Source organism: Phyllostomus hastatus, unplaced genomic scaffold, assembly GCF_019186645.2.
Source record: "Phyllostomus hastatus isolate PE091 unplaced genomic scaffold, TTU_PhHast_1.1 phas_scaffold_78, whole genome shotgun sequence".
In the NCBI taxonomy this organism is placed as follows: Eukaryota; Metazoa; Chordata; class Mammalia; order Chiroptera; family Phyllostomidae; genus Phyllostomus; species Phyllostomus hastatus.
In genome coordinates, this window is record NW_025334041.1 from 88,597,927 (window position 1) to 88,670,015 (window position 72,089).

General features: G+C 36.3%; 1 protein-coding gene across 2 annotated transcripts; it reads right to left on the reverse strand.

Moving 5' to 3' along the window:
• Positions 1 to 27,653: 27,653 nt before the first annotated feature.
• On the reverse strand, positions 27,654 to 40,122 carry ETAA1 (ETAA1 activator of ATR kinase). Of its 2 annotated transcripts, XR_006784484.1 has the most exons (7): positions 39,792 to 40,122; positions 38,481 to 38,609; positions 38,138 to 38,214; positions 35,134 to 35,246; positions 32,890 to 34,907; positions 29,753 to 29,808; positions 28,138 to 28,263 (listed from the first exon to the last, which is right to left on the reverse strand). XR_006784484.1 is itself a non-coding variant. In XM_045828829.1 (6 exons), exons 1-6 carry the CDS (start codon positions 40,015 to 40,017, stop codon positions 28,145 to 28,147), a joined length of 2,682 nt encoding a protein of 893 aa, XP_045684785.1. In that variant the 5' UTR covers positions 40,018 to 40,122; the 3' UTR covers positions 27,654 to 28,144. The 2 variants fall into 2 exon arrangements, 1 of the variants encoding a protein (XP_045684785.1); XM_045828829.1 differs by lacking the exon at positions 29,753 to 29,808 and having other exon boundaries at positions 27,654 to 28,263.
• Positions 40,123 to 72,089: the final 31,967 nt, after the last annotated feature.

Below are 72,089 nucleotides of genomic sequence, written 5' to 3' on the forward strand. Positions count from 1 at the left end.
TAGATTTTGGCTGATTGTTGGCTCAGCTAGGCTGGTCGCTGCATACTCAAGTATGTGCCGCACATCTCTCATCCTCCAGCAGGCTAGTTTAGGCATGTTCTCATTGTGATGGCTGAGACAGAACATGTAAATGGAAACAGGGAAGTTTTCTTGAGCCATAAATTCAAAACAGGCTCACTTGCCTTTCATTCTATTGACTAAAGCAAGTCAAGAAGTCAAACAGATTCAAAGGGAAGGTGTCTGCAGTTACTATTGTGAATCAAATGACCCCAAAATTTAGTGACATACAATCACCTTGTTATTATCCGTACAATTTCTTTACAGGGCACAGGGGGTTTGGCATGCCTCTCCTCTATGATGTCTTCAGCCTTAAGTGGTAAGATGCAAAGGTTTGGGGCTGGAATCATCTGGAGGCATCTTTACTTGTTTTGTGCTTGGCAATGATGTTGGTCAACTAGGACTGCAGTTGGAGCTGTTGGCTGGACCCCTGTATGTGGCCTCTCTATGTGGGTGAGGCTTTCTCAGAACATGACAAAATAATTGGACTTCCTCCACAGCAGCCCAGAGCTCTGGAATTGGTGTCCCAGTGCACACAGCATGAACTATGTCTTTTTTATTACCTAGTCTCAGAAGTCATGCAGTGTCCCTTCTGACACATTGTATTGCTTATGAACCAATTCTTAAGTCTTCCCCAGATTCAAGGAGAGGGGAATGACATTCCACAGGTGACTGGGGTGTGATAAATTTAGGAGAGAGGGGCAGGCACAGTTATGAGTGTGGGAGTGGGAAGAAGAGAGAAGCAGTAGTTCACTTTCTTATAGTTCCTTGGGAAATGTAAACCTAGTTGTCATTCATTGGCTGTTGCTTGCTCCTGTCTACTCATTCTACCTAAGAGCAGTGGACACCAATAGAAGACTCTTTACCCTAGAATGGGTTGGAACCTCTTGGATAAAGAGTTTGTCCAACTTGACTCCACCTAATTGATTTTGAGGTTAAATTCCTGAAGATTCTTGGGCATGGATGCCACAGCAGCTCTTTACACTTAAAAGCCATAACAAAGAGTATATATGTACAAGTTTCAGAAAGAGTGTGTTATAGGGGTTGATTCTAAATGTTTGAGTTAGTGATACCCAGGGCCTTCTGCTGGGCCATTTCTAGGATGCCTTTGGTACCCAGAAACTCCAGTATAACAGTGCCTCACAGACTATGCTGACTGTGGACTAATTTTAAAAAAGCATATCAGACATTTCAGGTCTTTACAGTCACATAATTAGTCACAGATATTTGTATAAGATTTCTCTGATTATTTTTTTTATATTTACTTTTCTTTGTCATTATTTCAATAAATCACATTTTGAATATGCTACACATAAGTAACTGGGAAATAAAACTTTTGAAAGTAGATTTTATCTTTTTTGTGGGTTTTCTTGAACTAAAGTATTGAAAAGAAGTTGATATTTGTTGTAAATATATTCTATATATTTATGGTCTGTAAAACCATACACAGCAGTATACAATACAGTAAACATATACAATGGATTGTATGCATGTGCTAGAGATTGATAAACAACATAAAAACAATTTGCTGATTTTTTAAAGAGAAAATTTTAATTATTTGATGGTATATATTGGATGTAAATTTTAAAAAATGATGCTAAATGATTGACAAAACATACTATTTGAAGAAGATGAGATTTTTTTGTGAGTAAAAAGAGGAGTGGTTGTATAAATGCCATTAAATATTATCAATATTTATAAAGCATTTCATAGCTTTAAAAACGTTTTTTGATTTATTCTCTGTAGAGCCCTATGTGTATATAAGGCAGGCATTATTGTTTTTTGTTCACTTTTCAGATGTGGGAACTGAGGATTAGAATATTTAAATGACTTAGTGTCACAAAGTAAGAAATGGCAGAGCTAGAATTTGAACCCTGTTTTTATTGTACCCCACTAAATGGATGTTGTGTGTTTATAAACATATATCTAAATGTATAGATGTTTATATACATATGTGCAATCACAGTCAATTTTATGTAATCCATAACCACATATATCTAATTGCATATATGTCTATAGAAATCAATATCCTACTAATTATTTAGATTTTAAGCAAAATTGCTTACACATCTTTATAGATAAAAATGTACACTTACACCTACTTTCAATCTACCTATCATACTTCCACTTTCTATATGGAAATACATTTATATGCAGTACATGTTTTGATAAAAAATATTTTTTAGGTTATAGCTAATAAAGATGCCTTTTGGATTTTTGAAAGTTGAATAAACAGAGAACCTTAGTGTTCAAACCTGGAGCTAAAGGGATTCAGCAGTTAAAATTTCATGAAAATTTATGAGGAGGAGCCAAGACAAAGAAAATAGTGTTCATACATAATCCACCCCTGATGTCAACAAAATTCCTGATAAACTGCAACATATAAGATTCATCCATGGACTCAAAGGTAGAGAATTTAAGAAAAAATCCAAATGAGCAAAAGTTTGAAAGACAGCACATATGCCCAAGTGGAAGGGAGACAGATGTAGACAAAGCATAGAGGGTCTCCCGGATTAGTTACTTCCTAATATCCACCGAGTTGAAGGGAACCACAGGGAGGAAACAGTCAAAAATGCAAAATAGAAGAGCTCAGGGATAAACCCACAAGGGTAAAACTCCTCTTTGCCCGTCAAAAAACCTTGATATCTGAGTTAGTAAAGTAAAAAAAGGAGTTACAGTACTTCATTAGTGTCTCAAACCCATAATGAAGATTTTCTTAAATCTTTTTTAAAAATTTTGTTTGTAGAGAGAGGAGAGGTGAGGGAGAATGAGGGAGAGAAACATCGATGTGTGAGAGGAACATCTGTCGGTTGCCTCGTGCACACCACCAACAGGCCATTGGCTGCAACCCAGACTCGTGCCCTGACCAGGACCGAACAGGCAACCTTTGCTTTGAGGATGACACTCAACCAACTGAGCCACACTGGTCAGGGATCAAAGCTGTAACAAAGATTAATGTACCTTTGACTTAGCATACCTCTGGGAGTCTAAGAAGCCATTCATTGTAAGACAAAGGAACAATTGAGAAACTGTCTTTTGGTGAAAAACACTACATTAAATGTGCATGGTGAACCTAGGACACATTCCAGTCACTAAAAATGTTTAAATGTGTGCATGGTGGAGTAGTGCATCTTAAAATGAAGGAAATAAGGTAAATATTTGGCTTGAGTCACTTAGATTAAGAGGATGTATTTAGTGAATAGCACTCAAATGATAACAAAGTTTAAAACTCTCAGTGAAGTACAATTAAACCAGCAGTTAAATAATGTAGCATACAAGTGCTTAAACAAGCAATCACAGGCTGCCTCGATCACCACTCAGCGCAGCGAGCGTGAGTCAGAAGAAATTATTTTAGCAGCATTGAAGGTAAAAGCCATGTTGTGCCTTCAATTCTGGTTGACATTGCAAATAAGGATATCAGAGAAGATGAGAAGTTTCTGACAGGAGGTAGATAAAGTTATTCAGTGACTCAAGGAAATTAATTATAGAGGAAAATCTCAAAAACTAGGTGTGCCTGTGATGATCTCAGCGAGGGAAGCAAGGATGACAGGTGTTGCAAGGCTGCCTGCCCTGGAGGGATCTGCATTCAAGACAACCGAGAAGGGAAACGAGAAATCCCCAAGAGAGGTAAGCATGAGCAAAATTTGATATCTCTTCTCTATCATCTGATATTAGTTAATATTGGAGAGAAAGTGTTCCAAGAAGTGATTAAGATGAAATCAACAGTTTAGATATGGACCTGATTAAGAATTCAGAGAAACTGTTATGAAGACACATCTTTTTAAAATTTTGCTTTATCTGCCCTGGCCGGTGTGGCTCAGTGGATTGAGTGCCTGCCTGCGACCAAAGGGTTGACGGTTTGACTCATTTGACACAATGCTCATTTCACATAAAAGTTTAATCAGGGCATCTCTCCAGGATATTTCTCCACCAGCCTTGGTATTCAAGAGGTGCATGTGGAATCTGTTAAAGATAACCATCGCGAAAGCCCAGAATTTATCTAGAAAATAACTAAATGAAACTCGAGTGCCCTTAAGCCTTAGCATTCTGTAACTGCGAGTAAACTCATATTCACCATAGTGAACAATATTCTCAGAGTTAGGAAGACTTTTTTTAGAAAGTCTTATACCCAGAGACCTTAGTGGGAGGAATACATAATCAGTTTCCTAAATTTTTAAAAATTTCTGTATAACCAGAGGCAAAAGTAAGAGAGGTAAGAGAAAAATGACAAAATGCTAGAATATAGTTTAAACTTATACAGGAAGTTACTCTCTTAATATATAGAAGCTGTTGTAAATCAAAAAGAAAAGGTTGGTAATTGTGGGAGAAAATGGACAAGTGAAAGAGACAAAGCAGATGTTCAACTAATCATCAGAGTGATGCAGAATGAAATAATGAAATAATATGCTTTGCCTCTCATAAAAACAAGTTGTTAGTAATCTGAACTGAGCAGGACATGGAAGGAATGATGAACTCTTTTAGATGAGAGATGAGATTTTAAAATGGAACATTTCTAGAGGGCAATTTAGTTAGGTAAATAAAAATTTAAATGTATACATTTTACCTCACCAATTCCTCGCCTAGGAATATATTCCAATGAAATAATTGGACAAGTACACAAAAATTGTGTTTATAATGTAGAAATTTGATAATAATAAAACAGTACAGAAATACAGGGTGGAGTAAAAGTGGGTTTAAAATCATGAGTACGTGAAACAGAATTTATTCTTATATTGTTATTTATTAATTATTGTATTATTTTCCATACAAACAACTGTAAATCTACTTTTTCCCCATCCTGTATTGAAAATAATATAAATGTTTATCTGTAATGCTTGGTTAAATGAAGTATGGTAGAGCTATAAAATAGAATACTATAAAGCCATCAAAATAATAAAGTAATTATTATATAAAGATTTTTCTGAATGAAAAAAATGATTGAACAGTAGGAAATCAAGCCTGAGAGAGGCCATGTAAATTTCTCAAGGTCATATAGCTAATAAGTTGCAGGACATGGATTATAATCAGCTGAGTTACATTTTTACTTCAGGATGTCATTGTTCATTGTTCAACTGTGGGATGAGTTCAAGGTTCAATTGATTGACATCTGTTTATTGAACATCCATGTGTGTTACACACCAAGTTAGGCCTGCCCTTGGGAAAGGTCATCATTTCTTGGATGTATATATGTGGTAAATATTTTTACAAATATTTTTAAAAATATATTTTAAAAGGAAATAGCTTTCCTTTTTATTTATCCCATAAGCATTTATCAAGCACGTGTTTATGCCAGATGTTACGTTAGGTGGTGGGAGGTGGCAATGAACAAGACAGGGGAGATCTCTGTGTTCCCAGAGCTAAGCGGAGAAGACGTAGTGAATCCTTGAATATCACAAGTGTAATTACTTGTGGGCATGGGTCCAAGAAGACTTACAGGGCTCTCCAGAGACAAATAATGGGGATGTACCCTAGTGTGGGTTAGGGGAGAAAGTCCCTGAGGAACAAACATTTGAATTGAGACCCGAGAGGTAAGTGGATCTCAGTCAAGCAGAGCGGCGGAACCAGAACTCTCCGAGCAGCAGGAAGGGCATGGACATTGGGCAGGAAGGTATGCACTTGTCCAGGAAGTCCCTGCAGATCACAGGGTTGTCTCCCTGAAGAGGAAACAAAGAAAGGAAGCACTGAGTTCCCATGGGATTTAACGACAATCCCAAAGGTCTTACTCAGCATGTCCCATTTTAATGATTGCTTCATGAGGTCAGTGTCTTAAATCTCAGGACTGTAAAATATTCCTTTGTTATAATACTATAGTTTGTCATCATGGGATTATTTTAATTAAAGTGCTTGATTAAACCTTAATTGTTAAGTATTTAATTAAAGTATTTGATTCAAATCAAATCAGAGAAATGAGGTTTCTCTAATGTTCTTCAAATAGACAAATACACACATATTCACATACTCACACTGATACCATCTCACACACATACACAGCCAGTAACACACCCTCACTCATACATGTATTCACAGACACACACTCACACGTTTGCATACACACACTCATGCACTCGTGCATGTCACATGCATTAGGGCATCCTCGCAATCACATAAACACACATGTTCCCACACTCACATACTTTCATGTACACACACACACACTCATTTGCTAAGGAGTATAGTGTATACATGTATATATGTGTACTTCATTCCTAGAAGTGCAACTCATTTATTTGTTCAATATTTTAACACTTTTACTTATTGATAATCTGCCAAGCCCTAAAGGTACAACAGAAACCAGGAGTCATCTCTGCCCCCATGAAACCAATGTTCTAGTGGGGGGCACAGAGACTTAGTAAAACAAAAAAAATGCAGATTTTAATTCTAGGTTGTGATGAATTGAATGCCATGGAGAAAATAAGGCAGGTGCTGAGATAACAGTTCCTGGGGGCGGCCACCTTGCATAGGACAGATAGAGAAGGAGTCTCTGCAGGGCAACATTAGAGCTGAGGCCTAATGATTATAACGAACCAACCATTCAGGGAAAGGGAAAGAGAACAATGCAAGCTGGCAGAAGAGCAAATGCCTGGAAAAAGGGCTTGATGTAGACGAGGGACCAAAGTGTGGTCACATGGCTGCCTTTCAGCGAGCAAGGGTGATGGTGGAATAAGATGAAGCTGAGAAGAAAGACAGGAGTGGATTGGAGCCAGGCCTTGTAGGACATGGGGCTGAGTTTGGATTTATTTAAGAACAGAGAGAAATGGTAAATAGTTTGTAAGTGCCCCCACTTGATAGGATTTGTAGTTTCAAAGTCCACTCTGGCTAAAGTTTGGGGAATGGACAGGAGAAGACAAAGGTGAAAGCAGGAAGCAGGACCTTTTGTGAGGAGGCAGGTGTATTGGACCAGGAGAGAGATGGTGGTGGATTGGGCACCAGTGGTCACAGAGCATGGATTTGGGACTTTTACTGAAAGTAAGAAAGATAGGACACTGTCTTAGATTGGATGAGGTGACATGATAGCACAGGGTTAAGGATGCATCCACATCTTTAGCTTAAGCATCTGTGAATGTCATGGCAGACAGCCTTTATTTAATCACCACCTGTGTCACAGTAATGGCTTATATTTATCCAGTGTTCACAGTGTGCCAAGTATGTGCATTACATGTATCATCTCAATTATTCCTTTTATCTCTCTCAGGTAGGTCTTAGTATTATCTCTGTCACAGAGATGAGGAAAGTGAGGCTCGGCGAGGTTAACTTCCTCTGTTCCAAGGTGGGACCAGAACATCAAAGCAAGAACTTGGAGCCCAGAGTCACCTCAGAGACCCACTGAATAATCATACTTCAGGAAATTATCATTCCACAACTGAATTGTTAAGATCCTTATTACTAACTTCTCTTTTGTTTTCAAGTTGACTTAAATGATGGTCAGTTCACTGTGATTCATATCTTCACCCAAGATACGGAAGAAAAAGGAAAGTACTGACAATTTATTTTTCTATTTGTGCTGGAAAAAAACATAGTGCAGGTAGATTGGAATTATAAGTAAAAATGAAGTTTAAGGATTATATTTGGATTTCATACATCTCTGTCTCTAATTAATATAAATAAGAGCTTCAGTCATATATAAGTTGTATTTATATCAAATGAATAACTTCAGATATGAGAGCCTCGAGTGCAGTTTTCTTCCCCATTACAAGTTACAGTTGGGAGCACACTGTTGGCATGAATCAAAGAAATTATTAAGTACGACATTAATCCTGCTTAACAGATTGTTCCTATTCTGATACTTCCTCATTTAATAATGCACACATCCTCAATTCATGCCTCTTTCCTTCACACTTTCCCCTGATATCATCTGCTTCTGTGACTTCAATTCTCACTACCTGGCCAGTCCTGACACCCTTTCATCCCTTGACCTCTCTCTGAGCTCAGCTTGGTATTTCTTGTCCACTAACTCTAGGTAGGAGGGAGGGAATGGGAAGGGTAAACTCTAGAAAGGCAAGAGAGCAGAGTGGTGAGAGATGAGGAGAAGGATGACGATGACAATTAATAGCCATAAGGAGAAGCAAGTCAGATCCAAAGTCCTATGCAAGACATTTAAGGAAAATAATATCTGCACGATTAATGAGCTTGGAGACAAATCAACACTCAGATTCTGAACATGAAACTGTTACTGTTTGTAGATAGAGAGCATTCACTGTTCTGTGCTCAATTTAATGTTTGCAATTGAACACACATTGCATAGGGACCATAGTGCTTATATTTAAAACTAAATATAACTGTCAGCCCTTGTATATGAAGAGGACAAACATAATCTAACCAGGGACAGTCCTGGGAGGCCAGTGGCAGCCACAGAGGAATGCTTGCCTGGAAGGTTTCTAAGACAAAATGTTGGGAAGAAGTCCTAACCCACCCCACAGTATTTGGAAGATTTTTAAACAAAATAGAGCTTAGATTAGTGCCTAAAGGAAACAATCAACATATTTTTTTACACTATGTCCAACTCCCACCCTCTGTGCCATGATGTCTCTCTTACAGAATAAAACATGTAGTAGAAACTTAAGACAGGAATACAGAGGGAATTAAAACAGGAGCAGGAGGAGGTGAAAGACACTGATCAATTAATCCTCCCGTTTTTCAAATCACAGAAAATCTTGGCATTCAGTGATGATGAATCAATGCTGCTGACAGATACATATGTTAGGATCCCAACAATCTAATTCTTCCATCAACAGAAAAGGCAGGTAATTACCACATTATCAGAAGTCTTAAAAAATACAGGAGGGAAGGCCACACAAGCACTGGTGCTGCATTATCTGACTCATCCTGTTAAAGACTCAGGACTATGTTCTACATTGATTGGCAATCCTTGGGAGGGGTGAGGTGGAGTGGGGGAGGGGCAGTAGGTTAAAATCCAGTAGGGCAATTCTTAGGAGAGACATGTCTTTTGATTGAAAACAGAAAAATCTGAAGGGTCATTTTAGTTGTGGAAAGACAGGCCTTAGAAATGGACAATTGTGCGATGAGGGGAAATAGAGAGAGCATTGGCTTGCTCTGCATAATAAAATAGGAAGGATTTTTAATTTTCAGAGACAGACGTGAGAGAGACGTCTTATCCCTGGACAGTCCAGAGATGAAAGGAGAAGGAGGAAGATAATATTCAAGGGAAAATCACAAAATTAAATTCTCAACAGCACAAATAACCAAAGGACTTTTAAGAATATGAATGTCTAACACTAATCTTATCTGTTGTGCTATAACTCAGTGTAACTACTCACCAGTCAAAAATAAAAATGTATTATACACAACTGTCTTTGAAAACTGCCTTGTTTGGATTGTGTTTTGGAGAATTTAAAAAGGGGTTCTGATCTCTGTTGAGTCAACAAAAGAATGAAAAGGGAACTCCCACAAGAGGTCAGATACAAATGAGATCAAATTTTAGCAGAAGCCAAAAATCTGAACTAGATGTAACGAGAAGAGGATCCCAGAGGATCCTCAAAGATACACACTGGATTTTCCACTGTAGTGAGATGCACACTCAGATTATTAGAATTTAATGTTAAAACCCTTAAGTCTAGAAGCCTGAGACTCACATCTGCGATATGTTGCATACATCAAAAACTTGTTTAATCTGTTCCTTATTGTTCAGAATAGCTTGAAATAGAAATAAATTAAATATCCAACAATAGAAAGATGATTAAGGGAAAAAAAGCATCTGCTAGGTGGAAAATATGCAGTCAAAATAATATTTACAAATGATTTAAAATAAAATTATAAAAAATTTTATGTTGATTAAGATGAAAATAAATCATACAAAGTGTACATACAGTATTATTAGAACTCGATACTACCTAGATTCATCCTAGGAATACAGAGATGACTTGATTCTAAGAAATGTATTAATCTAGTTCTACCAATTAATAGACCAAAAGCAAAAAGTATATTTATTTCCATGGATACGAAAAATACAACATCCATTCTTGATTTTCATCTCATTAACATATAGATGGATACTTCCTTAACATTATTTTCTATCTAAAGCCAAAAACCAGGATCTTGCTTAATGTGGGGTAACTAGATACATCTTATTAAAGTCAGGAACAATTTAACATTATTTAAGCTATACAACTAGCTCTATACAACGGGCTAGAGAACTGGCAAGAAAAAAAATCATAATAACCTAGGTAAATGTCAATAAAGACCTGATTAAGTAAATGCTAGAACAGTAGAATATTAAGAGACATTCGTAGATAAAGAACCAATTCTGTATTGTTGACATAAAAGTGAAAAAATAAAGTAAGTCCTCACTTAATGTGGCCCATAGTTTCTTGGAAACTGTAACTTTAAAAGAAATGACATTAACAAAGTCAATTTTACCATAAGCTAATTGATACAAATAAGAGTTAAGTTTCTACTGCATATTTCTGATCACAAAAACATCACCAAACTTCTAAATAAAGACCCAAAATGCTTTTAATGAACATTGAAATAAGTGTGAGCCATACAGACACCTAAGAAAGAGGAATAAAAACCAGGAGAATGGTTTTCTAGTCTGCTTGTTCCAGTTCAGGGCTGCGGGTGGCAGGGTCCCATCTCCGCAGCTCAGGGCCCAGGCGGGAGCCACCCGGAACAGGACCCCCTTCCATCGCCGGGTGCACTCAGGCCCGCACTCACACGCACGGGGAAAAGCAGACGCACAGTTCACCTCACCCGCGTGTCTTCGGGCTGTGAGAGAAAGCCCGAGTCCCAGGAGAAAATCCTCACAGACACGGGGGAACGTGCCATCCACATAGTGTTCCCAGCTCAGAATCGATTTTATTTTTTCTCATCAATGTTGTACATGAAACAATGTTAATCATGGACGGGTTACATAGAGCATTGAAAACACTGTAAGCAGCATACTTCTATTTGTACAGGAAAAAAGGGAGTTTGTATTTACACAGACTGTTTCCAAAGGAGAAGATGTAAAACAGATAAGGGGAAGATGAGGAATCTGGAAGTTTGGGATGTGAGGGAAATTTTTCATATAAACTCCATTTTACTGTTTGGATTTATGATATATGTGAATTACCTTTCCAATGATAAGAAACTAAGAATTAAAAGAAAAACACTCCACAGATCAAAAGGCAATAGGAAACTAAATATCCAATAATAGAAAATTTGTTAAATAAACTATGGTAAGTGGACTTATGAGATTTTATGCAGCCATTAAAAATTACATTCGTAAAATCAAAAGGAGAGCGAATGCTGCGCCGCCCAGTGAGTGTCTGCAAAATGCATGAAATGACAAATCCCTGTGGGGGGCGGGGGAGCAGGACAAAAACTGTGGATATTGAATAATCATAACTTAGTAACCCGGTCCAAATATATATACATAGAACAACATGTCAGAAGAAAGAAAAATGTAATATTTATATGGTCTACTTGGTGATATTACAATGTTCAGTTAAAAACAATTCCTTTTATTTTGTTATTCAGAAATTTATATCATAAATGTATATTGTTTTAAAAGGAAAAAATGCTTTTATATAAGATGCAAGATGCTTTATCCACTTTTCTAGAGAAATGTGGAAAATAGCAAATAGATTGCTCCCCAAAGGTGGTTCATTGCAGAGCTGGCGGGGTGGGCGCAACTGCCTTAATGTTCACCCGAAACCCAGCTGTTGATTTTGAGTTTTACTTGCAAAATAAACAGCAAGCCAAAAGTAAAACACTGATAAAATTGAACTTGATCTGGTTTATTCTAAAAGCAGAGACTTGCCTAAGGCAAAATTCTTTAGGAAAACATTCCGACAGCTAAAAGAAGGCTGTAAGCTTGTACTTAAACCAAGTGAATTTTCATTCATAAAATTCTTTCCAGCTCCTATTACAACATCATGAAAAACTAAAAACTGCTGCCCTTTGACTTCTAATTTCGTCTTTACGTGCTTCGTAGTAAACAATTGGCTACATGAAAAATGCGTAAGGCACCCAATTAATGTTTGTTAATGTGAAAAGTTTGGGTAAATATATTTGAGATCATCTGGAATCAATTGGGAAATTAAATCTTAGGAAAGAAAAGGATTTCGTTGTCTCTCCAACACATATTTAGATGTCTACGGTGTATAAACTGGTTTTGAGTCTCGGTGTTTACTAGTGATTGATGAATTTTACCTCGTATACCAAACACCCTATTCTACTCAAACCCTTTATCCATTTAAACAGTTTTTTTTCACAGTGGTGCTCATCTTTGTACAAAGCAGTGATCTGATTTTTCTCTTGCTAAGCCTCATTGTATTTCATAATGCTTATCTCAATTTTTAACTATAATGGGCTTAGTAAATATTTCAGTTAAGTGTACTTGAGAATAGCCTATGTCAGTGGTTCTGAATGCTGGACACTGATTAAAATCATCTGGGAATCTTTTAGGAAATACTGATGCCCAGGTGACAGCCCCAGATGGACACTGGTATTCATTTAAATCTTTCCAGGTCATTCCAATGGGCAATCAGTGGCTAGAACACTTCCTGCATTGCCATAAGTTTAAGAGGATCTCATTTTTCATTCATTATTCTACAATTTCACCAAACAAAACATTTGCTATTTTTGATACAGTTGTCTCAATGAAAAGAATTGGGACGCTGATTAAATATCTGTCACACCATTATGAATCTAGTTTTATTCACATATATAGTTTTTACTTCATACTTAGAAATAAAAATGTGCATAATTACTTTCTCAAAATGTGTAATTATCATGTCATCTAATAGAAAAATTAAATCACAGAATATAACTAATAAAAAATTGCCCAAGAGTTATGACAATCAACTAAAAATGGCTGCAACTGAAGGTCATAAAATTATTTTCAATAGGAAAATTAAAATGTATAGTTTGAACATTACTTTCAATCCAGCCATTTAAGATCTGTCAGGAGAGGAAGTGTCTATTTCAGCTGTAGTTCTTAAATCTCTTCCCCTCTTTTATTCTGTTCACTGGGATTTCAAATTCCCTACCAACTCTACTTCCAAATCTTTCCCTCTAGCCTCCCCAACCTGTCCTCCACCCCAAACTACAACCCTGAAAAGGATGGAGTAAAAAAGGAACCCTTTGCTACACAGGAGTTGCTTCAAAGACGTGGCTTCTGTGGCTTGAGATGTCACAATGAAGAGATTCTTTACTGCCTGGTTAGAAAATTCAGCTGTTTTCAATTGCTTATTTAGTGGTGTTAGCCTTAGTTCTTTTGTCACTCAAATTCCCATCATCTAATTTGAAGAAACAAATGCTGAGCTCATTTACCTCTTAAGAATAAGATGCTTCTATGGTAACAGAGGCTCTTTGAAAATGTTAACTAATTCAAGTCAGAAGCTAAAGTTTAGGCCAATGATTCTCCAATGCAGGGCACAGCCTTTAAATTTGTGTGTCTGTAAAGTGGTTTTCTGGGATCTACACCAGACCTAGTCAACAAATTTCAACATAAAATTTGTATCTAGGGACACTGAAAGAAATCAAAATAGAACTAAGCTTTGTTCAACATCTTGGAACTTCAGGGTATTTTTTGACCTCCTTGTCCCCCATAAATGGATTAGACTAACAAATAAAAATCATGTCAGCATTGTAAGTAAACGGAGGAAAGGTAAAGCTGAAACACTTGAAGACAAAACAGAAACTCTTGTTATCATCAGTGTTCCTGATCATAGCCAGAGTATAGATGAAATAATGCAGAATTATAGGGGGCTTATAATAATGCTTAATAGACCAAAGCAAATCCAGAATATCTGCCCCCATGCTAAAACACTTAAAAGCGAAATTTTACCCTGTGGCTGAAAGTGAACAGAACTTGGCAACATGCATTTGTACCCTAACCTTACTCCTGGCTACAGGTCAAGTTGTGTCTCCTTTTCCTCTCACCTTAGGCCAAATTCTTTTCTCTGCAAGTTATAAAGAGCTTACGGTTTTCAAAAGGGGCCTTATCTATTTCCTCTAAGACCACAGTTTATCACTTTTAATCTCTATTTTCCCACTAACTTTATAAAATAGAGCAAAATGCAATAAATTAGTTACATAATTGTCAAACATTTGCTGCACCACATGTCAACAGAGTCAAAATAAAACTATAGTCTGCAAACAGGCCCAGAAAGAAATGCTTTAACCATCCATTCAACTGATGAATGGACACCTGAGTCGAGCAGTAGAGCCCCAGGAATATTGATGCAAAATATATGAAAGTATAGATTTTAAATCTGCACACTGCTGAGAGGTTTTCCCCTGATAGTTGAAATAAAACTGGCTACAATTAAACATAGCTATCATGTTACCTAAATTCATTTATTACATATTTTAGGTCTACACATTTGACAGGTTAAGAAAATCAAGAGGAAACAATTGTGACTTAAATAATGAGAAGTCTAAGATGTAACTGAGAGGTTCTTAAACAGGCAAGAAACAAACACAAACTCAACTAGAGTTGGGTTTGAAAACTGTATTTCCTGAAATATGCTTTAATAATCTCTGTAAATTGGAACAAGCTGATGGAGATAACCTCTATAGAGTTAACTATAATGTCTCAAATAGACTGGCATCAGAAATGGAGGTGATTCTGTAAAGGCAGCATTTCTCCCATTCCCACTCCCCCCTCCCTGGAAATCACACAAAGCAGCACTGAGAAAGAGATATAATAACACAAACTCCTTTTTTTTTTTTTTGACAAATCAAGTACTAAAAGAAACTTAAAAAAAAGTATAAGGTCCCTATGAGAGAAGTCAAACAGGGAAATGTGGACAGGTACAAGACAGAGTGTAGTAGCTTCAGATTTCAGAAAGAATCAGCAAAATACACTCTTAAAAGTAAAGGGCACTCTCTAAGATGCAAAATCTAAATGCCTTGACATAACAATGGAAACACAATGCATGTATGGGGGGCAGAAACTCCTTTGGATCTGGTTTACTTCTGAGAATCAAAATGATGGCACACATGAGAAATCACGTAGATTAGCTACATTTGTAGGCAGAAGTCTTCATTGAAGAATGAGAGCAGAGACTAAGCATTGTGAAACACCTCCACAGAGCCTAACTTCATTGATTTTTGAATAGTGAAGGCTAGACACACTCATCTACAAAATCACAGGTCCCCAAGATTATTCCAGCTAACCTGGAATAGCCACAAAGTCTTCTACGCACAAAACTCATGAAAATAACTGACCCTAGGGACACTCATCTGCTGTAAAGTTGGGCAATGAAAAAAAAAGAATCACCAGAACCACACAGGTATACTATAAGCAAAAAACAGAAACAAGTGGAAACAAATAAGAATGTATTGTAAACAGGCAGAAACAATAAGTGGCCTATAGTAGCAGATAATTTGGGACCAAATTTTTCACTAGAAATTTTAAAAAGCTCAACAGAGCAATACCCTGTATGAAGAATACATGAAAAAGATATTTAAGAACTCAGAAAAGAGATCATGAGATAATAGGAAGAGATGAAATATAAATTAAATTATAAGGTGAGAGAAAAAGAATAAAGTCCTCGCAAAACAGAGGCAAAATAAGTAGAAAAGATTGCAGGCAATGCAATAAAAAAACATGGAAGAGAGGTATTTGAAAAGGAAAGAAAATAAAATTGAAATTAAGAGGTAAGATGAAATAGAGGCAAACTGACTCAAAATTTGCATAGAGATCCAAAAGAAAAAAAGAAGTGAAAAAGAACAAGTAATTTACAATATAGTTTAAGTATATTTCACTGAAATTAAAGATTTGATTCACATAGTAAAAGAATGACCCTGCCAAAGAGATATTTAAAATAGTAAAAAAATAAGACATATCCTAGCAAATTTATAGGATTTCAATAATAAAATTACCCCAAGTATTGGAGCAACCAGGCAACAAGGATAAAGTTACTTTGGAGGCATGAGGTGTGGGTGGAGGGATCTAGCAGGTCTCGATATTTTGCATAGAATAATTCAAAGCTAAATAATGCAGAGGAATCCTACAACATCCTCAAGAAAAGTGAGGGGGAAAGCAGCACTAGCAATTTTATACCTTGCTAAACTATGATTTAAAAAGAGCAATATGCCAGAACTCAAGCAATACTAAAATTATAAGAACTCAGAAAATGTTATTCTCATGGTTCCTTCCTAAGTAATCTACTAGAATAAGAAAAACTAGGGAAAGGCTAATTGATGTTGAGCATTGATTCCATTAACACTGAAGAGTAAAAAAATATGTAGGATTAGACTTACAAAAGAGTAGAAATGTCACATGCCCCAGTGCAGAAATAATAAAATTAACAGAAAGGAAAAGAACAGGGGGAAAGAAGGTGACAAGTATTCTAAGTTTTCCAGTTCCTTTTTCATTAATAGCTGTAAATGAAAGCATATCATTAAAAGCTAACAAATCATTACTTGAGATATAATTACATATATAGAAGTTAAGAACATGAAAGATAACATAACAAAGAAAAGTCAGATGATAGAGAAGGAATGGAGGTGGGAAAAAATGTAATTTATTATTGTGCATGATAACCTTGGTATGTTTAAAGAAAGAGGGAAAGGAAGGATTAAAACATTATATGATGTTCTTATTTGTTGAGAACCACCCTGCCTGGTTTCAGAAGCTGTAACCCACCATGGCTAAGGCTGAGTAAGAGATATAATAACACAAACTCCCTTTTTTTTTTTTTCAAATCAAGTACTAAAAGAAACAAAAAAAATATATAAGGTCCCCGTGAGATTGGGACCATAAGCCACTAAGGAGACAAAGTTTATCTCCCTGGCAGGGGCACTGCCTCTGCCCCCTTTTACTTCACCCTGCTTGGCCCAGGACAGATGACTTATTAGCCAATGATAGGTAAGATTCCTCAAGGGAGCGACGACCTAAGACAGTCACGGTTGCAAAGGGGCCATCAGGGAGGATTTGGGAGGCTATAAAAAAAGGGGGTGACGGACCCTCAGCCTTGATGTAGCCTCATTCTGTCTTCGAAAAGTCTCCTAATCTCTTGGCTGCCTTACTTCCCCTGACTGACTTAAACCTGAAACAATGACAGAGGGTGGTGCAGCTCTGGGCAAAAATGGGTGGTTCCCCTGGGGGATCAGGCCTAAGAAAGAATGCATAAAATCCTGTGAAACCTGCTTTGCTAATACCCTCAATTTAAATGGTAAGGGTCCAAGCATCAAATGAGTTTGTTCCCCAAAATTTTATGGCCCTTTAGCTATCTGACCCTGACTCAGAATAAGCCCTCATAGTTCTTTCAGTGTCATCTATTGTTTGATCCTTATTGCCTGACAATGATTGATGAGCTTTACCTGTATTCCTGTGCAAATTGAACCCAGTAAAAACCCATTGAGGAACAGGCTCCCAGCCCTTCTCCTTTGAGAGATCAGCTATCATTCCTCCCCAAGCAGATCATGTTTTGGTAGACTTATTCTCATCTGTGGTGGATGGGGGGCTCTGTGGGAAAATCTCCCTCACACTTATTATCAAAGATTACTAGAACAAAAATACAAACTTCCCAATCTTCTGAAGAAATGAATAAACATACACATGGGGAAGGAAATGGCTACATTTGATGGCTTTTAACAGGTATGAGAACAAAAAGCAAAGCATGAAATAATATGACAGCTAAGATCAAATAGGTTAACTCTATTGAGAGAACCTAGATGAGTTAACCTAAGACATAAATAGGTTAACTCATCTATTAAGAGAAAGTGAAACCTAACTCCTTACTGTACAAAAACAGCAAACCTGAAACAACGTGAATGAGAAGGAAGATAGAGGAGCGAAAGTTTACCAGGCATGTGAAAGACAAGAAAAAATGAAGGTCACAAATGTTAACATCAGACAAAACCCAATTCAGATTTCAAATCACTAAATGAGACAAAGTTTATTTTATAAAAACAGATGGTAAAATCAAAAATGAAAATATAATAGTCATGAGTGTATACAAAATAACTCGAGTACACTATTCAAAAGGCAGAAACTATGGAAAAAGAGTTCCACTTCTCTTTAGATTACAGGAAGTCCCAAGAGTGAGTTTTCCAATCCTAAAAATTAGGCACAGCTGGATAATCTAAAAAACAAAAACAAAAACAACAACAACAAAAAATCCTAAACATTTTTCTTGAACCTATCAGTAAGCTGAAGTTATAGGCCTCCCTATGGAACTGAATGTTAAGAGTGACATGTCCCTCTAAGGAGAAACACACACACGGCCTCCCCCGGGTGCTGACCCAGAAGAGGTGGCCTCCACAAAAGGAGGTAAGGAAACATCTTGCTCACTTGTGTTCTATTTAAAAGGTGAAAGATTTATATGATCTGAAGAGAAACCAGAGTCACTGTACTCTATTTATATCATCTGTTCTTATTTTTCCTTTACTTGCCTTCATCTGGATTAATTGAATGTTTTAATGATGTTAATCTACCTATTTTTTCAGTTGTTCCTCCAGGTTTTACAATATCTTCACCATCACATTTTACATAAATAACTTTGTACCACTTATGGTGTTGTTAAGAAACTTATTTTATGTTCATGCTTTTATACTTTATAGAATTGTTGGACTGTATTTTAATTCTACACATTTTATAATCCTCACAATACTTTATTATTGTTTTTCTTGAGACAGTCAATTATCTTTTCATGAATTTTTCTAAAATTCCAAGATAAAAACTGAACACCCAAATACCATAAGATAAATTAAACTGTCAAACAGCTGTTTCTCCAATGGTACCAGACAGTGAGTGTTTCAAAAATTAATTTGATAAGAAATAGATAATCATGTTGCTTAAATTATTCTAGGGTATAGCAACTTTCTAATCTAAATCCTTTTTATAAAGTGGCCATGTCATTGATATCAGTGTATAATTAGATTTCGCACAAAACAGAAAACTAGTGGTCAGTTTCACTGAAAAAAAAATCCAAACAAAATATTAGCAAACCAAATCTGTCAGCATATTCTAAGAATAAGACAAGAATATGACTGAGTGGTGTTGGATTTATTCTAGTACGACAAGGATGGCTTAATATTAGGAAACATAATATAAATAGAAAAATTGAGAGCAGAAAACCAAGAAACTTAAATAGTCATTTTATTAATTATGCAAAAAGTTCCCTTGCTATAAGAAATACTCCAAATAACAGTAGCTTAAACAAAAATTACTTTAAATTGTGCATAAGCAGTTCAGAAATGATATAATGGCTCCCTAGTGTTGGGGAGCTAGTAGATCCCATTAAAATTAGAGACTTATATTAATAAATGAAAAAAGGGTGAGTAGATATTGGGGGATATCAAATAGTATCTGCCATAATCATCTGCATTAATTATGAAAATAAGGCTTTTTAAAAATAACAATACTTGATCTTTTTAAAAATGAGGTAAACCATAATATACATATAATAAAAATTGTCAGAATATGTATGTCATTCAAAAGTCTGAAATATGGTTAATAAAAAAATACTAGAGTATCCGTATTAAAATCAGGAATAGGACCGGATACCCACAATGGCCACAATTTTTTAACAATTTTCTTGTAGGTACCAGCCATTAGCAATAAAAATCTGTGAATAAGACAAATAAAATGTGTAAGGGTAAAAAGATCTTATCGGTTGTTTTGGTTGTCTTCTGCTACACACAACCCACAGCTAGAAATTACGGATTTAAAGTACCTTTTATTACCTCTCATGATTACATGGGTTAATTGGGCAGTTCTTTGTACTCTCTCTAGTAATTGAAAGTTTATATTGTAAATCACTTAATTAGTAAACAATTCTGACACAAGATTCTAATAGTAGATACTGTTTCACTATTTGGAGAAGTATTTTCAATATTGGGTAAAGTTTACCTTTGGAGACTTTTAGTCACATGTTCCTGCTATAATATGGTTACCTAAAGAAGACAAGTAGAAAAATATTTAGTTTGTCCTCCTTTAAATAACTGACAGATATGCTTCAAACCTGAGATTTTTGTGGTTATGTTTTTAGACTGACTTTTTCAACTTGGTTCACAAAGTAGTGTTGTGACTCCTACATTTGTATTCCAGACACAGAGCAGAAGCAGGAGCAAGATCAAGAGCCCAGCACTGACAAATGAAAATATGGATGGGTAACCATGGTTGACATGAAAGGAAAAATCTTGATTTCTATATGTGAACTTTCACTGGGAAATTTCTGGGTACATTTACATATTTTCTGGCTATCACATGACTCCATTTAAATTGATTATTTGTTGCTATTTTAAGATTAATTCATCAATTTTAGAGCTTCTTTTCCTCAGACACATATGACTGTTTCTATGTTTTATTCTATAATTTGCTTAAAGTATTTGGCTCACTTTGATGTAGAATATATTCAACTTGGAACCAAAAATATGAAATCATGTGAGATTTCAGTAATACTTTCTGAAGGTAATCCACCCCTTTCATCAGCAGTATTCTGTTTTCTCTCAAATATTAAGACTGCATCCAACAATTTAAAAAGCAGCAAATTATACAGTTGTCTGGTGTTGAAAGGAACTACACTATTTCTTGCTATCTCAGAAAACAAAGGACAGTAAGTCTAGAATGATATATATTTTTCTTTTTGGTGGGGAGACAAGGTCCAACTGAAGGGAAAAAAAATAGTACTTTTTTTGTCTGTCCCACATTATCTCCTTTTGGAAACTGTCCCTCTTGTATGTCACCAGATGCTGGTAGGGCTGTCAATTAAGGAGTCATTTCACTGCCCCAAAGGTTGCCTGTGAGTGAGCAGGGGTAATCAGAGCTCTTGTTCCGTGACTGAGATGGAAACTGGGGTTGTGAGCGGGGTGGGGGTATGGAGAGAGGGGAGAGAGGTGCCTCCTGTAGTGGTTGAGATTTAAAACCTCATAAAAGTGGGAATGTTAGGATCCATTTGTGTCATTGTTTAGAGAGAACGTGGCTGAAGAGAAAGCCAACAGAGAGGAACACAGAGGTGAGAGTGGGAAAATGGCAGATAGACCCCAAGGCATCATTTGAGTCCTTGGATCAAACTATAGCATGGGTTAAAGCATGGGTTATAATTTAAACAATTTAAACAATAGGGTAAACTGTTTAATTTTATTAACCTATTTTTAACCACTTTGGAAACAAACCTACTTGCAGGATATAGTATTAAACCTAAGAATTTAAATATTGAATACCATCTAGCAATAGTCCTTATATCTCTTTTGCATGCCACACCCATTAGAATTGCACTTACACACCTCAAGAAAGACTACAGTTCTGCCTTGGCTGGTGTGGCTCAGTGGACTAACTGCTGGCCTGCGAACCAAAGGGTCACCATTCCCAGTCTAGGGCACATGCCTGGGTTGCAGGCCAGGTCCCCAGTGAGGGGCGTTATGAGAGGCAACCACACATTGATGTTTCTCTCTCTCTCTTTCTCCCTCCCTTCCTGTTGGGAACTGCCCTGACTGGTATCAGAAGCTGAAACCCCTGCCTAGGCTAAGGCTAAGGGAACGCCCTTGGAATCGTAAGCCAGCAAGGAGACAAGCTTATCTCCCTGGCAGGAATGCTGCTTCTGCTGCTTTATTCATAACTGAACCCCCAAAAGCTTGGTCGGTTAGCCAAAGACGGGTAAGATTCCCCAAGGTGGGAACAACCTAAGACAGGCACGATCACTTTGGGAGGCCCCCCAAAAGAAGGACTTGGGGGGCTGCAGCAAAAGGGGGTGATGGACCCTCGCTCCTCGGCTTTGACGTAGCCTGAGTTCTCATCTTCTGGGAGAAAATCTCCTTATCTCTTGGTTGCCTTGGTTCCTGTGCTCCACCTAAACCTGAAACAATGACAGGGTGGTGCAGCTCTGTGCTGAAAAAGGCGGATTCCCCGGGTGATCAGGCCTAAGAAAGAATATATAAATTACTGTGAAACCTTCTTTGTTTAGAATGCTCTCAGTTGAATGAGAGGGGTCCAAGGAGGAAGTTAGTTTGTTCCTCAAAGTCTTACAGCTCTTTGACCCCAACTCAAAATAGACCGGCAGAGTTCTTTGTTTTCTATGGTTCCTTACTTCCCCTAATGAGTACTGTACTTTACCTGAATTATTATGCAAAATGAGTCCAATAAAAGCAGGTATGAATGGTGAATCGGCGTGCTCCCCACTAGGTGGGGTGGCCATTTCGTCCCTACTTCTCCACAGAAACTAGTTTGTCTCTGTGCATGTTTTTTCTCACATGTTTATCGACGAGCCATCCACAGCGTTCCGTGATCACTGCTGGCCGGTGACCCACGCAACACCTTCCCCTTTGTCTAAAATAAATAAATAATTTTTTTTTAAAAACAAAAGACAGATTACAATTGTTAGTATTACCATTCTTACACAATGTTTTCTGTGCAGTTATTGAAATATTTTAATATTTTTACCCATATTTTACAAAATTGAGGGGAAAACTGAATAATGAATCTGTTACTTAGTGTGTTTACATACTTTTAAAGTTTGGAAACAAAACCTTTCTTTACAGTTGACTATTAAATTTTTAGTACTTACTAAATTCTTTATGAGATATATTTCCTAAATATATTTCCTAAATACTTTATGAGAAAAAATTAAGGGACTAATTATATGTGGTATTAAGACAATGAATTCAACTGAAACAAGAGTATACATAACAAGTCAATTACCAAAACAGATACATAAAAAAAAATTAACAGCTACCAACCCTGCTACAAATATCTGGATATAAGAATGGTATTTTTAAAGTGAAATTTTACAATGTACTGGAATAGATGAGAGTTACAAGAATAAAATCAAAAGCCTCCACTGCAAGATAATTAAAAAATCTACATGTTGAAACGGACTGAATTTGTATGAAGAGAGAATCACATTATACTGAAGTAAATCAGTTACTATTCTGCTCACATTAAGAATTGTTAACACCAGCATAGAATTGAAAATGAGGGCATAAGCAAATAGTAATAAATTAAGCAATAATGAAACAAGTCATAATTTAATTTAGAATGTATTTTAAATAATGAGCACTGTCTGCACAACTTCTTTTTGGCTGAGCAAACAACTGAAAATGTTAAGCTTTGAAATTCTTAAGTTCTTTTATATATGAGGTCTGTCCAGAGAAAGTCCAGCCATTGTTAATATAACAACGGTTTGAGTGATATTGATGTAACCTGGCAGCCAAGGAGACTAGACTAGAGACTGGACTGGAGACTGAACCTGGCAGCCAAGGAGACTGGACTGGAACGCACATGTGTGAACAATGATGACTTCACTGTGCTGGTCAGTGGAGGTGGTAGACACTGTTGAGTGAGCATGTGTGCTGTGTGGCCTTCACATTCAAAATGACTGAGCAAGTAGATCAATGAGCCTGCAACAAATTTTGTGTTAATCTTGAACATTGCTCTGTGGCAACTATTTGTTGATTCAGAAGGTCACAGCTATGAGCAACTAGCGATTGGCAGCTTCATCACAACAATGTACCCACTCATGTCTCACATCTGGTGCAGAGATTATGGCAAAACATTAATCACCCAGGTGACTCAGCCCCTCCTTTAGCCCAGATTTGGCACCCTGTGACTTCTGACTTTCCTCAAAACCAAAATCACCTTGGCTAGGGAAGGTTTCAGACCACCGATGAGATTCAGGAAGATACAATGAGGCAGCTGATGGTGATTAGGAGACCTGTGTGAGGTCCCAAGGTGCCTACTTTGAAGGGGACTGAGGTATCCTTGTCCCATGTCCAATAGTTCTTGTATCTTCTTCAATAAATGTCTTCATTTCTCATATTGTGTGGCTGGATACTTTCTGGACACACATTCCTTAATCAATATGTGATTTGCCAGGATTTCCCACAATTGTGGGCTTTCTTTCTTTCTTTTTGATAGTATCCTTTGAAGCACAAGTTTTTAAGTTTCAATACAATTCAAATTATTTTCTGTCATGTGATTTTTGTGTCATATCTAAGAAACTAGTGTCTACTGTGTTCTAAGTTTTATAATTTTAGTTCTTACTTTTAGGCTGATGATCCATTCTGAGTAATTTTTTATAAGGTGTGAGATAGGAACTCAACTTAAGTTTTTTGCATGTCAATATCCAGTTGTCCTGGAACTGTTTGTGGAAAAGACTATTTTTTTTTTCTCATGGAAGAGTACTGGCACCCTTTCTGAACATCTTACTATTTTGAAGAGGAGTATCTTAATTTTGATGAATCCCTACTCATTAATATCTTTTACAAATTGTTTTTTTGTGTCATATTTAAAACAACTTTGGGTCTCTTACAGGTTTATAGTTTTTGTATTCAGGTTCATGATGCACTGGATATTTTTACACATGGTACTCAATTTACAGCACAATTTATTGAAGATATTTTTTTCTGAGTTGCCTTTGTAGCTTTGTCAAAATTCACTTGTCCATGTATGTGTGAATCTACTTATAAACTGTGTTTTACTGATCTGTTTGGATGCCACTTCCAGTCTTCATTTCTGTAGCTTTACAAATCTTGCAATCGGTTAATGTTAGTGTTCCAACTTTATTCTTTCAAAGTCATGCTTGGCAATTCTAGGTCCTCTGCACTTTCATACAAATTTTAAATTCAGCTTCTTAGTTTCTACCAAAAATTGGCTGTGGATATTATGATTGGGATTGTATCAGATCTATAGCTTTGGGGAGAACTGGTATCTTAATATTGTCTTCTGAACCTTGAGTACACTATATCTCTTCATTTATTTAGGTCTTTGAGCACTGTTTCAGATTTTTCAGTGTAGGAGTATTCCAAATTTTTTGTTAGATTAACCTCTAAGTACTCCATATTTATTAAAGTATTTGTAAATAGTATTTTATCTTGATTTCATTTGTTTCTAGTATATAAAATATAATTTATACTTATGTATCAATATACCTTATAACTTTGGTAAATGTATTGCTTCTAGCAGCATTTTTTTAATAGATTACATTGACTTTCTAAACAAGTGACCATGTTGCTTGCAAATACAGATCTTTCAATCTAGACAACTTTCATTATTTTTCTTGCCTTATTGAACCTCCAATACAGTAGTGAATACAAATAATGAAAGCAGACATCACTGTCTTGTTCCCAATCTTAGGAAACAGACTTTTACCACTATCATGTTACCTGTACTTTCTTTTTGTAGATGCCCTTAATCAGGTTAAGTTTCTCCCCAATCTATTAATTATGTAACTTTTCTTTTACAGTTGTTGATGTAGTGCATTTCATTGACTTTCAAATGTTAAAAGCCAACCCTACATTCCTGGAGAAAGTGCCATTGGGTCATGATGCACATTCTTTTTACATAATGTTGGACTTGCTTTGCAAAAATTTTGTTTAGAAGTTTTGTACCTATGCTCAGTTCTTCATTTCTCACACAGAAAACTTACCTAAGAGCCATGTGCCACATAACAATATTTCAGGCAACAATGGACCACATATCTGATAATGGTCCCATATGATTTTAATGGAGCTGAAAAATTCCTATTGCCTAATGTTCTCATAACTATCTCTATGTGGTAGCACATTTTATACAAATACCTAGCATTGTGTTAGTTGTCTACACTATCCAGCACAGTATCATACTATACAGGTTTTATGCCTAGGAACTGTAGAGATACAGAATTTTTATCCCAAAATGTCTCTTTGGCACAAGGATTATTTTAGGCTGGATAATTTTAAGAGACAGCGGACACGGGAGAAGTGCTGAAAACCAAGTAAAAGTTTCCCTTGTGAAAGTCACATTTGTAAAGGAAATCTCCAATCATAAGGGCATCTCCCTCCCTGACCCAAGAAGAGGAGGATAACCTGATCTCTAGAAACTCTTACCAATGCAGAAGGCAACCCTTCAAATCCACAAAACCACCTCATCCCTTGTTTGCAGTGCTTTTCCTGATAACCTCCCGTAACTTACTCTCCCACCCCCAACATCTTCTGTCCTCAGCTGAAGGTGGTGGTTTCAGTCATTTTGGCAAGTTACTCAATTTTCCTAGGTCTCTCACAGGTACACAGAGGAGATACACATGCTATTCAACTTTTGCTTTTTTCCTGTTAATCTGAATTTATTTACAGGGATGTCTCAGCCAAGGACCCAGAAAGGAAGAAGGTAAATTATTTTTCCTCCATATACAGCAAGTCTATATATCACACAGCCCAGGTACAGGCTATACCACCTATGTTTAAAGTTGCATTCTATGATGTTCAGACAATGACAAAATCACTTAATGATGCCTTTCTCTGAATGTATCACAATCAAGTGGTGCATGACTGTATTTATTTAGGTTATAATATTTTCTTAAACAAATAATAAAGTTTACCTAGAATGCATTTTCTCTACTGTACAAGGATGAACAAAAGTAGGTTTACAGTTGTGAGAAGCATGTTAAGAAACTGGTAATAAGGAACTCTGTGCCAAAGTGTGCGTGAGCATAGACTGTAAGCATGTGAATAATGAAGGCCAGCAATTTGAGCACTTATGACATCCTACCTAAGTGAACTGGGCCATGTGACATTCTTTTGAGTTAACAAAGCTATTGCAATAATCATAACCTGCATGTCTTTTTCCATGTGGAGAACTGTAAACCTCCTTTTGCCTGTCCATGTATATGAGTACATGAAAATACAATTTTCAAAATGATTTTTCTATATAGAAATAACTTAAAATGCATTGAATTATTTCAATATTATCATAGTTAAAAGACACCTAATTAGTGGTGAAGGACCTAATAGATATTTCACATCTATAACTTTCCTCAGGTCTCCTAAAGCTATTTGGGATGAATGCAGCATCCTTATTGTCCTTATGCCCTCTGCTTAGATTTTACTTCTGGCTGAGCAAATTCCAAACAGGTTAAAAAAAAAAAGAGTAATAGAGAAAAACGAATGAATAATATCAGTAAATTAACCCAGGGAAAATTAAAGCTATAGAAAAACAAAAGATATTCTTGTTTTTATACCCTAGAATGATTCATTCTTTTTCATTTTTAATCCTCACTCAAGGATATGCTTCCACTGACTTTCAGAGAGAAAAAGTGAGAGAAACATCAATTGGTTGCCTCCCGTAAGCACCCCAACGGGGGATTGAATCTGTAACTAAGGCAGGTGCTCTGACTGGGGATCAAACCGGCAACCCTTGCTGTACAGAACGATGTTCCAGCCAACCAAGGTAGGCGACTAGGGCTGATTCGTTAACACAAGAAACAATGAGCATCATATTTAAACAGTCCTTAATGTAGTTACCTTTTTAAGTTTTATACCATAAAATAATTAATACCGAAATAAACAAGTTATTTTGTGTGCTAATTAAAACTCAGAAGCAAACGGTGTAATTGTCTAGGTATTCATTTGAAAGAAGTCATTCTAATCCCAGTACAGCTTGAACTTACCCTGTGACTTTCAGACTATCAGGACTCATTTCTTACCTATATAATAAAGAAGCTGGATCAAATGATATCTAAAGCTTCTGACAGTTCTAAATGTTAACGATGCTATATTACTTAATATATATATATATATATATAGCCAATCCACTTTTTTTCTAAATGAAACTTCTTAAATCAGCATTTTCTCAAAAAACAGTGGAAAGTTTCCAAAATACATCATATTTTAGAAAATTCAAATTCAAACCTATTTCAGACTAGGAATTGAACACAGTAATGTCCTCACAAATAAATTGAGTCCTTTATTTCCTACCAATTATGTTCCTAAGAATATGAAAGAATTAAACTTCAGAAACAGTTTAAGAAACAGTTACTGAAAGTAAAAACTATTTAAAAAAGTAGTCTTCCTTAACTTAGTAAGTTGAGCTTTGTATTAGGAAAAGACTTATTACAATAAAAAATTAAATAGATAACCTGTTTTTTTGAAGATACTTTGCAATCACCATATTTAAAAAATATAACTACTTTCCTCTGAATAATTCACTAGATAATTGTTAACTTTCCTGGATTTTCAAAACTTATATGCAATTACTTTCACATACATCTCCAAGAAAAGGTTTCACTGACCAATGCAAACAGTAATTTATTAAATAAAGTAGAAGTCCATGCTTTATAACTCAGCATTAAATTTCTCACAGAGAAATAAAGAAACAATATTTCCTATCATTGATAGTTATCAATTTAAGTCTTTCAACCAGTATTTCACGGAAGAAATCAGGCTAAGTGGGAACTGCCTTCACAGTTGATGCCTGTGCTTTGGCCATTCTTCGAACCAGAGCTTCTTGCCTTTTTTTCTGAATTTCTTCGGGAGAATACTTTCTATTTTTCTCTTCTTCCTCTAAAAATTAAATGAGATACAGATACTGGTTTTATCAACTATAAAGTCATTTTCAATATGCTTTAATTTTTACTTTTTTTATTACCCAGGTGTGTCATACTGGTTTAGCTATTAAGTCACACTAAACTACTAGATATAAGATTCCAAGGAGAGATCTAATGTTCCAGGCCAACAGAAAACAATCATTGATCGATCTGTCCCTCCGGATGCAGTAAAATTTCACAGTGCGATAAAATTCATCTGATCAAAAATGATACATTTTGATATCCAGCAAATAATTCTTGTGAATAATGGCATCTTAATTTACATAACTTACAAACAAATACATTCTAAAAACAAACTGGGATTTTAAATGTAAACTAGTTAAAATATAATAAATTAAAAAAGATACCAATACCTCAAATAGTGTATTTATAAGATAAGCTATACTCATATTCACCTCTATAGAACTGCAAGATAATCATTTCAGCCATTCAGGAAAAACATTTTATCATCATAGAGTGAAATCCAGCATGTCAGTAAACATGTAACTCCCTATTAGATATCTCAAACATTAGAAAATTGTTTTAAAAAGCAGAGTATCTGAATAAAATCTTCAATTTGAGTATCTTTTTAATATATAAAAATGTGAAGCATTCTGATATATTCTTATGTATACTTTAAATAAACATACTATAAACAAGGTTTTAAATTAAGTAATAAAAATAAGTTTTTTTAATAAAACCTCCAGTTCTACCTCTGCCAAAATACTGAGTTCTATTATAATAAATTTAATTCAACAGTCATCACTTTGAGCTAATAGTATATTAACAAGAATCAAACTTTAAATAGCAAACCTATTACTTCATTTAAATGTTTTAAAATTAAGGTCATCACCTTAATATGTATGTAAATGACCTCGTATTGTATTCATAAAACTGTTTATATTGTAAAATTTGCCTTTCAGAGAAGTAAATAAGAATTTGTAATACTGTCAGCAATATTTCTCATATTATTTATACTGACACTGAAACAAAGGTTCAGAATTTGTTACAAGACATTTCTCTTGTTAACTAAGGGAAATATGTGTCTAAAGTATATCACCTGTCTTCCCTTTCTTTCTTGGTATAATGTGAATGGGAGCAGACATTCAGGGTTAAGAGAGATATATTTTATGTATACTCCCTAGTGATTCTCGGGCCATTTATTTCCTAAACTAATTATCATATAGAGTGTAGCTTTTTTTCCTTACAGAAAGATACTACAAGATACTTTAAAATTAGCTAGACCAATTATCTAATATTTTAGTCTCACAGCTGAGAAACACAAGAAACTCACAATATATATACGCACAGTTTACATTCAATCGACTGTAAGTTTGGAAAGAACACAGGTTAATAATCCATGACAACAGAAAAGAACACAGTTCCCTAAAATTGGCCTTGCAGTTGGCTTGGTGATATTCTGGGAAATAATGTCAAATGATATAATAAAGTCACAACATGAAAACCTGAATTAAAGAGAGTCATCCATTTCTCCCACCAGCCCTTCTTCCTTGAACTCAATCTGCAATAAAAGTACATAGCAAAGTCTCAAACTATAGCAAGGTACAAAGCAACCGTGGGTCTTAATCTTTAACTTAAAGCAAGGGTCAGCAATTTTTTTGTGTAAAGTGCCAGAAAGTAATTATGTTAACCTTTGAGGGTCATCTGGTCTCTTATCCTAACTGCTCAGCTGTCACTGGAGCATAAACACAGCCAGGACAATATATAAACAAATGACATGGTTCTGTTCAAATACAAATTTCTGCAGGGACAATAAAATTGGAATTGATTATAATTTTCAAAAGTCATGAAATATTGTTCTTTTGATTTATAATGTGAAAACCACTTCAGAACGCTGGCTGTATAAAAACAGGCCACACAGGCTGGATGGATCTGGACAGGCCATGGTTTGCCAAACCCTACCTTCAAGGAATGAGGCCCTTAAATGGGTTTTGTTTCAAAGACATTCTGCAGGAGAGCAGTTTGCTACATAACAGAGAAAAAGAAAGTGGAACCAGTAGACAATATTATTAACAAGGTTAATATTCATTAGAATATTATATGCAAAAAATCAACCAAAAGGAAAATTGGTAAAGTAAACTGAAAGGTAGATTATTATTCATTCATATAAATGCAGACAGGTGAGTGGATATATGTTTTGGGAAAAATCAAATGTTCTAGAGAGATTTAGTCTTTAATGAAATTATAACTATATGTAAACTATTCATTTTGGAAGTATGGGTCAATTAATTATACTTATTTGAATATAAACATTTAAAATGATTATAGATCGAAAATTCTTAAAGTTTCAAAATACCTAGTTTGGGCCATAATGTAGAGATATATTCATTGTCAGTATTGATAAGAACATAAATTGATGTTAACTTTTTTGGAAGATTTGGTAATAACCATCAAAATTCAAACCATTCTCCATCAATTTTTCAGTAATTAACAGATATAATCACAAGAGTATGTAGAAATTTATTTAGAAGGATATTTACTGGAGGACTGTTTTTAATACAAAAAACTGCAACCAAACTAAACTTCCATCAATAGAGTTAAATAAGTTGTTATATCCATATAATGCCACACTATGTAGTTATTACAAAGACTGAAGCAAATCTATATGTACAAGTAGGAAAAGACAGTTTCAATATATGAAGTGAAGGTAGAACTGAATTGTCAAATAGAGGGTATACAGTATGCAATTCTATCTATTTAAATAAATCTATAGGTACAAACACACACATGCACAAAAAATGTGACATGATGTATTCCAAACTGTCAGTAGTGCTTCTCTTGAGAAATGCTTGTGGAAGAGCAGAAATAAAGGACTTTTATATATATATATATATATTTTTTTTTTTTAAGGGGAAAGATCACATAAATAGGAAAGTTTTAACAGTAATACCAACAAAAGCATTATCTAGAATCTGAACAATAATTTAATGTTAAAGGAAACAAAAAACTTTCTTATGTTAGCACTGATCTACATAATAGATAAGAAAGCCAAGGTGAGCTCCAAGTGAGGGAGACTAATTAAGAAAATCTGTAATTACGAATTAGTACAGTGCATGCTGTAACAGAAGTTAGCACTGGGGATTGGAGTAAGCCAGAGAAAGTGAACGTAAATCATTCTGGAGGTGCTTACAGACACAGTATTTCAAAGGACAAGTGACAAATGGCCTGGCAGGTTGGGTGTGTGAATGTGGGGGCACTGTTCCTGGTGAAGGAAACAGCACCTGCAGACACAAGGCTATGAGAAAGCACGGGGTATTAAGAAGCACTAGTAGCTACACCAGACATATTCCCATTTAAAAAATACTGTGATATCAGTGAATAACAGGCCTTTCACATTATATTGCATGATATTCATTCAAATACTTATTAAACATCTGAGTGGAAAATATTGTGGTAGGAGTAGGTATTCATTGATAAGACAGTAATCAATATTTAATTATGATTTTAAAAGGTGAAGGAAACAAGAGAGAAGGAAATAAGAGAGTCTTGGAAAATAACAAGACTTACTTATAGATTATTCGAGGAAGGCCTCCATGAAAGGGTAGGTAATACTTAAACTGAGACCTAAGGATAAAAAGGCACCAACCAAAGAGTGGGATTGGGAGGGAGCAGACCAAAGTCAAGAAGTAGTTTTAGTTGAGAATAGCACAGCCAAAGGTCCAGAACTAGGGAAGAAACTATTTCTTTTGAGGAACTGAAAGACAAGATGGTATAGATGAAGCTTAGTACTTAAGGGGGAAAAAGAGGGCAGACAGGTGATGAAAGATAATCCCAGGCCTTGTTGATATCAGTGTAAACTTCAACTTTATTGGAAATAAAATGGTCAGCCACTGAAGGCTGTGGTTAAGGAGAGGAATACATGTTTACCCATTTGTGAAAGATTATTCTGCTCTTTGGCGATTGGAATCTAAATGGAACAGGTAAAAAAGGGGACTGCAGTAGTCCAGTCAATAACTGCTGCCTTGGACAAAGGTGGAATCGGCAGAAAGTAAAATGGACAATTTTGAGATAATTTTGTGGTAAAAACAACAGAACTGGTTGATGGAAAGAATAATTTGAGAAAAGAGGAACTGCAAGAATGAAAGAAGACAGGTTGTACTGAGTAAGTAAATTAGAATTCTTATAAAAACTAAAAGAGTTTTATATCAGCTATTACACTGGAAGAAGTGTTTAATTAGAATGCCCTAAATTTTCAAATATTATTTGCCTAGATGTTCTGCTAAACACAGAAGACTACTCAAGTTCTAAAACAATGAGATATTTTGTAAATAGTTTCACACAGTATATATCCTAACATACAATTTTCCAGAATATAATTCAGAAAACATTCAACAAATATTTACTGATTGCCTACTACATGCTAGTCACTGTATTAAATGTTGGTAAATAACTTGAAGCAGTCTTTTGAAAACAAATACCCACTCTGCTTATTACAACACAATTATTCACAAGAATCACTTTATGACTTCTATGTAATCATAGTTTTTACCTTATATGTTATGCAGATTTAATACAACAAAAAAACTAGTTTGGCTACTTTCCAAGATGATCTACCTTTCAAAGAAAATGATTTCATACATACCTTTAGAAGGTTGTTTCAAAGATTCAGGTTTCACCAAGGATTGCTGTTGAACAGCCTTCCCACATAATGAGTTGACAGTTCTGTTTCTCTCCAAACTCTGTGTGATTTTGGTATCACAGATACTTCTTGTTACACAATTTTGATTAATATGGGAAAGAACTGCAGAATTTTTGATCTTTGTAAACGTATACTTAGAAAATCTAACTGTACTGTTAAGGTCACTCTGAGCTTCTTCTGTTATAGTCCTATCTGACAGAGGCCTAGTAATCAACTTCTTCTTGTAACTAGCTATTTGTGTCCTCATTTGATCTGAATTCACATTCACACTTGAACTTCTTGTAAGAACTGATGTGGAACTACTCACTTGTACTGGAACATCAGTATTATTCCAAGATACAGGCAGATTATTGATTAGACAATTTGAGTTCTTAGAGTATAGAGTAACATTTGTTGTAGTACCTGAAACATCTGGAGAATTTCCACAAATTTCCCCTTTTTGCATGTTCACTGATTTATTTTTTTGTGAACTCTCTGTCAATGAAGATGACTGTGCTGAAACACTGCTCAAATGCGTTGATTGCACCAACTGACTTTCTTGTTTTGATGTAGTAAACATGGTTTTGGCTCCCTGTTTGGAACTATCATTAATCTCAAGTATACTTTCTAATGTCTTGCTGTCCTTTCTCATGTTGTGCTGCTGAGTTAGTCTTTCAATATCATCACATGCTTGGTATAATAAGTCATCCTCTACATCATCAGCTTCCCAGGTATTCTCTAATTGATGACATGCTTTATCAATTTCATTGGCAAGTGATGGGTCATTCCAATCATCAGAGAGAGAATGGAAGTTGGATGCATTTGTCTGATTTGCATTGTTCAAAGCAGCAGAGTCAAACGGAACTATATTAGAATGTGTCTTAAAAGACTGAAAAATGGACTTATTTTTTTGTTCCTCAGAATATCCTGTGTTCAAAGTAGACTTTTTTTGTGACACATTTACATTAGAAATACATTTAGTATGAATATCTTTCTTTACTTTTGTTGGATCAGGTGCAACTGAACAATCTTGAGTTTTGTCTTGAAAGGTTTTATTGAAAGATTTATCAAATTTCACTTTATTTCCAATGGATAGTAATTTGTCTGGTTTATCATTTGAATCTGGTGAAAATCTGTATTTTCCAGTGTCTATTAATTCACTGGTACGTGTCTTTGAAGAAACATCTAGTAAAATTTTTGAATCTCTAAACCCAGGATCTAGACTTACATTCATTCTTGAGTTACTTCTATCATTTTCACTGTTAATGGTACACATTTCCTTTTGACCAACAATCTGGGCTATTTCAGGGACAAGAAAGGGTTCAGACATTTTTATATTTTGTGTAACAAAAGGTTCATTACTTAGTAAGTTTTCCCAATCTTCCTCAAAATCACCAGTAGTAAATGCATCCATGCGCTTATTAAAAGTTTTTGGTTCCTTAGTATTGGAAGTTACATAAGATTTTGTCCTTTCAGTAGTATCTGCTTGATGGGAAAGTGAAGTTGTGGGTTTATTTGGCAGTTTTTCAGTGACCTGAGTTTTGTTAGTAATGATTTTCTCCTCTTTCAAAGCACTTTTCTTTTCAAAGGTAGTAATGGTATTCCAAAAATCACCTGACCAATCCTGGCTTAACTGTCCACTACATTTCTGAGTAGAACCATCAAAAATGGCATTAAAGGCTGCTTCAGCATTTTGGTCAAATGGCATCTGGCTGCTATATTGATCACTTCCCACAGATACTTTGGTGTTTCCTTTCATCAGCTTCTTTATTACAGTATTATCTATTTCGGGGACAATATCATGTAATAACTGCATTTGTACATTATCTTTATAATTATTTAAAGTCTCTGCTTCTGAAATCATCTGGGTAAAATCATGATTCTGCTTGTTTTGCTCTTGAATCACATCAAGCTCTTCCATATTTTTATCAAATTGCTTAGCTAATTTCATAAGCTCTTCTTCTTGATTTTGTGTTTTTAACCTATATTAAAAAATTATAAAAGTTATGAGTTATTACAAATATTCAATTGTTATTTAAAATATTATAATATGTTAAAACTTGAAACTTTTAATATATAATTATTTTACGACCAAAATTTTACATATCAAAACTAAGGAAAAGTTTTTTATACATTCATAAAACCAAAACAGAATATTGAAATATTTACTTCACTGAATGTCAGAGAAACTAAAAAGTCTGAACTTACTTTGTGCAGCTGACTTTTGCTCTTGATTTTCCTTTTGCAACATTAGGAGTACAAGGAATAGCAGCTTCCCCAATCCACACACCCAGCATGGAGTCTGTTGTTGGTTTTTCATCCTTTGGCAGAAAGGGTGGAAAAAGGTAGGAGGGAAAAAAAGGCTATATATTACAGAAAAAAATTTTTCCTCAAGTAGTAAATTCTGTCTGATAATCAGGTGATAATTACTAAACAATCTCCAAAACAATAGCTGGAGGATGGTAATAACAAGTTGCAAGAAATGATACATTTATGTTTTGGGGAATAAAAACATTCAGAATTTTGAATTTCTTATTTTCAAAAGATGTTTGGGTCTAGTAATTTGATTATTTAACAAATATGTATTTAATAATAAAAGCACATTTTTATCAAAAGAAAGATGATCAACTTATAAGAGAGTCATAAAAATAAGCATTAGTGTCAGAAATAAACTGTTAGTAGAAATCATGAGTTAAAAATGAAGACACATGTGAATTCTTTCTGTGTGACCTGATTCTCCAAATTTTCCCTATCCCCATTATAATCTTTGTCTAGAGTTGGACAGTCTATGTTAACCTGAATTAAGAACAGTTAGATAGAATTAATGTCAGGACTGAGTCAGAGATGAGTACAAGGTTAGAACTAATGCAAAAAGTAAAGTAGGGGAAAAGTTACTTAAGTCCTGTATATTTTTGCTATGCCTTTCAGTTACTTGATCATGTACAATATTGGAGAATGAGTTTATGCCTTGGTTACAAACCAAACCAGCAAATCAAATAGGTTAATATTTTCTACTCCATTTTTATAGCACCTAGAATGAACATAAATATCACACAAGGTAAAAATAATCATATCACTAGATTATAGGTTACTTATAAGAATTATGACAGTTCATCTCGCAAAATGCTGGATGTAAAGATGTCAGTGCATGTTTATTTACTAGAATCCTTAATTGATCAACAGGCTGTTTTCTTAAATGTTCAGTTGATTCTATAGATTTTAGCTTGGCAAAATATTAAAAAAAAGCAATACTTTCACTTTCAATACATTTTTTCCCTTTTGTTTTCATAACAACCTTGATTTAGGAAAAATATTCTTAATAATTTAATTATGGATTTTTTCATCCTTTTTCCAAGTAATTTTATATTCATTCAATTTTTAGAGAATAAGAGCATTATAATTTGACATATCCAATTGTATACAGATATTGGTCCTTTGTTTATTTTTATATTATTTGTGTTACATTTGAAAAATGTCTTCATTAAAAATTACACAATACAATCCAGGCATTGTAATAAGATATCTAAACACATTACTTTATTTACTCCTAAAGAATACAGGCTGTGTAGTTATAAAAATGATGGGGAAATATACCCACATCTTCAAACAAACAACATTGCATAAAAGTATCCTTGAAAAAAGTATAATGAATGTCCAATTAAAATGGAAGTGCATATTTCTTTAAAAAAAGCCATTTCTAAAAATATTAAGATGACAAGTAATTATTTGAAGACAACTCACTTAAAAATAAACATGTCATTTTTTTAAAAAGACCTTGATACTACCAAAGATTTTTGTTTTAAAAGTGCTCAACTGAAAAGGGTAACATTTAAAAGCAACTAATTTCACTGTATTTTTTTCTTATGCACAAGTTACCACTTGCATACTGTTGCCATTTCTTTCTGTGAGCTATTTTTTTCCAGCCTACTTAAGTAAAGAGTCCAATAATTTACTCAACTATCTTTTTATCACTATTTAGGCTGGCCAGCCTAAACACATTTTATTATGCTTCTTTCATGGGAAACCCACAATTAATGAAGATCTATTGTTAACTCATGAAGTAAGTGGTATTATGGCATAAATGCTATTTAACTAATGAACCAAATGGAAAATGAATTTCTATGACATGCCAAACATGGAATGTGGAGAGCTAGTAGCAACAGAGTTGTTTTGACTATCACACTTGTAATTTCGGATATTTTATAGCCATTAAGAAAAACTTTATTTCCTGCCTCCTCCACCTGGATTATGGTGATTCTGTGTAACCACAGTTTGGGTCAGAGCCATCTATTGTTTTTGATCAAGATAGTCACTATCCATGGGTGTGTAAAGGAAAAATACCGTACTTCCTTCAGAGAAGACACTAAGCAAAAATTGGATGTTTTCTGGATTTAAATTTAAATAAGGAGAAAAAAAGGAGAGTAAATAGGTTGAGAACGGACTTAATATTTCTATTTTACTCAAGCAGTACAACAAATAAAGAAAAAGAAACTTTTGCAGATGGTTCTATGACAGCAAATAATTTTAACTATCATAATTCACTTTAACAAAACCTTATATTTATAGTGTTCTATCGTTTACAAAGACTTGTTATCTAATATAATTATCATAATCATTTGATAAAGAAAGCAAGACAAGTAATTTTAATTTATGGCTGAATGAACTGAAGTTCTAAGAGCTTAAGTGACTTGCTGAGAGTGACCCAGTGTAGGAGGTGGTCAGGGAACCAACTCGGAATACACTGTTTTTCCACTTTTACAATGATTCTTGATGATCTTGTAATTCAGCAGTATTAAGAGCAGTTTCAATGGAGAAAAGTTGCCCTATACAGTCAACAATTACCAATCACAAACAACTTAAAAGTTTAAATTTTTATTGTCTGATTTTATTACTTTAGTAACTTGAAAATGATGCCATATATTGTGAAACAGTATTAAAAACAAAATAAATACAAAGCTCTAATCAAAATCATCACTGTAAAAAACTGAATTAAGATAATGATGTTTAGGAAAATACATATTACTGATTTTACATTATGTAAAAATATGTAATCTTTTTTTAAAAATATGAATTTCAGTAGTAGAAAAGGTAGAAGTAATACCTGCTGCTCTTTTCAGAAAAAAGAATTGTAAAAGATGAAATATTTTTCATATAAATGAACTGTACAAGGACTTAGTGGCATAAAACGAATTATAAAACTAGTGATATTTACCTGAGGAGCAATACGATTAACAATATGTGAGATCTCATCACTATCTGTGGTGTAAATCTTTGTTTTTCTTCCTTTACCTAAAGAAACAAACATATTTCTATAAATGTAAATTAAAAAAAACTATTTTAAAAAATACGGTCACTTCTTAGAAAACAATTTCAATTAGCACAGCTTAGGTCACTATGCACGGTGATTTCACACGTGCATCACAGCAACACAATCAGATAAGATTCTCAAACAACTATTGTAAAGAGTTCCTGATGTTCTCTCACTGATATTCAATAGTTAAATCTTAATCACTTCTCAAATAGTCACCCAGATAAAAATATTAATAACAAATTACCTAACTGTTTGGTCATTGGAGAATTTTGATCCCAAAAGATATCATTTTGTCCATCTGGATCGTTAGGAGAACTGAAGGTAGATGACAATAAATCCATTTTCAGCACTCTCTTTGGTGTTTCAAACTTTTCTACATAAAATAAGAGTAAAATAGCAATTGTTGCATTTTAAAGCACTGCTTTATAATACCCCAGTGTCAAATAATAGCTCTTAACAAGATTACTTTTTACAGTACAATTATATAGTTTTCTCCCAGGTAGGAATTAATGTAAATTTTCACCACTTAAGTGTTTCACATAAAAAAATCCTTCTACTACTTCCCATATTTAATATTGTAAATAGAAAGTATTTTAAGATAATCTAGTAGGTCTGTGAACGTATAATACTGTATCCCCGCGGTATACTCTAGTCACTCCATTCTTCACCACTGGAACTTGGAGGCTTTGGGAACCACGTGTAACTTATAGACATATTTCAACAACCTAAAACACCCCAGCAGAAGCCTCAGTAAGTCTATTTAGCCGGTTTCACCAACTCTAACTAACTTACACCAATTACTAAAAAGTTTTAGCGATCCACTTCTTGGAAAGTTTTGTCTAGTATTACTTTTACAATTTCAAAAACAAGATTTGTTTTTGTTCATTCTGGTGTTGCTTTATGGGAATACAGCAAAGACAAGTACGGTAACAAAAGCCATGTTTTAAGAACATGCTCTAGGAAACAGCTTTAGCGTGAGTTTCAGTTCCTACTAGGATTTACTGGAAGATTTTAAAAAATGTAACACTAAACATTGATCAGAATTAATTACTCGGAGGCCCTACTTTGAGAGGCGTTATACACAGGAACTTCCGGTTTATTCAGCAAGAGATGAGACTTCACCAAGGCTTTGAGAACAGATACCTACAGCTTTCCATTTGGTTCCTTCTCTGAAGTAAGTCGGGGCAAAAGGTTAAGCGGAAATAATTCCGCTAGAAATAAACTGAAGGCAGCAGGTCGATCAGGTATTTCTTTTTGCTCCGCCGCTGCTGAGTACTTGGAGGAAACGCCTAGAAATCAGCCGCCCGCCCTCCATCAAACGGGTAAACCCCACACGACCTATTTCTGTGGCAGGGTCAAGCGGGTGATCATATCTAACGGGACAGTGCTCAAAATCGGGACCGTGGGGAAGTGTGTCGCGTTAGTTTTGGACTCACGAGGGGAGAAGCCCAGAGAAATACACCAGCCCCACTCCCATCCCAGGTTTCCCAGTTGCAAGCTGGGCTGTGGAGCTGCAGTGCGGATGCCCAGAGTGGCCGCGCTGCCCACGTCTCACCCTCGGGGTTACTTTTACTGCACGAAGCGGCTACTGGAAGCTGCTCTTGACGCGGCAAGGGCTGGGGAGGCCCATCTCTGGCCCTGCTGAACCCCGATCTGCGGGCCGACCTCAGCCGCCTCTTCCCTGACTCGACCACCGAGCTGCATTCCTCTGCCGCCGCCACCATTTTCCGCGGCGTATTCTTCAGGCCAGGGTTGTCACCAAGTTTTCTTCTCCGATTCATTGCCTAGGACCCCCCTCCACCAGCCGTTTCTCCTTTCACATTTTGTACAAGTACAGTAAGGCAGCGGAATTACAAAACGGGCCAGCGCTAGTCAGGCCGCCGCCATTTTTGCCGGTGGCGCGCGAGTTAGAGACGGACGCTGATTGGCTGCGTCTGGCGAGGGGCGGTGCTGTTCGCGTCCGGAGGGCGACGCAGGGCAGCCCGCCTCCGAACTTGGGGGGCTCCGGCCAGAGTCCTCCCTATTGGGAAGGAGTGCAAGGGTTAGAGGTGTGTGCAGCAGTAACTGAGAGAAAGAATGTACGAGATGAGAGAAAGATTTAATCCACTGACAAGTTTTTATTCAATTTTCAACTAGATTTACACATAACTAATTCAGATTATTGTGGGATTTAGTATTTTCAAAAATAAAAGGTATAGATTAGACAGGAAGCATAAAGTTTTCTTAGATGGTACCTGCACTGAAATATCCAAAAAAAAGTAGGAAAAATTACTAAATTCACAGATTAACAAAGTGGCTGATACAAAGTCAGTATTCAAAGATCTACTGTGTTTCAATAGATTAGTAACAAACATTGACATTTTGAAGAAATACAATTTATTTTAGCATACAAGATACCAAATATCTAGAAGTAAATTTAACCAAAGATTGCAACACTCCTACAGACAAAAAATAAAATACGTTTGAAAGGAACTGAACAGCTAAATAAAAGGATTAATATATGTTGATAAGTTGCAAGACTCTGTATTGTTACAATGTCAGTTCTCAGATTGATCTATGGGTTCAATGCAAATCCATTAAAAATTGCAGTAGGATTGTGTATATGTGTAATATAAGTTTATTTTAAAATGTGTATGGAACTGCAAAGGGCTAAAAATGTCTAAGAAACTCTTGAAGAATGATGAAGTTGGATATCTACCAAGCATCAAAATTTATAAAGTTATGGTAATTAAGACAGTGTAACAACAGTGAAAGGATAGACAAACAGGTGAAAAAAACAGACTAGAAAGCATGGAAATGGACATAAATGGACACTTGATTTAATATCAATTTGATATGCACATGGGAAAAGAAACTTAAACCTCTACCTCAAACCATATCCCCAAATCAAGTGCCAATTGATTGTATACTTAATCAGAAAATATAAAATAATGAACATTCTGGAGTTGATATAAATTGTCTTTGTGACAGAATGAATTTTAAATTGAACCAAAAAAGGTCACCAACTATAAAAATATAATTGTAAATTTGACAACAATAAATTGATAACTTGAGATCTGATGCCTACCCAAAGACAACATTAAGGAGAATGAAAACCAAAGTGCAGACTGGGAGAAGATATTTACAAGAGATAAATTAAGGGCCCATATGTAAAACATGAAGAACTGATATGAATCATTAAGAAAATGACCACCAATAAGAAGAATGGGTCAGATACTTTAGTAATCTCTCTTAATAAAAAATTCAAATAATCAACAAACTTGTAGGAAGATGATGCTCAACTTGATGGGCAATGAAGAAAAGAAAATTAAACCACAATGTGATATTCCTCTACACCCATCAAAATGGCTAAAATTAACAAGAATGAAAATGGGGGTATGAAGTAACTAAATCTGACATGAGACCACAGCCCTGACCTTGAGTGCAGCCTGTGAGAGACCCAGATCTAGAGGACCCAATCCATGGGAACTGTCGCTGCTATTGTGAGTGTAATTTGGTATAACCACTTTGGAAACAGTTGGATTTAGTAATCCCACTCCTAAGAATATGACCAATGGAAATGCATGGACTTGTGCATTAAGATACATTTTATAAAAATGCATTTAGCAGTAAAATTTGAAATTACCCCAAACTGGAAGCAAACCAAAGGCCCTTCAGCAGTAGATAAGTGTAGTAGATAAGTATATTGAGCTACATTTGCTCAATATAATGCCACATTGGAATGAAAAGGAAAAACTATAGGTCCTTGCAACAATGTGGCAAAATGTCATAAATGTAAAGTTGAGCAAAGGAGACCAGACTCTCACCTCTTCCTTCTTCGAAATACTATAATGCAATGATTTTCAACCCTTTTCATCTCATGGCACACATAAACTAATTACTAAAATTTTGCAGCACAACAAATAATATATTTTTGGCCAACCTCACAAAAAATAGGTATAGTTTTGATTTATTTACACCAGATGGCTATTTTATTTTATTTTTTTAAATCGTAATCTAAAGGAAATGAGGTCAGTGCCCCTGAGTAAATAGTCAGGTATTACATGCTTTAAAAATTCTTGTGGTGCACCCGTGTGCCTCTTGCGGCACATGGGTTGAAAATCACTATTATAATGGTTACCTTGGAGAGGGGAGAAGGGACAGTGATCACAAGGGGGCAGAGAAAGGGGGCATATGTGATATGTTTTGTTCATTGCCTTGTTCTAGTTGTTAATTTTGTGATAATTCATTGAGCAGAACATGTTTTGTGTACTTTTCTATATGTATGTTATATTTATCAATAAAAACATTAAAAAATTTTAATGTAAGGCAAATATCTTTGTTAACATCAAGAGACTGATATGTATTTCTTATTTATAATTTACTCTTTTCATTCTTCACTTTGGCTAGCAGGAATCCTGCAACTGAATTTGAGGTGCAGTTCTAGCAATTAGGCCAACCATTGTGACCAGCTAATCCCATTCTTCTTCCTCAGTCCTTGGCTTGCCACTGTTTCCTTTGCCATGATTTTTTTTTTTTTGATCTACATACTTTTAAGCCAGCATTCAGTTTTACACATGTATAACTGGATGAGACTTCTTGGGAGATTACATCTTTTAAAATTCAAATTAACTACTTAAAGCTGCAGTTTTCTAAATTAGTAGGTGTACTGTTATCTCTCTTGGGGATTTCTCCTACCTCTCAACTGACCAAGATTTCCAAAAGCAGGAAAAAAAAAGTCAAATGTCCATTATAATACTTTATTAAATAGATGGCATCATAGACTTAATTCATCCTGAAGAATACCTGACGCACACTTAGAAAACAGTTGAAGTTTGAAAAATTTTATAATGCCTATAGGAGTAATAAGTGCGTGGTAATCCTTTAGAGCATAGTAATACTGCAAATAAAATAACAGGGAATAATTTCCCATAACTGTCCAAATTCTCTAGTACCCAAGTAACCATTGTAAAAAGGAACAATTTGAGTCCAAAGAACAGTCATGTGTTTTTACCTCAGCACACCCAGGATGGCTATAATTGTAATCATTATGTGGTAGGAAACTGTCATAACTTTTAGCTTGAAAGTCACTTAATTCGCACAATCTGTTACAGTTCTAATGTAGTTCAAATTAAATGTACTTCCTGAACATAATTCCTGAATAAGTACAGTACAATTAACTCCTTGATAAAATGCTCTTACTAAATAAAAGTTGTCTTGTAGAAATTTGAACGTAATATATGATTAAAAATGCCAAAATTTAGCATTTCCAGGCATTTGAGTAATATGTACATATAAGTAAGCCTTAATACAGTGAAAAACATTTTAATAAATCAAAGTTAAACCCTTATTTGTTTACTTGCAGAAATTATTCATAAACTTGACAGCATTTATTAAATAAAACATGGAGACATTGAGAGTCTATTGATAAGGAGCTTTTTTGTGGAGTGATTGCCTTGTCACTTACATTACAATGATACTATCTGCTGGATGGATGGATAATTGTGAGAACTCTTTGCTTCAAGTAAAAAAATAATAAAAATCATAACGTGCTGTTATGTAGCACAGCGTGTGTACAGAGTCCTGCTTCAGCTATAAATCCATCAGAATCCAACTGGCAGGACCTGAACAGGTAACTAAATGAGTCGAGTGTTTTTTTCCAGTCTCGTTATGTTTCTAAAATACACTCTAAAGTGCACCTGGGCCCGTTTTTCCTCAGCCCTGACCTGCAAGCGATTGTAATTAAAATCACCTATCATGCTTATCCATCTTCTGAGGGAACTGCTCCATCGAGTCTCTGCTGCATTTGTGACTTAGATCCCACCAGGTGGCCCCAAGCAGGTAAAACTGAATAGATTAGAGGTGAGCACCTGACTTTGGAAACCAAGCTATAGGCTGGTTTCCCACCCGACTGTCACAAAAGATACATGGAGACAATCATATTTACTCTTAGAGATCTGAAGTAAGAATTTGCTAGAGGGCCTAGTGCAAAACCACGGGGGACCAGAATCTATGAGGAAGCCAACTGAGAGTGGAACTGAAAGAAGCCGCAGTGTTCCACGCACAGAGAATGATTGAAGTGAACATCTACAGACCACATCCGGGAGACTGAACAACACCCATTCGGCTCTACTGTAATCCCTGTCATTTCTTTCCATGAAAACCCTTTACAGGAAATTTTCTTTCCTTTAGCTAATGCCAGTTAGTCTGTATTCCTTATATTCTTTATAAAAACTGAACTAACAAGCAAAATAGAGACAGATTCATAGATAGAGAGCAGGCTGACAGCTCTGAGGACAGGGTCAGGGGGTGGAGCAATCGAGTGAAAAAGGAAAAGGACTCATGGACATGGACAACAGTGTGGTGATTACAGGGGCTGGAAGTGGAAGCTGGTGATTAAGGGGATAAATGGTAATGGAAAAAATACAATAAAAGAAAATTTTTTTGTAAAAGAAAAAAAAAAACCTGAACTAAAACAAAGCTGGGGATCAAGGGTTATAGTCAAATTGTTTCTTAGTTTTTATTGGAAGGCCCCAATTGGGAGCAGAATAATGCCAACTGAAAAAATACTTTTATTTTACATGGTGTTTGCAAAGCACACTGTGAAAGCCATTCTTAAGGATAAGATGACTATTGTAAACTTCGACAAAATCACACTTAGTTACAAATGATTTGAAGAGTTTTTATAAGTTCAAGGAATATTATTTTGAAAAGTTCAAAGTAGAGTATAACACAAGCTCATTTTAAAATAGAGTTGGGAGCTAAGATATTTTAGTGATTCATTTGAAACTTAATTTATGGTGGGTATTGGCTATCATCTGAAATCACCCTTTTCTTTGTTTTTTACATTTCTCATCTCACTATTTTTATAAAGACCTAAAATTTTAGAAAATATGGACTCTGTTTGTTTGCCTTTCCAGCCCAGTTTCCAGAATGACATTTCAACTTTTGGTTTACCACTTTCCACAATTCCCTTACCTTCTCAACCTGCACATAGTTTCCTGCTGGCCTCAAACTTTGCATCAGGCATGCCATTCACCTTCTCAGCTCCTATACCTGAGCTACTGAGTATGTTGGAGAGGTTCCCAGCTGTGCCACCATGAACCAGAGGAGCTCTCAGTGACACATGACAAAGGTCACTTGTCAGCAGACCTCATGCTCCACCCTCTGAAACAGAGATTCCAAATTTCCACCACTTTCTATATGATAATAAATACCATGAGAGCAATGAAGGTTTTAATTATGAAGAATAAGCTTATGCTAAATCTTACATAGAATTTCATAATGGAGTAAACAAGGTCTTCAGTGTTTTGGGAGTCACTGTACAGCACCAACCAAATGTGCTTATTGAAATCATCCCCATGACCAAGATACTTGAACTCAGCCATTGTCCCCCAAAGTGTCTTTGTGCCCCTTTGTATTACTTTTATATGTATTATATAAGTTTATGTCATTTATTCTTGATTAATGATTGTGTTTCGCAATGAGCCCACAAAATTCCTAAAACTTAACAATTGGCTCTTAAGAGTTAGCGTGAGCTGGCTGCAGCACACCGGTGAGTTTCTTACCTCTCATTCTCCTTCCTCCAGTTTAGGTAACTTCAGTTCTGCCCACTACTACTTATTTTACCTATTTTTCAAACTATTCATTAATTTGAAGCCTCTTCATTCGGTGATTGAGCTCAGATTGGAGCTAGAGCATCCGGCACTACATTTTAAAGGCTTGAAAATGAAGCCAGGCTTTAAATGTTAAAGGAAAAGAAAGCCTAGGGCAATTTACTAGGGCTGAGAAATTAGAACGTTGCTGGGAAAGGGAGCTCAGTGGGAGGAAGGGACCCTTTTAAACTGAAAGTCTCTTGGGAGATCAGTCTGTGAATGTTGGTGGGAAGAAGGAAGTAAAGCGGGTTATTCAGTTCTGAAGTGGGCATATTTTTTGCACACCACACTTTCTGCAGGTACCACTTAGCAGTACCACTAATTGAATTCAACCCCACTGATCATTTTAGGTACCAAACCTCATTAGGCCTGTATCTACCCGGAAATAATGACTGTGGGTGTCATAGAGGTAATTTGCAAAGACATTTTTCTTTACTGCATTTTTCTTTAAGTCAAACCTTGGGGAGAAAAATCTGAGCAGCCCCAAAATGTCTTATTCAGGGTTAATAATTTTCCTTTTCCTGGCTGTAATGGAACCTAGTCATTATCTATGTGGTTTTTGTTTTATGAATACTAGGAAGATGGCCTGATTTTAAAGATTGTCTTTGACTCTTCTCCAAGCAGCAGTATTCATATCATTTACTCTGTCACCGCAATTTTAACTTTAAACACTGCTACACTGTACCTGAGACTATTACACATTTTTTTTTATTTTGCAATAAAAATAAAGTCTTAAAATTTTTATGACCATTAATAGTGTTTAGGCTAGCCTAGCCAAATACATGCTGAGGGATGCTTGAATTGTCCTACATACAGACGGCTGTTTTGGTGAGTGGGTCTTCATGCAGAGTACTCTGGTTGGAGCTGAAAAGGGCTTTTGATTGTTTGGGAATGAAATTACAGCATTTAAAACATATTAAAGTTTAAAATAACATTTTAGATCAATTTAAATGTAAAAATATATAGGAAAGAAGTTAGTGTAATTGCAAAATCTTTATTACAAAACTAACTCAGCTCATGTTAATTCAGTTCCTAGCATAAGAAAATTTTCCTTTCAACAGGGCTTTTCACATCTTTCAGACTATTGGCAATGATAGTTGGTGTATTTCACACGAAGGCAAGGAACTCTTTTGGCTTTGGTCTAGTATCAATAATCTGGGAAACAGCGTTAGGGAAAACCAGACTCAGGAGTTGTCATCTCATTGGCAAGATGTGTATGGAAAACACAGGTACCTTTATTCTGCCGAACTGTTTTCCTACACCTTTTGCCATGGCTTCTAAGTGCATCAACAGGCAGCCCCTTTACTACTGTTCACATTTCTGAGCCTTCCCTGTCCTTAAGTCCACACTATTCAAAGTGTACGGTGGAGATGAGCAACCTGGGCATCATCTGGTAGCTTGTTAGAAATACAGAACCTTGAGCCTGTCCCAGACCTGCTGAATCAGAATCGGCATGGTTATGAGTCTCTAGGTCATTCATGACCACAGAGAAGTTCCAGAGGCAATCTCTCCGGGGACATTGGCCCACAAGGATTGGTGCCTCTTTCCTCTGAAGTCTTACCTTCAGTCTGTTCTGTATACTGCAGCACTTGACTACATGACCCTGTGTTTCTCACCAGTTATTGGACACAGGCACATCTCCTTTTCCTGGCGATATTGTGATATCCTGGACCGGGGTTGGCAAAATTCTGTGAAAGGCCACATGATCAGTGTTTTTGGTTTTGGTGCCACATACTGTCTCTGTTCCATATTCTTTTATGATGTTTACTTTTTAAAAATGTAAAACCCATTGTAGCTAGAAAGCTGTCCAAAATTAGACTCCAGGTTACACTTAGTTCATGGGCAGCAGCGTGCCCAGCCCTGCCCTAGGTGGCAGGGCCAGGGGTACACACCAGGTTCTCAGGACAGTGCTGTTAGGGAGGCTTGTAATCCCTGCTTAGCATTCAGTGGTTTCTTAAAGTCATCACCTATTGCCTTCTGCCTTACATTCCAGAACATTCTGAGGTAAGATTTAGGACTAGTTATGAAAAATTATCCTAATATTAATAAAAAAGAAATATTTACACACTTTAGGGAGATACTATTATAAAAATGGAAGATTTCAAATAAGCTCACATATAGTTTTTCTTTTCTTAGGGATGCCAAGAAATAAAAGTTAACCATGAGTCCCCACTTGGCAAAAGTATAATTATAATCCTTAATAGACTATATTTGCAAGGAAATTTGATATTTATTCCAACCCCATATGAGTATATAAATAGCAAAAAGAGTAAAAGTAATATGCCACAGCCATAAGTTTAAATTTTTCATTACAATATCTATTTTGTGACATGACCATAATATTATCCTTTAGTTTCTAATTGCTTGTTAGATCGCAACTAATAATAGCTATCGCTTGGGGTTAAGTTATGTGTCCAACAGGATTAGTTCCTCAATCTCATTAATATTTAGAGAATTAAACAGTGTAACTAGGGAGAAGTGAAAAAATCTTCTAGGAAAAGCAGCAATGTAATACATATCTCACACACACACACACACACACACACACACACACACAAGCATGCTGACCTGTGTTACTGCTCCGGGCAATGTCAGAAGAGAAATGGGTTTTCTGTTTGGACTGGTATTTTGTGGACTTTTTCTAACCCTTATAAGAAAACGAGTAATAAGCTTATTTTAAGACCAGAAAAAAAATATAGTTTTCCTTGTAGGAAAGACCAAACACATTACTGTTATATATCCTGTAGATTGTTTCTTTTGTTGGTATTGAAAGAACTGAACTGTTTGAAGAACTGAATTTAACTAAAGCTACACAGAACATATTTAAAATTGTGAAAACATTTGCTATTAATATGATAAATAATTTTTATTGTCATTGTTCATCTACAGAGAAAGAAATTATGCAATAACCAAGATTTAAAAGTAGATTAATTGTGCCTATATTTTTTCAATTTTAGGTTTTGCTTGATATGTTCACAAGAAGAGGATCTTTAATTTATATAACAGCTAATGTACAAATAATCAATTAAAATATTATTTTTGTTTGGTTTCCACAATCTTTTTTCTGAGTTTCCACTGAAGCTTTTCCAAATTTTATTTTATTTCTCTGTATTTTTTCTTCTATGGGTTATTTTTAATAATCTCAGATCACCATGTACTGGCTTGCGAAGTTCACTGTAAACTGACCGCAGTTGACCTAACCTCCCAGAAACACTAAATAATCTTGATCATTTCAGGGACTGTCCCTTTTTCAGGCATCTGCTAAGTTTCCTGGGAAGAAAGTATGCTTTTCCCATTTGTCCTGGAGAAAGTTGCTCTGAAATGCATCAAGGTCTGTCAGAATTAAGTCTTCATAGGAAATCAGATCTGGGGGAATCATCCATTCATGATGATGATATTTAGGTAGCAGAATTTAGTGAGGTAATTTCAAAGGTCAAAGGTCATAGCTTCATGTTCTAGTTATTGGAATTGGTGTTTTCCCCCTTTACACATGCACATGAGTGTGTAGGTCTCCTGGAGATGTGGTTGTACAAACTTGATCTGACAAGGTGGAGAAGAGCAGAAAAGGCACTGGTTTTAATGCAGTTGCTGTCTTGGGTCCACTGGGGTCATGGCAAAGACATGCTTGCTTCAATTCCTGCTTACACACAGAACACATTTTTCTATATGTAGAGGGACCATATCACTTAATACCCAAACTAGAACACTGCTAGTAGTGAAAAAAAATGCTATTAACAATTTCAGCAGAAACCTGGTTGTATACCGGGGACATTTGGTTAATGGTATGATAGAGAATGTTGAAGAATGAATTAACATCATCCAAATTTATATTAATGAGCTCTCAAAGGCCCTGGATCTCCAGACTTAAGAACTAGGTGAAACAGCAAAACACTGGCTTTGGAGAAACATGTGTGGTTCATTCCTTGCTATTTCTGTGATCTTGGACAAATTTCCTAATCTCTCTGTCTCATTTTTCTGGTCATAAGGGGAAATAATAATCCTTACTATCCATGGTTGTTTTGAGGATTAAAGAGATAATATATGTATAGCATGCAGCGTGGTGTCTGGCACAGAACAAGTACTCAGTAAATAATTATATTTTTAGTTATTGTCCCTACTTACCCAGTATAAGAATAATGATATATCGAGCCCTGGCTGGCATAGCTCAGTGGATTGAGCACGGGCTGCGAACCAAAGTGTCGCAGGTTCAATTCCCAGTCAGGGTACATGCCTGGGTTGCAGGCCATGACCCCCAGCAACCGCACATTGATGTTTCTCTCTCTCTCTCTCTCTTTCTCCATCCCTTCCCTCTCTAAAAATAAATAAATAAAATCTTGGGAAAAAAAAGTCAATTGTATATTAAAAAACTGCCATTTTTAAAAAAAATTAAAAAAAATAATGATATATCCACAATCAAGGTAGAAAGGAGCTTTTTTGACTTCCTGTTTTGTTCTTTCTTTGGGCTTCCAAGACAGTTTTCTTTAAGGTTTTTTTTTTGTTTTGTTTTGTTGGGTTTTTTTAGTCCAAAATATAGAACTCTATAGATCTTTCATTCAGCAAGCATTTTTTGGAGTGAATTTTGTAAGCAAGGCACTAGATGCACCATGGGCTACCATCACTGGCAAATAAATACATACATAAATAAAAGTGGCACAGTCTCTGCTTTCATGAACTTTACATTCAGAGAATAAAACATATTTACCCCCAAATTGCACAAAAGTGTTATAAAAGTCAGGGTTTGGCCAGAGAAGTAGAATCAGTAAAAGATACATATTAACAAACTTATTACGAGAGTTGGGTTAGTCAGTGGTGTTGGTTAGCTGGGCAGTCTGAAATCTGTGGGGCAGGCTAGCAGAAGGGGCAGGCTGGAATCTCTCAGGCATGGGCTGAAGTGGGTGTCCACACATTTCTTCTTCAGAGAAACCTCAGCTTGGCTTTTAAAGTATTTTAATTGAGTGAATCAGGTCCAACCCAGATAACATAAGATAATCTCTCTTAAATTCAACTGGTTATGGATTTAAATCATATGCACAAAATGCCTTCATAGCAACACCTAGGGTAGTATTTGAATGAATAATGAAGATTTTAATCAAGTGGACACATCAAAAAGACCATTGAAATGTAAAATTACAATCACAAAGTGTTATGAAGAAGAGGTACATGACATTATGAGATTGAATAAGAGGGGAAAGTTGACTTGAACATGGAGGCCAGGCAGACCTTGGTCCCCCCATTGTCTATTCATTCATTGGCCCAGTACTTTGTAAATATTTGGGAGTTATGGGCACAGTTGATTTCACAGGCTGGCTAAGACTCCATGGTTTCACACACTGACTATTGTCTTAAAGGGAATAATTTAATTCATTTATATGGATCCAAGTTATCTTCCAAGTGAGCCAGGCCAAAATAAATCTCCCTTTTAAATGGTCCTGAGAATATCTTTGTATTAATGTAAGTGTAGTCAGACATGAAGTCTATTATCAACAACAAAAAATTTGTCCGGCCTTCAAAAAAAGTGTTTTAAGATTCTGAAATCTATGAATGTTAGTGTCATTAAGAACTTAGTATTATACCTTCAGTTTTTGACAAAACCTCTTGAAAAGATAATAAATTTATCCCTGGCATTGATAAAATAACATTCACCGCAGAAGACAATCTTTATATAGGATGTAGACAGCCCTTGGTGCCAGTATAGTCTAGTGGGGAACATAATGAGCCTCAGTACTGTGTGTACAGCTTCCATCCTCACAGTAGAAGCAAAAATAAATGTGTGGTAATCATTGCAGGCACTCTGTCTGCACTTTCGGTACCAGATGTTTCATCCCATTGAAGTTTTGCTCAGCAAATAAACTTTTTTTTTTCTCACTATTTCAAAGGTGCTGGTAGCCTTTAGAGTTTTCAGAAAGTGTTCATAAACTGGGAAACTTTCTTGGGCGACATCACTGTGGATATACTGAATCAAAACCAGGAGCTGGCTGCAGAAGGATGCGAGGATCGAATTGCATCCTGACTATAAAGTGAGTAGCTGTCAATTCATCCACATCCTGCTTCAAAACATTAAGTCAGCAGTTCTGGAGTGGATAAAATCATTTGTCAAAGGCACTGCTTCGCTTATTTCCTCTGGTCCATCACACAACCAGCCTCTCATTTCCAGAGCACGTGGCTCTTCCAAGGTCTTCCTGGCTGTGAGAGTTGAATGGATTTGAGATAAGCATATTTAGAGGATGCTTTTGACAAAGGTTGTGTATTAGAACTAATCCAAGTTTTGTTAAAGTTCTAGTTTTGCACACTGAACCTGTTTTAGACAAAGATCTGTACTGATGTTGGAACTGGAAAAGCCCGTGTTCATGCTGCCGGTCACCTACCAGACCCAATTAAGCAGAGACAGGACTTGAATCTTTATGGATGCTTTATTCAGATGGCTGGTGACCTGAGAAGACTACAGATTTGTACCCTAACAGACCGTCTTAAATTCCATTTTAAACCATCCCTTTTTATAAAGAGAAGAAAAGTGTAGGTAAGGGCATTACAATTCAAGGGAAAAGTTAGTCAGATGAAAGATGCAGTGTTCTTTCATCTGTGCCTTGGGATGGTGGTCTGTATCTGTGTCCTGGGCAGTGGGTGTCTCACCCTGGAGCACAATGGCTCAGATAACGTTGTGATTACTTGCAATCCTCCTGAGGCACGAAGATGGAACTGCTTATGGACTTCTGGAGTCAGGGTGGGTCATACCTTCAGTACCTGAAACAATAGCTTTTTACATGCCTTGATTACTAAGTTTATTAGCTATTACCTGAAATTAACATTTTTCCAACATTTGAGTCCCTGAACAATGTGTTGCTAACTTTTGCATCAGCCTCATAATCCTCATGTTTCTGTAAAAGGAATGTGATGTGTCTCCTTGGTGCCATTTCCTTTGGTCTTGAAACCACACTGAGGTCAGGATCAGCTATTTGTCTTATTCAAAAGAATGCAATTCTAATTTTTAAATCATTGACAAAAAAAAAGAAAAATGACTCCATTTCTGGAACTTTTTCTTCTCTCTTCTCACTCTAGTTCCCTAGCAGTTAGACTATTTATTTCAAATTCCATTGTCTACTTTCCAAAACTACAACAAAACTCCACCCAGTGAAACAACCCTTTTAGAGAAGCATACGGCAGAGCAGGCATGTTGAGGATGGTGTGCTGAAAGAGCACTGTCTTTAGCTCAGAAATAAGAGAATAAACAACAAAGAGAAAGCCTTGGGATTCATGACATAGATAATCTAAATCAGTAGTATATAGGTGAAGGGAATTCCTAGGATATTATCCTAGGAAGTGATGACCTAAGATATTAGTGGTGCAATTAATTTCTACTCGATAAAAGCAGAACAAAAGCTCTCAGGAGGGAAGACTTCAAAAATAAAACATTGGAAGAGAGGAAAAAACATTTCCATTGGTGGAAAATTATCCTGACTATTGGTATGTATGTAGACATTTAGCAATAAATATAAGCAAAAACTAAATAAATGAAAACAGATCTAAGATGCCCGGAGGCCAAAATGAGACTTTGCAGTTATGGCAAAGTGAAAAGCCTGGCAAATCCTTTTCCCTCCAAAATAAGTATAAAACTTAACTTACTCAAAAAAAAAAATAGGGCTCTGGAAATCAAACAAAGGCAAAAACAAACTGAGAAGCATTTATTACTAAAAAACTTTTCCTAAACTTCAGGTAAGAACCCTGAAAATGGGGCATTCTTGCCTGGGGCTGTTCCCATCAGGTCTTGCAGCTCAGTAAACTTGGTCTTTATAACAGGGTGGGGCTAGCCTCTAAGCCGTCAGCTTTGCTGCTGAAGGGCTGACTTGGAGGCCAAATACCCTCCCCCCTCACCCGTACCCAACACTATTGTCAGTAATAGTAGCAATTTTAGGAAGAAAATATTGAAAGCTCTGCAATGCAAGCCTGAGGTTGTAATCCTGGTTGGCATGAGTGGCAGAATTGTGAACTAACCAGAACATTAGCAGGTAGATTCCAAAAAAATTAAACATAAAAGAACTAGCTAATGCCCTCCCACATGACTGGCTGCTGGGGGACCACATGTATATACAGATGTCAACTAAAGCTAATTTGGTTCAGTCCACACAGAGGAGACCTGGAAAAGTATGGCAGAGTATAAAGCAGGGTCAAAGAGTCAAATCTGGATGCGCTCCCAACCAACAAATTGATCTGTGAGGAGAATATATGCCTTTCTAACTTCAGGTGTTTGAGTAGAACATCTGGCCAATCCTGGGCTGACCACTAAGCCCATGGCTATGTTGACCCTGCATCTAGTGTGACCAAAAAATAAAAAAGAGAGAGAGAGAGAGAGAAGACACAAATTACAAATCAAAGAATAAAGATGGAGTCATTACTACCAACTCTAATATTATTGGCAATATTCTGTCAAAAAATTAGAAAACTTAGATGAAACAGACAATTTCCTAAAAAGGCACAAACTACTGAAACGGACTCAATAAGAAAGAGAAGATCTTAACAGACAAAAAAGTAAAGGAATTAGATTAGTAATAAAAAATCCACAAGGAGCCCTGGCTGATGTGGCTCAGTGGATTGAGTGCCAGAGTGCAAATCAAAGGGTCCCTGGTTCAATACCCAGTCAGGGCACATGCCTGGGTTGTTGGCCAGGCCCCCAGTAGCGGGTGTGTGACAGGCAACCACACATTGATGTTTCTTTTCCTCTGTTTCTCCTTCCCTTCCCCTCTCTCTAAAAATAAATGAAATCTTAAAAAAAAAAATCCACAAAGAAAAGCCCAAGCCCTGACATCTTTGCTAGTGAATTCTGTCAAACATTTAAGCAAGAAATACTAGGAATCTTTTACAAATTTTGCAAGAAAAGAGAGGAAGAGAAGATACTTCCCAATGTTATGAGGCTGGTATTATCCTGACACTAAAGCCAATAAAGTTATCCAAGAAAAGAAAACTACAAAAACAAAACAAAATAGGAAAGAACCCATAAATAGAATAAGCTGATGGTTGCCAAAGATGAGTGGAAAAAAAAAAACAGCAAAAAGAAAAAAATTACAGATCAATATCTCCCTTTAATATATATGCAAAATCCCTCAAGATAATTAGCAAATTAAATCCAGCAACATATAAAGAGATATACCATGGTCAAGTAGGATTTATCACAAAAATAAAAGATTATTTTAATGTCTCAAAATAAATCAATATAGTATAACATATTAATAGAAAAAGGACAAAAACTACATGATCATCTCAAGAACCAGAAAACTAAAACATTATAAAAAATTCAACACCCATGAATGATAAAACAAATTGGGAATAACAGGGATCTTTATCAATGTAAGGCACCTACAGAACTCTACAGTTGACATTACACTTAATTGTGAAAGACTTAGTCCTTTGTCCCTAAGGTTCAGAATAAGGTAAAGATGTCTACTTTCACCCATTCTATTCATCATTGTACTGGAGACTGTAAGATAAGACAAAGAAATTAAGAGCACATGGATTGAAAAGGAAGAAGTAAAAAAGCTTTTTTTTAATGATAACATGACCCTAAGTATAGCAACTCCTAAGAAATATTTTAAAATACTGGAACTAAAAAATGAGTTCAAGGTCCCAAGATACAAAATAAATATACAAAAATGAATCATTTTTCTATATTCTAGCAATGAACAATTGGAAAATGAAAATTCCATTCCTGAGAGCATCAAAAAGAATAAAATACTGAGAATAAATATGACAAAAGAAATACAAGTTTTATTCACAGAATATCAAACACTGCTGAGAAAAATCAAGATTGAAATTAATGGGCCCTGGCTGGTGTGGCTCAGTGGATTGAGTGCCAGCCTGCAAATCAAAGAGTCACTGGTTTGATTCCCAGTCAGGGTACATGCCTGGGTTGTGGACAAGGTCCCCAGTAGGGGGCATGTGAGAGGCAACCACACATTGATGTTTCTCTCCCACTCATTCTCCCTCCCTTCCCCTCTCTAATAAAAAAATAAAAGAAATAAATAGGGAAAAATTTTATGTTCTAGACTGAAAGATTTAATATTTTTAAGATGGTACTTCTCTACAGATTCAGTGTAATCGCTATTGAAATCCCAGGAGGCTTTATTATTTTTTGTGGGGTTTTTTTTGTAGAAGTTTACAAGCTGCTCTTAAAATTATGCAGAAACCAGTGCAATTTGAAAAAAAGAACAAATTTAGAGGACTTGAAATATCCCATTATAAAAGTTACTGTAGAGAGTGGAGTATTTGGTTCAGGATAGACAGATGGATCGATGAAAAGATTTGAGAGACCAGAAATGAATCATTCCATTTATGGTCAATTGATTTTCAGCAAAAATGCCACAGTAGTTCAATAGGGGAAAAGATGATCTTTCCAACAAATGATGTTGGGACAATTAGGTATCCATACGTTAAAGAAAAATGAACTTAGGCCTTTATCTCATACCATACATATAAATGAACTCAAAATAGTTGATACATCTAAATGTAGGAACTAAAACTTTAAAACATCTACACAAAAACACTAGAGAAAAGATTTCTTTGATGTGATTATATAAAAAAAGCATAAAACAGACTTAATTAAAGATACTTGATCTTTGTATTGGCTTTCCATGCTGGGTAACAATTAGTGACTTAAAACAATACATACTTATTACTCCACAATTTCCGTGAGTCAGAAGTCAGGGCATAGCTCATTGCATCCTCTATTTAGGGTGTTATGAGGCTGTAATCAAAGTGTTAGCCATGGCTGAGTTTTCATGGAAATTCAACTAAAAAAGGTCCAGTTTCCCACTTGCAGGGATGTTGGCAGCATTTGGTACATGGGCCTAAAGGATTCATGGCAGGTTGTTCATGTCTTCAAATCTGGGGGGGCGGGGGGGGAGAGAGAGAAAGGAGAGAAGGAGAGGGGAAGGGAGGGGAGGGCAGAAGAGAGAGTGACTCTGGCAGGAGACAGACTGTAGCAAGAGGAGTGCTATGCTCTGTGTACGTGGAACCACCTTTGTTACAATCCCATCGGTTAAAACCAAGTCATAGATCTCACCATACTCCAGGGGAGGACTTACACCAAAGCACTAGTACCAGGAGGCAGGGTTTATGAAGGTCTTCTTAAATTTTGCCCACCACGCTCTTCCAAATACACCAGTAAAAAAAAAAAAAATTTTTAAAAGACCAGCCACCAACTTGAAGAAAATATTTGTAAGTCATATATCTCAGGGATTGGTAATTATGTCCTGTGGCCTGTTTTTGTAAGATCCATGAGCTAAGAATGGCTTTTATATTTTAAAGATTGTTTAAAACAAAGGACAAAACAAGAACAAGATGGGAAAGAGATTCTATGTGACCCCAAGTGTAAAATATTTACTATCTGTCCATTTGCAAAAAAGAGTGCTAGCCTCTGATAGATAGGCTAAAGGTCTTGTATTCAGAATATATAAAGTACTTTTACAACTCAAGAAGACAAAAAATCCACCTAAAAATGGGTGTTTTAGGCAAGATGCCTGCTACAGCACTGTCCACGCCTTAAACTTTCAGTCTGTGAATGTACATGACACAGGGGATTTTGCTAATGTAATTAAGATTATGGAACTTAATATAGGGATATTATCCCAGATTATTGGGTGGTCTCAATCTAATGTCATTAGCCCTTAAAAGCTACAGTCAAAGAGATAAACTATAAGGAAAACAGAGCCGGAGAGATTGCAAGTGTGAGAGGGAAGCAACTCCTTTTTGCTGGAGGCCACCACACAAAAGGAAGAAAAGGAATTCAGGTAGCATTTAGAAGCAAAGACTAGTCGCTGAATGATAGCCAGCAAGGAAACGGAGGAACTGACTTCAGTCAATAACCTGCATGAGCTTGAAAGTGGATTCTTTCCCAGGAAGATGGCTTCCAATGGGGAACCCATCTTGCTACCTTAATTTCAGTCTTGTGAAATCATAAGCAGAGACCCCACCTGGGCATGAGTGGACTTCTCACCTACAGAAACTATGAGATAATAGCCTTGGCTGGTGTGGCTCAGAGGACTGAGTGCCGACCTGCAAACAAAGGGTCGCTGCTTCGAATGAGTCTCAGTCAGGGCACAGGCCTGGGTTGTGGGCCTTGTCTCCAGCTGGGGGCACATGAGAGGTAACCACACATTGATGTTTCTCTCTCTATCTTTCTCCCTTCCTTCCCCTCTCTATAAAAATAAATAAATAAATAAAATATTAAAAAAAAAGAAACTGTGAGGTAATAAATGTGTATATTTTTAAACAGCCACATTTGTGGTAATTTGTTATGGAAGAAAAAGACTAATCAATTGCATTGACATTTCATCAAGATCATGGGCTAATAAGCCCATGATAAGATGCTCAAAATAGTCAGGGAAATGCAAATTAAAATGAAATGGTGCTATACACTTATTAAAATTGCTTTAAACAAAAAGACTGACAATTTCAAGCGTAGGTGAGGGTACAAAGTGACTAAAACTCTCATATATTGCTCATGTGACTGTAAAATAAGACAGCTACTTTGAAAAATAGGTTAGCAGTTTCTTTTAACTTTCTATTTATTTTTTAATCCTCAGCTGAGGATGTTTATTGATTTTGCAGAGAGGAAGGGACAGAGAGAAGTACCAACATGAGAGAGAAACTTCATTTGGTTGCCCTCTACACACCCCGATTGGGGATTGAACCAGCAACCTAGATACACACCCTGACCAGGGATCAAACACGCAGCCTTTTGGTGTACAGGACAATGCTTCAATCATCCGAGGTACACAGCCAGGGCAGGTGAGTGGTTTCTTAAGAAGTTAAACATAAATTTACTATACAACTCAGCAATCCCATGCCAAGGTATTTATCCAAGGGAAATGAAAACATAAGTCTACACAAAGACTTGTACACATATATTCACAGCGGCATTATTTTTGGTAGCCAAAAAGTGGAAACGATCCAAATATCCATCAACTGGTAAATAGATTAACAAAGTGGTGTATATCCATGAAATAGAATACCAATAAAAAGAAACAAACTACAGATACACACTGTGACATAATGAATCTCAAAATATTATGCTAAGTGAAAGAAGCCAGACACAAAAGACTGCATATTGCATGATTCCATCTATATGAAGTTTCCAGAAAAGGCAAATTTATAGAGAGAGAAAACCTCTTGCCTGGGGCTGAGAGCTGAAGCAGGGACCCACTGCAAACAGACACAAAGGAGTTTTGGGGGGTGATGGAAAGGTTCCAAAGCTAGACTGTAGTGATAATTGCTCAACTCTATAAACTTACTAAAATTCATTCAATTGTAATGATGAGTGCATATTACCAAGTGTAAATTGTACCTCAGTAAAAACAAAGATGGTAATAATTTCAGCAAAAAATATAAGAAAGGAAATGAGATCGTAGGGCTCAGCCATAAGTAATATTTGCATAGACATACTGGATATTTATTTAATCCAAAATGAATACAGCTGCGTTAGAATCACAGAGCAGGGAAGGCGGAGGATATGGGAGCATAGGGGCAAAACGCTCAGCCACTGTAATAGGAAGTAATTAGATTACGTGCAAAATTGATGTATCTAAACAGAGCAAAACACACACATTATTTAAATATCTAAAATTAGGTAAATGGTAGAAAAGAAACAGCCGAAAAAGTCAATGTGATTGTCTCTGAAATCACCAAGTAAAAACTAGGAAGGAGTGGATAGGGGAATTGATGATTTTGTTTGTCATAAGCCTGTAGTATCATTGGGCTTTTTAAAACATGTACATTTATTCATTAATGAAAATAAGAAAGAATAGCAACCAAATCCATAAGCTTTCTCATTTTTTCTCTTCTGTTTTCCATTTCTTTCATTTTTTTTTCTTTTTTTAAATGGGAAATTTCCTAAGTTTTTAAATAAATCTATTAAGTCTTTAAAAATTATGCTCTCATATTTTAAATTTCATGACCTATCTTTTGTTCCTTGAATGAACCTTTTTGTAGTGTCTTATTAACTGCTGTCTGTCTGATTACTGGATTGTTCTCAAGCTTTCTTTCCCCTGCAGAATCTCTGTTTCCTCTAAGTGCTTTCTTTCTGTTTGCTTTTGATCTCAATTATTCCTGTTACAAAGTTTTCTCAGCTGTCTGGGAATCTTGGTAGCCCACTAATGTTGAAGGATGTCAGATTAAGACAAATCTCCAAAGAAGAAATGGTTGGTCCTCTGTCAGGTGCCAGGAGAATTTGCACAGCTTCACAGAGTAGAGGAGGGTATGTGGTCTCTAACTGCTTCTTAAATTGCTCTTCACTGATGTTCCTTATGTTAGCACTCCATCTCTGGAATCACTTGGTCCTTCAATACCTGAGCCCTTAATGATTCTGTATACACATTCAGGCTTCCTTATTTGCAAGATTCATCTTTTTCTGGTCTTCTAAGTTAGTTTTCACTCTTCTACCTGCTTTCCTTTTTCCAAAATGTCATTGAAGTTGTTTCTCCTCCTGTTCTATCCCCTACTATTTAGGGATTTATGTCTTTAAAAGCAAAAATCCCTTTATTGCAGTTTTAATGAAAGGGAGCAAAATCAGAGGCACGCTTTGGATCTGCCATTTTTACCTACATATGTGACATGCCATGTTAACGGATAGGTTATCTTTAATGTTGCACATAACAACTACATTTTCAGTTTTTAAGAAAAATTGCTAAGTGGTATTGGAGTGGACATTGTTACCCTAGATGAGAACACCACAGCTCCTGGGAAAGCCGAGATGGCGAGGGAGAGCTGGAATGGGCTGGGGTTGGCGCACATGGTGGGGATGAGGTGGGTGTTAGGCAACATCTGGAAGCAAGCGGCATAACACCTATATTTATATACCCATTCTACCACAGGCTTTTTTCAGAACCACTCTGAGAAAAATGTGTGCTCAATTCTCTGAGAAATCACATGTATCTTCTGTGGTATGCATATCAAATCCTCCATTTCTCCCTTAAAATAGGAAGAGTCACAGTCATTTAATTTTAAATAGTACATGTATCTGTCAGCTTAATGGTAATACATCTTTTTCCTTTGGAAAATTTAAAGGAATCCTCTGCTCTTGGTTGGTTTCATGATTATAATTCCCAAAGCAGAACTTGAGAAATTCAGGAATGCGTTTCTTAATTTATCCTCATTGAGGACACAAATAAGGAAATGTCCCCCAAGTGGAAGGTATCTTATTTTGTCTCCAGTCAGGGGTGTTATCAATTTGTTTATATTTGCATGTTTTAATTTTGTTTGGTATTTATTATAAAATGGCTGTAAGGGAAGGGATATTTAGGAATAATATCTGAGAGCAAATGGAAAGAGAGCAGCTTTGGAAATGGTGAAGGAGGAGAGAAATTTGCTGGATTAGAAGGTAAGTCTTTTGGGGAAGACAGATGAGTTTCTGATCAGTGCAAGCAGATGCTTTTGAGTTAGGTGTGGTCACCTTTTCTGCCTTCCAGGTAACTCTCCTTAAGTTTCTCACCCTCAGACTAGAGTTTCAACAAGTCAGGAATACATTTCTTAATCCATTATTATTGTTTATGAAGATAGTGGAAACTTCTCTAAAGTTTAGGAGATTTTATATATATATATAATCCTCCTAAATATATATATATAATCCTCCTGTATATATATATACACACACTATATATATATCTCCTAGACTTCTACCTTCCATCACTGTAGTTGTCAGTTTTTTGTCTTTTTATGGATTTTCATTAAGTATTATAATTAGAAGTCTGGAGAAGCTGAATTAGGCACTGCCAGTCTTGTTGCTATGATAACAAAGGAATCTTTAAATATTTTATATATCCTTGTCATGGAGGTTAAGGCCAGAATTTCAATGGGAACTTGTAGGATATTTATACAGGCAGGAGATTCAAACACACCACGCTTGCTTCATTTCTGCTCTCACTTGTATTCTACAGCTTCCATATGGTAGCTCATTATGGCATAGAAAATATGGTGTTATGGTTTCCAAAGCAAGACTTTATAGGGCTCTGGTCTATTTCTAATTGGGAGGATGACGTGGTTCAAAGGAACGAGTACTGAATTCAGTATCTTGAGTATCTTGAATTCAGAAGATATGAATGTGAGTCCTTACTAGTTGTGTCTGTCACTTACTAGTTGTGTGAAACTAGGGTAAATTACTTAACTTTTCTGAGCTTGTTTTCTCATCTGCAAAATGACATTAGTAATACTTATCTCATGGGATTGTTGTGAGACTTAAAGATATATTGTTTTGGAAAATTCAACATCAACTATAAAATGATGCTAGCTATCAAGATGGACAGTCAATAATTAGATAATCAATATCACCAACACCTGTGACATTGCATCTTCGATAGGTGCTGTGAAAGAGGGACTCTTTTTTTCACACCTACATCCCGTCTTCCAAAAATCCTATTGTTTCTGTCTTCAAAATACAGGTAGTCTTCACTTTGTGGTCCTGATAGACATGAATTTCAGTTACCAGTTCATTGATAACATGGTTCAAATTTTAGTTTGCTCAGTATATTGACTACGAGTAATTAATAAAGTACAAACTTCACTGCTAGCTCTTCAGTTGATATATCTTTACATAAATAACAAATGTGCATTATAATCAATGACCTAACATGTCATGTCTTTTAAAGCCTGTCAATGATCAGTCAGGGCACATCTATTATTCATTTCATGCGCAGACAGCAAAGTGTATGGCTGTGTTGCCTCCTTGTCTCTTAGTGACAAACCTACATGGCATTTTGCAAAACCGGATAATCAAAAGAAAAAATTAAGGGAGGTGGGGGGAGGTTGAGAGGGTAAAGAGGGGTAAAAGGTGATGGAAGGAGACCTGACTTTGGGCAGTGAACATACAATACAATATGCAGATGATGTATTATAGAATTGTACACCTGAAAATTGTATAATTTTTATTAACCAATACCTCCCCAATAAATTCAATAAAAAAATGAAGGAAATGATCCACAAAGATAAAAATGCAGCAAAGTCACAAAAATGATAATACTGGAAGTGAAATTCAAATAGAACATAAATGGAGCTATCAAAGAAATACCTGTTCATGGGAACGCTAGCACAGCCATACCTCAGGAGACTCTGGATTGGTTGCCAGAGGGCCTTAGTGAAGGTAGACTTACCAGCATAAGTGAGGAAGGTGGTTGTGACAAAAAGGATGAATTCTCCAGGGCAGGTGATGCTGATAAATAACTCCACACTAAAGGGAACTCTCAGAGGTATTGTTACAGAAACAAAAGGGGGCCAAAGGCAATACACTATTACCGAAAGGAACCCCCCAGTTTGTTATGCCTGCTGCCTTATAGGAAAGACGTCTCTCAATGCCAGAGATTTGTGAAAAGGAAAGGAAATGTTTATTTAATGCTGTACAGACTTAAAATAGTGACCGAATGTCTTCATCAAAGTCCCAAAGTCCCTTAAAACACCACAAACACACGCAATCCTTCCTTTCCCCCTTTTGCCCAGTCTGGGGTACTGTATCTCAGGAAAAGAAATAGAAGTCCATGCTCAGGCAGCCCCCAATTCTTCTCAGTAATCCATCTCAGCTGATGGATTCCTGGCACCATTAGCTGCTATTGACCTGCTCTCTGTTAAAACTGGGTGGTGGTTCCCCCTTCTAAAGCTGTGGGGATCCCCACTCTGCCAAAGTCGAGTGGCAGTTCTCTGCTAAAGCCACATGGTGATTCTCTCTCACAGGGCTGTGGTTCTCTACTCCTGCACTGGCTGTGGTCCTCCCTCCATGGCTGCCACGTCTCTATTTAAATTCCGGTGACAATCTTCCACAGCCCCATTTCCAACTCCTCCTACAATCAGCTACACTTGCCAGCACTCCCATATCCTTCCAGCTTTACTGGGCTGCCATAGTGGGTCTGGGTAGCTGTGGCCCCATGTCATGGAGCCAATCTTCTCTAAGTTCCCACACAGGCACTGTAACCCCAGGGGACCTGCCCCCCAGTTACATCTTGGTGGGAAAGTTACTTCCATTCCCCTGGCTCAGAGCATAGCCACGGCTATTTAACATATGTATGTAACCAGTTAAAGGTTGTAGGTATGTTAAATGACGACGCCAGAGGTTAGCAGCTCTGCAAAACAGCTCTCAATGGCCCTGCTCCATGTGTCCCTTCCCCCAACTCACACCTGAAAGGGGGAAGGGGGAGGACATCTTATATGTCTTTCTAATATTTCCTGGACACCGTGAGTTCTGGGCCCCATTGCAAATCCCCATTTGGGGCCCCCCTCTTGGCTTCACCCTGTAACAGTATTTCAAGACATTGACAGTGGAGTGGATAAAATGTTGGACACCTCCCAGACTTATGAGCATAACAATTCACCAAGGCATAGGAAAGATGCTTGCTCATTATTTAAGTTTTACAAGAAGAAACATCAAGGTTTCTTCAAATTACTCTTGAAGAATTTTTTTTTTGCAAAGAAAACATTAAATCTCAATTTTTCTAATATTTTAAATTACAGTTTCCTAAATAAATGATATATATACTATTTTTTTCATTTCCCTCTATGTTTATAACTGACAATAGGAAGCTTTTAATGTTTTGAAAATAAATTTTAAAGGTTCTGGAATAATTGTAATTCTTCTTATTGACTACTAAGATAAGATTATTGATTATTAGGGTGCATAATTTTAGTTTGCAGGGATGCACATTTACAGTTCTACAGTCCATTCAAAGCAAGGACTGCCTGGATTCAACCACCATCATTGCTACTATTCTGATCTGAACCACTGTTATCTCTTGCCTGGATTATTGCTATAATCCCTTAACTGATATTTTTCCTTCTGGCCTTGCTCTCCTACAGCTCATTCTCAACACAGAAGCCAGGCAGATCCTCAAAACCATGACAGCTCATGTTCTGCTCCTACTGATGGCTTCCTAGCTTACTCGGAGTAGGAGCCACTGTCCTTACTTTTACGAGGTCCTCTGTGATCTAAGTCCCAGGTGCTTTTCTGACCTCATCTTCTATTCTCACCCTTGTTTCTCGATGCTCCAGCCAAAGAGGCCAATTGCTGTTTCTCAACCCACCAGTCATGCTTTTGCTTCAGGGCCTTTGCACTCACGGTTCCCTCTCCAGAATGCTCATCCTCCAGGTATCTGTATGGCTTATTTCTTAATTTCCTATTTCTTATTTCTTATTTCTATGATCACTTCCCTGGCAACCCTATCTAAAATTACACCCTCTCCTTGAACATCTCTTATCTCTCTTTCCTTTTTTATTTCATTTTTTTTACCCTAGCAAGTATCAGTAAGACTATATATTTTACTTTTTTATCTTGCTTTTTCATTACCTCACTACAACATATGGACAAAGAAGAAAGGAATTTTTTAAATTTTATTCTCTGCCTTATATTCCCAGTGCCCACAATAGTGCCTGACATGAGGTAGGTGGCCTCTAAGTGTCAGTTAGATTAACATTGAATACATGATTAAGAACCTACAGTTTTAAATATTTTTCAGAAATAAAATTATTTCTGAACTGTAAAGGAATTACTTTATGCTCTAGGACAAGAAAATATATATGTCTCCTGCTGAATATTAAGTTTTATCATTAGATAAAAATAATTAAATATAGCTTTGCCTTCACTGGCAAATATATGACCACTTAGTTTAGTATTAATCTTATGTTTGTGTATATTGATGACAGTTATACCTGAGCCCATTTACAAATCTGGTACCATGATTCTGATTAATTCTCTTGTTCTTTCACTGTTTTCAATGCCTCAGTTCACCAGATGGTGTAGGCGCTAAATCACAGAGTGTCATATTATGCACTGAGACTATCATTAACAATATAAAACGGTGATGAGTTTCAGATGACTGAAAAAAAATGTTTATTTTTGTTAGGGTGCAGAATATTCAATAACTATATGGTGATTAACAAATAAATCTCCATTATCAACTGTCGCTCCAGCACTGCCATCTTTAATAACTACATCTGCAGCTCTCATTTTTTTGACTAAGAAGAGGTAGTTAATCTCTAAGAATTTATTCCTTGGAACTTCATACATTATACATTTACATTTTACTTTGAAGTAATTTTAGACTTACAGAAAAGTGAAATATAATGCAAAGAATCCCCATATATATCCATCACTTAGATTCTCTATATGTTAACATTTTACCATTTTTGCCTTATTCTTCCCATGTATATATGTATATGTACAATTTTTTTGTCCTGAACTATTTGAGAGGAAGCTGCAGACATGTGCCCATTTAGTCCTAAATATTTCAGTGTGTGTTTTTAAAAACAAAGACATATTCTTAGATAATTTCAGCATAATGACCCAAACCAGGAAATTATACATTTACTTTTAGACAAAGCATTTCTAAAGCTGTGCATATTGGTAACTGATATCATTCTGATTATTATTATGCCTATAATTTAATATGCTTTCAAAGGGAGCACTATATCATTGTTGCCATTTGTTCTTATTTTCAAATCGTGCTTCAAGTGATGTCAAGATGCAGCTGAGTTTGTCCTGCCAGTGGTCACATCTCACTGTTTCTGCCTTGTGAATTTAAAGCAGCAGATCAAAAGTTACTGTGAGGCCTCCCAGAAATAACACATCTGTCTCAGTTTTTAATGTTGCTATTTTTGGTCTGGTAAAATTAGAGAAGACTTCGGGATTCAAAGGTTTGTGATGTGTGGTTTTGAATGTTCACAGAGGCTTTTCTTCCCACAGATTATGATGCGCCTTTGTGACCGTGCTGTCAAAGTGCAGCCACCGCCCTCCCCCAGCCAAGCATTGTATCACACCAGCTTTTATAGTGCAGTGAACACTTTTTCTATTGCAGGTCTATTGATACATTGCTTATCACATTTGCTGGACAGTTCTCTATTATTTTCTTTTCTTTACCCTCTTTTCCTTCTTCTGTTAGGGCCTAGGGGTTATAACAACTCACTTGTCTCTAGCCCCAGATTCCTGCATCATCCCCTACAGTTCCTCTACACCCCACTCACTCCTGTGTAACTAATCCCTTTCTAAACAAGTCCTTGTCAGATTAAAATTAATGGAAGTGTGCCATTTTTTCTTGATCGGATCTTGACTTATGCAATGTCTACTGTTTAAATACCAGTGATTATTGGATTTTCTAATCCTTCCAGCCAAAATGATCTCAAGATGGATGTATGTGTGTGTGTGTGTGAGTGTGCTTGCATAGACCTTCATAGACACCAACCACATTTGTGAACACATATTTGTAATTATTTTGTATATTCAGTTTTTATATTAAAGAGTCTTTGGAGCTCTTCTAATAATTGCAGTGTTTTGCATAGTGTTTGATTATAACATAATTACATGTTTTCCTCTTTGAAACATTTAGGTTTTACCAAAACTTTACGCTTCTACTATTAAAAATGATGTTAGGTAGAATATCTTATGTATAAGACTTTGGTGATACATTCCCTGAAGCATAATTATTGCCTTAAAGTACATATGTACATTTATAAATACTTATATAGTTATATTTTATATATTACAAAATTGCTTTCCAAAAGAAATTGAACAATCTAGCTTTTTGTGAAAGAACCCATTTTGCTGCATCTTCATAAGCATTGTGTATTTTTTTTACCTTTTTTGCAATTTATTGGAATGAAAGTATCTTGTTTTCACATTTTATTGATTGTGAATGTTGTTTATTTCACACAAACACTTCTATTTCTTCTCTGTAAATTTTCTTCTTTGTGTATAGTCCAGAAATTCCTTTAATTCTCTATTTAATGCCAAAAATTTCTATGAAAAATTAAGTCAGAACTAAAAAATTCTAGATTCTAGAATTTTAACTATGGAGAAATTCTACTAGGGAGAAATCTTGACCCATAAATATTACTTATCATTTGGAGGCTACTCCCTTAATATCGTATTACTGCAACCAGATGTGAGAATTTCTATCAACTAACTTGGCAGTCAGAGATCAAGCACCATTATAGTTTCCTGTAATACAAAAAGACTTTCTTTCTTCTGGAAAAGTGTGAGTTATTCCGGTGAGGAGTGGTATGACGAAGTGTTTTCTTGGGTTGTTGGCTCGTGCTATTGGCAGCCATGGAGTTGCTCAGGGACGTCAGCGGGACGTCCTTCACGGAGGCGCGGAAGGAAGCGTCCAACTGCATTTTCCCAGTCAGTAGAGTTTGGGGGGAGATTTTTTCCTAAAGAAATAATAGTTTAAAATCTTCAAAGAAAGGAAACAAAAGTGGAGGGGAGCAATCCACAGGATAATATCCGTAAGCGTCTACTGATTTAAAAAAATGAGAAATAAAGTAGCTCTCAATATTAATTTTCAGTTTTATATTCAATGAGTCACACTGTCCCTTTCCTTGAAATTTCTGCAAATGTTTTTAGTATATTACAATTAATTTTTTTCTACCTCCTTATATAATGCTTTGACCAAACTTATGAATCCATCATTTTTTTTCATTTTTCTCACTTATTTCTACCTTTTCCTCTTTCATGTTTCCCAACCTTGAAATTGCTTTTCTTTTTGAACTGGCATTTTCTATTTTGCCCAATTCTCTCCTCACACTTTTTTCTAAGAAGCTTTTAGAAAGTTGTAGAAGATTTTTATAAAGATGAAATATATATGCTCTTAAGTGAGAACGAAAGGGCAAAGAAAAATGAAGCATTGAGGAAGAGTTTTCTAGCTGAAGTGTTTTCTCTCCTTTGCCTGGTTGTTTGGTGAGTTCTGGGCTGAAGCTTCTGTGGGATGAGTAGGGAAATATCGTGTAACCTCGTTAGAATTGGAGTTAAGGCCTATGTGTGTGTGTGGAGGGGGGGATTCCCATCTCCCCAGGCTTATGAAATCACCTGCAGTCCCAACCTGTGCAGGGCTAGTAAACCCTTTGCCTGTGGCTCACTCAGACCCTTGAGACCAGATAACTAATTCAAACTTCTCTTTTCAAGTGATCTTAAATGTGCCCTAAATGCCAATCTTTCTGTTCATCTGTTCCTTCCAGCCTTCTCCCCATATTCCGTGCATTCTCACTCCCCATCCTTCTGTTATTGCCCTTTGTCCCGACACTGAGCACCTGCCCACAGAAGCCCCTGCTCCATAGTAAACCAGCTCTGCCTTAGTCTTCAACTCTCCATAGCTTTCCCTCATGGGCATGACTGCAATAAAGTCAGGTCTCCCCCAAATGGGCTGTTCCTTTCTTGAGCACTCCTCACATAATCAGGGAAACAATGTTGGGGTGGGGGGAGTGATAGCAATCTCTAACTTCTTATACACTCATTTTTACCTTATTGTTAAAAAAAAACTGTCCTGTTTTGAGGTTTACTCTCTACAGAAGCTAACCATCTACTTAACCAGTCTCATCATTAACTGAACCCCTGGTTGACATGTCCACTTTCATCAACAACACTGGTCCCTGGATCAGTCATTTCCTTCCCTGTAAGTCTTGCACCCACTCTTGGTTTTTCATGACTTTTTTTGGAGGCCCTTCAACCATCAGGAGGTAAATCCATGTCAGGCCAAAATTCACTGACTGATTTTTTTAAAGTGCTGAGACAAACGTTTTGAAACACTAAAAGTGGTAGTCTGTATAATGGCTTACAAATATTCAGGCCCTGGAAGAAAATGAACACTCTACTTCTTTGAACTGAGGACTGGCTGAGTAACATTCTCTGGCCAGTGGCACATGAATGGACCAATCATGTGTTAATTTCATTCACAAATTTGAAGAACCAATGAGTGGCTCATTACATTTTTCCTGCCTCTGTGGTTGCCGAGATGTAATGTAAATGTGCAATAGACTGTTGTAAGTGCTGCTATTTTCTGGTCATTGATTTTCTTAGTACAATTTGGCATGCACTCATGGATACCTAAGAAGCAGAGATTATCCACCTTCCCCCAAATGTCTTATCTGGATGGTCCTTTATTTTCTACCCAAGATCATCTATGCTGGTGAGATTGTAGGTGAGTATTCCCTAACTTTTGAACTTCTCCAAGATAAAGGAGCATGTAAAGGGAAATTTTGTGTGTGTGTGTGTGTGTGTGTGTGTGGATGTTTTTCTATTACCTTCCTCAAATGGGAACCTTATAAGAACAAAAATAATTGATGATGATGTCATCAAATTATACCTTTATTTTGTTATTTCAGGGACTAGAGGAGGTTTTCTCTAATGAAATATTAAAATGTTTCTTCTCTTGTCCCTCTTGCTCCAACATGTGTATGTACCCTCTTGGGGAGGAATGATCAGAACCTTCTAGTATTAATTTGGAAATGAAAGTGCCAGCTTCCAACTTCCGATAACACTAATCACTTCTGTATGTTATTAAGAAAATGAAGAACTGCCACGCATCCGCTCTTCAAAAGAGCTCCTTGGTCTGTAAGATCATTTAAGTCCTCCTGAGTAAAGGGTAGCATTTAGAATACAACATTGATTCTGGCTTCTTCTTTAATCTCTATTTCTTATTTTCATCATCCCAAAACTAGAATGTTCTTATTTTCCCCCTGTTTGTTAACGTCCTTGAACGTCACAACCTCTTTCTCAAAATCACATTCACTCTCCCTCAGTGCTGTGCTGGAGCTGCGCCCACAGCCTCCTGAGAACAGGCTGCGTGTTTCTCCCCAACTTCGTGTCCAGTAGCTTCACACTGGGTTCTGTGACCTCAGCCATGGTGGCTGATTTTCAGAGGGAATAAAGTGTACTGCTTTATTATATTTACATTTTTATCCCCACGTATATAACACATGGATCATTTTTATCCAGGATATGAACCTAAATCTCCTTAACCTTTTCAGCTCCAGCCATCTTCCTGCATTCTATTTCTGCTGCTCACTCACAAGGCTATGTAACCCCTAACATACTTTGGAACTGATTCATCTCTGAAATATTGTACCCTAATACCCTCTCCTGAGTTCAAACTCTTGTATTTTTAGCTCATTGCTCCCTTACTCTCATTGTACCATTTTTAAAAAATATCCTATCCATTATTCTTCTACTTCCTCAAATATATCAGCCCTTTTCTGTTTACATTTCTTTCCCAGCCTAGTCTGATGCATCAATGATCCAATGCATCAGTTATTATTTTTTCTTCTCCCTTAATCCCTTCAGTTCTCACATGAATCAATCAATCCTTGTAACTTTTGTGCTGCAGGCTGTTGAACATAGCTGGAGAAGTTCAAGTGAACACAGAGAAGTGATGTGTGTTTGTATTTCCTTACCCAGGGTTGGCAAACAATTTCTGTAAAGGGTCATGTAGTAAATATTTTAGGCTTTGTGGTCACACACCATCTTTTTTATGCTGTTGTTTTCTTTTTTTGTATGATACATTACAACTGTAAAATCCCTAGCTGGGAGTTTATAAAAGCAGGCCAATGAATGGAATTAAGAGCCAAGCCCTCCTCTTACCTCAGCCTGACCCACAGCAATGCCTAGCAGTTCCTGTGAAGAGCCTCTCCATTTGCTCCCATTCTCCACAGCGGCTTCTCTGAACTTGGGCCTTTGAAAGGCCCCTGCACAATTTTACAGTGAAGTGTGACAGAAAATATAAATAGCCCCACAAATCCCTCATGTGAAATGAAGTACTACATGAGAGACACTCCTTGACATACTCACTGACAAAGAGATGTTCTCAAACCTCCTAGTCACTCAGCTACAGTCACATTTCAGGGACATTACACACTATTGCACGTCCCTTTTGTGGTTGCTTCCAAGAGCCCAAATGATGAAGACCGAACTCCCGAGTGCCAGAGTGTTTCTGTATTCACGGTTCTGGAAAAGATCTTTAGCCTTCCTGTCACTTCCGACTCTGTACATGAGGTGCCCTCTGTCGAGAAGACTCTTCAGTCACCCTCACCCCTTTCCCTGTTTCTGAAATCAGTGGATCAAAGTACATAAATAATACAGTAGGCAGTCAGGCATGAGCAGAGTAGGAACAATAGGCCAGGTGTGGAGGGTCACCAGGGCAGAAAGCCCTGGGTCCCTAACAATGGGAAAACTGGGAAAACAATGAATTCACCCCCAAGGTGACCTTTCCTTCCCTGACATATTGCTGGTCGTGCAGTTCGGACCCTTTCCTGACCCTTCCTCCCCTAGCATGTCACTAGTCATGTGGTAGACCCCCTTAGAGGAAAAATAAGGGGCTGGAAAACAGGCTCCTGTGACTCCCATACAAACCCTTGCATGGCCATGATCTTAAGCATTGGGCCTTCAAGACAATGAGGTTCTGACCTTCATCAAATAACCTTAGGAACAAAGCCTC

Bases quoted from the DNA above. Each gene is read 5' to 3' on its own strand.
- ETAA1 (XM_045828829.1), bottom strand. From the start codon at position 40,017: ATGAATCGGAGAAGAAAACTTGGTGACAACCCTGGCCTGAAGAATACG. The intron at 38,610-39,791 runs GTGAGACGTGGG...TATTTTATGTAG, and splicing joins CAGTAAAAGTAACCCCGAGG to AAAAGTTTGAAACACCAAAG. The intron at 35,247-38,137 runs GTAAATATCACT...TTTCTGCCAAAG, and splicing joins TTAATCGTATTGCTCCTCAG to GATGAAAAACCAACAACAGA.